The sequence below is a fragment of the Panicum hallii genome, chromosome 5, assembly GCF_002211085.1.
Source record: "Panicum hallii strain FIL2 chromosome 5, PHallii_v3.1, whole genome shotgun sequence".
In the NCBI taxonomy this organism is placed as follows: Eukaryota; Viridiplantae; Streptophyta; class Magnoliopsida; order Poales; family Poaceae; genus Panicum; species Panicum hallii.
This window is the reverse complement of record NC_038046.1, coordinates 17,978,845-18,049,023: the sequence shown is the minus strand read 5'-3', so window position 1 is coordinate 18,049,023 and position 70,179 is coordinate 17,978,845. Positions and strand designations below refer to the sequence as shown.

Genomic DNA, 70,179 nt, shown 5'->3' with positions numbered 1-70,179 from the left:
TTTATGGAACCATCTATTAGTCGCTGCCACAATTTAAGCATGCCAACTAGTCGGCCTCCAGTAACCCCAACCCGCAACCATTAGCCGCTGATAATCTGATTCTTATTTAATCTTGCTTGCTTTATTTACTGAACACTTCATTTCTTTATTGATCGAACAATATGGAAACAAAACTATCTGTTTCTGTCCTTCCGATACGGCAGTAGACAAATATCTTCTTAGGTTTGACTTAACCAGCGCCATTCATGGTTATCGGAGAGGAGTTTGTTGCACAAAAGAAAGGTGAACACATGGCAGGCATGTACACTAGAATTGAGTAGCTAGTTTTAAACTGGATCTGAAGTGTCACACAAGGAGACTCTTTTGGCCTATCTTGTACACTTTCTTTTGCTTCTTGCATCAGCACAGCACATTGCATGCTCAGCACACAATTTAACTTGGTCGTGAGAGGGATGTATCCTGGCACTACCATGCATGTTTCTGGAAGTTTGATCAGCCTTCCCTTAGCAATTCTATCTCACTACTACATCACACAACAAAATCGACTAACGATGCTCTGACATGCCAAGGTATTTAAACTCAGCATTTTTATCTTTCAGGTGAGAGATTTTTTATTCAGATCGATGAGAGAAGATGATAAAAGAAACTCAGTCTGCGAGGGACAACCCCCCCCCCCCCCCCCCCCAAAGAGCATTGTCTAAGAGAAGATGATAGCGAGCACGTCAAGGAAATTCATGTCCTCTTTATAGAAACAAACTCAATACCTAAATTGTAATATCTGTATATTATAAAATATCTAGAGTTCTTTACCAACAAGTACAAGCGATGGACATTCGCCCATTAGAACTCTAATCCCTCATTTCATATGCCTTTTAGCCTGCATATGGATCTAATCCGAATTGCTTATGAATTGCTTTCGTGCACGTATCACCAACACTATGTGAGGTTGAGATTGTTCATTATTATCTAAGAGATGAAGATAAAAGTCCGTCAATTGTTAGCTAATAGTTCTTGTAAGGAGAGTCATCAATTGTTTGGTTGCAACGAGCTCTAGACTTTACTGCGCATGTTGTTGCTTCTGATTGTAACCCTATTTTGGGTTAATAAAGCTCATCCTTCGTAAGACGGAAGAAGGAATGTAGGCAATCTATTAGCCGTATGTTCGAATCCATGCAGTGACGTCCTCACTTGATTTTAGAGGGCAGGCATGAGGTAGGTGTGTCATAGAGACTATACTATTGAGGACAAATGGTGGTCACCCTTGGATGATGAGTGATTGACAATCGTGGCGTATGATGCATGTCTTGGCTTGTGAAGTGCAGGTATTGGGTGCGACATGGCAGCCAACGTGCGAGGTGAAGGTCAAGTGACAGGTTCAGGGTGAACGCGAGTAGACATGGACCGAGGGACCCGAAGAGACCGGGCGGAGTCATGGGCGATTCACATGGTGCATGGAAGAGCAAGAATGCATCAAGAAGGATGATGGAGACGGTGTCGGCCAAGTCGAGCGGGAAGGCGATGGCAAGTCAAGTAGGCGGCCCGTGCGGTGGGAGCGCAAAAAATTTGAAGGCATCAAGGCTCGGCGGGAGGTCGGACACACGTCAACATCGAGGAGGTCGCGTAGCGGCTGTGGCAGAACCAACCTGAATTATACCAGCTCAAGTACGCGAGTCCACTCCAGAGGGCTCCAACGTACTTCAAACAGTATAATCCCTTGGCCTGTCGGGTAGCGTCCCGATAAACCACCGATACAGGATCAAATAAGGTTACCTTACACGAAGGTGAGTCCACAGATACAGTCACCATCATATTTTACATCACAGGGAATTACATTACAAGAGTTTCTACAAGTAGTACGAAATTTCAAACTTAGAGAAAATTATTACCAACTGTTAAAGTTATGGTTTTTGGCAGCGGAAAACATACGCGATGATTTACAACACGTCGTCAAGACTGATGTCATGCTAAGTCCGGGCACGACATCACTCGGTATCATCAATGTTGGTCGGGGACGGATCCCATTCTACGGACCAACCATCTGGAAGAGCACAGGGCCAAGACAGGGGAAGAGTAAGGTCTTCAAAGACATTACCTGAAAAACAAATAACTAGCAAGGCTGAGTATACTAATACTCAGCAAGGCTTACCCGTCTCATGGTATACTTAGTCATGTAACTAGACTTATGAAGGCTCATAATGGTTCTGGGTTTAATTTCAGCTGAAAAGCAATAAAGAGTAGATCCTTAATTTCAACTTTTAGCTTTCAGGTTCCAGTTGATTATCCATTCTAGGTAAGCAACTATAGCTATTCAAGCATGGTAGAATTTATTATAACAAACATCAACATTACTCATCATATAGTTGCTCTTGTTACTCTGTGTGATAAAGGGATCAAGCAGTCTCAATCTTCGTAAGAAGCGGACGATTCTGAATCGAGTTCAACCTTGCAAGGGTAAACCTAGCTCACACGCTTGGAACATCCAATGATAGTTCCAAAGCAACCGCTTGCCTCTCATTCCGACTCGTGGACAGGTCCACCACAAGCGACTGTAGGACCATACGCACTTCCAAAGTGCAGGACGTACACCTGTAGCGCGACTACATGTCCGTACTCCTGGTTGCCCTTGCAACACGTATTCCTACACGTCGAATCAAGTAACCAGAAGAAGCAAATACGAGTGGTGGGAGGTATGCCCACTCCTCGGACCGATTGTTTACTAGGCTTGCCGCTTACCCAAAACTCACGGCATGTCGTTAGTACTTTCAAACGCTTAACCCACACTACCACACACTGCGACCTTATCAAGTTCAACAACACAGACGGGGTATCATCTCAACCATGATACCTCACAAAACTCCCGTCCGTCATCCTTATAGTGATAACAGAAATGTAAACATTACAACTCCTATATCGCGCGAGTGACAGGAAATCACCCGACTTCTACCGGTCCTATTAGCATAGCGGCTAGTCGAGCTCAAGTTCTAGTGTTCAATACATCGGTTTCTGGAATTATGCAACTAGGGTTCCAAGCAATTCCTAAGAACGTAACGCAAAGATAGATATAAATAACATAGGTTGCAGTGTAAATAAAGTAGGGTTTATGTCCGGGGCTTGCCTTTACTGGTGGGGCTGGAGTCAGGGATGTTAGTATTATTATCTTACGAACTTGGTTCGGGGCTTCAGATAATCCCTTGGTGACATTCACTTGGTCTTTAGGAATATCCTCTACAGACTTCTGGGAGATCTTGTAGGTACCGTCTACGGAAGTAGTCGTATCTACATGCAATGCAACATTACATTCAAAGTGTGCACATAAAACTATCTTAATTCACGATAAAGTTGCAATCCAACACTCATTTAATATATTACTCATATAATAACCCAAAAAGATCTGAAACTAAACTTAGACAGAACTTTAGATGGACAACTAATTAAGATGGACTATTTGTTGAAGACTACAGCAGAGTCGATTGGAAACAATAGGGTCCAGCCGATGGAATCGGCAAAGGAGGGAGTTGTCTACTTTGCTTTAGGAAATCGGCTGATTTCCGTTTGAAAGAGAAATTGGCAGGGGTGGTCTCCATGTATGATCTAAGGGGATTAGTCGATTTGGGTTCTCCTGAGGTCAAATCAGCTGATAAAGAGACGAACGTTGAAGGTACAGTACTTCAAGTACAGAAAAAGGAAGGATCTTGCCGATTGGATTATCAGCATGTTTCTGGTCTATCTAAATGGATTGGTGTATTGGTCTTGGCCTTAACCGATGAGGTTGCATCAGGTTTAGCCGATTGATATGCTTTGGTCGCGCCTAACAGAGGCGTGTCTACTGTGCTATCTTACTGATCTAGGGTTGTGTACTTTGGTCTGGGTAGCCGATTGATAGATGCATCGGCTTTCTAATTGATCAATAAAGGCATCGATTACCTTAACAGAGGGGTGATTCCTAAAGCAGCTGTGTCTTAACTGATCTGTGTAAGTATCGGCGTGTCTAGCCGATCGCGTGCGCATCGGTATAGCCGATCCATACTTTAACAAAACTAGTTGATTGTGTGAACATCGGCTGAGCTGATTTGTGTACGTGTTCTAGTCGACCTGTGAATCGGCATGCTAGTCGATTACTGCGAGTAACAAGCCGATGGTGCAGTGGTAGACTAGTCGAACTATGTATCCGTACGATCTGGACCTCGGCGTGTTTAGCTGATTGGTGGGTCGGCGGTGTAGCCAGTCTTTATCCTTAATATTTTCCTATATCTATTGGGTCATATCAGCCGTGTAGCTGATTGCCCTACTCTGTAATAACTGTGCCTAACTAAGATGTGCTTAAGTGCTATCTTAAGTAACTAGGTGTGGTTGCATCGACCTGATTACGTTAGTACAACAATCAATTGACGTACAACCGATGGGTTCATCTAAACTGGATCCGTAACAAGAACCAGATGGAACAGGACATTAACATCGAACTAGGCTGTTTAGACCATAAACGCGGAACTAGATTGAAAAGGATGTGGCTAATAGGCTTGTGTCAACAGATGTGTAGCTAAAGAGGGCGTGTGGTGGGTAGGTATATAGCCGATAGGTGTCCTACAGACGTGCTACCAAAAGGCATAAGGCCGATATGGTCCTGCTTAACAAAAATCGGCTGAGCTAGCAGTCGACTGTTGAAGCATTGCACAAAGGTGTATTGACTAAGCAGTCGAAACACAAGGCATAACCAGGATTTTTATATAGAAAGGGGCTCTAACAAGAGTGTAATCAAGACCAGAGCAAAGGCATGAGCATCCATATGAATAAAGTTAACCAAACATCACAAAAAGTCTGCCATAGGGGCAGCAAGTACATCAGGCATGGTACACAATTTAACTTTAGTCAATCTATTGCAAGGACTTTGGCTACCAAGAGCTAATTAAGTTTAGCGTCACACAACCAATAGGTTAAAAATAAATCAAATGTTTCACTTTCAGATTAGACATCTCGTATGTTTTAGAGTTGCACAACAAGTCTAATTAAGATTCGAACAAGTGGCACAAGAAACATATTGCAATAATAAGCACACATGACTAAATATAGCTTTAAGTGGTTCATAAATTATTCTAAGTCATACATTATGACACAAGTGTCACAAGGTCTCAGGTATGTTAGCTAAGTTGTACTGAGGTTACAAGCTAGTTTTAACAAGTATACAAACAATATCATGCTTAAGTAATCAACTTTAAAGCATATGCTCAGAATCTGAGCAACCACACAGAGACACTTGTTGCAACCATAACTTATGTTATAAGTATCTAGCAAGGGTAACATGACTTATTCAGGAACAAAAATTAGCTACTGAAATTCACAGGTAGGAAAGCACCTCTTAGTAACATTCAGAAAGAGAACTATATCTAAGAACCAAATAAATGTAACAACTTGCCATGCAGCAAGGATCTGGTAGCATAGATTAATTTGCATGATAATACACCGATAAGGAGTGTAAAAATAATTTTACCAGCATTTATTGTCAACCTAAAGCATTTATTTTAGTCCCAACAAGACAAACTGAACAAAAATAGATTTACAAACATGCACATAACTTCTGGGCTCGAAATTTTTATAGTAAACTAAACATGCAAAAGAGTAAGCTACTGCTTAAATTTCATAAATTTTTGACTTCCAGCATTGCAGATATCAAATAAGCAAGCTAAAACAAGCATTACTCATGATTAAATCAAAACATCATAAAAGCATTAAACAAACAGTAGATTAAATCTTTTTCCTAAGTTCTTCATGCTAAAATAAAGCTAACCCAACTGGTTTTACATTTTTACCATTTTTCTACCATTTGCTATGCATTTTCAAAGCTTGCAACCACTTAAAATAATATTTAAACTAGAGCAAAAATTTTCTACTAACACATGCAAAATTATACACATACTGCATAGATCTACTCACAAGGATTCCAAAACATCTTCATTTGATATTTTACAATTTATATACTATTTTCTATGAATTTTTAAAGCTTTAAACGATTAGATCCATAAAAGACTATACCTATGAGTGTGTGACAGTGCAGAAAACCCCCTGGACTTGTTTCAATTGTTGCACGAGGTCCTTTATGCGAGCTTGGAGCAGAGGAGGCGCTCGGGGGGGCTCGGTTCCGGCGGGAGGAGGCCATGCCGGCGGCCAGGGAGGTCAAGTAGTACACCGGGAGTCCTTTTTGGGGGTCAAAAGGCGAGGAGGAGGGCCAAAAGAAGGTCATCGGCGGTGGGGGGGCGGAGCTCAGTGGTGCAGGCTGCTCCGACTGGAGAAGGACAGGGCAGCAGTGCAGCTCCGGTCTGGGGAGAACAGGGGCGGCGACGTGGATCCAGAGGCGATGGTTGGGGCAGCCTGAATCAGAGGGGCGGCGGCGCACAGTAGGGAGGAGGGAGGGAATGGCAGGCGGCGAGTGCAGAGGGAGGTACGCGAGAGGTGGAAGGAGGGCAAGGGCGGCACTTTACCCAAAATTTGTTTTACACAATTCAACACATACATTTCAGATGAAAATTTTGGATAAATATATAATTTTAATTTTTTTATAGGGGATAAAGTAAGAAAAATATGTTTGCAAAACCACCCTTCACTTATTTTGAAGTTAACTCCTATCCAATTATATTTTGCAAAAACAACCCTAGTTTTTCCCTAATTACAAAAATACCTTTTTTACTTGCACTTTAAATTTTCAAAAACTTCATATAAGCATACACAAGCTTTACACTAACAAGCACATACTTCACTCTAACAAATAATGTGTCTAGCTTACAAGTACATGAACTGTCACAGCGGCCACGCGGAGATGGACAATTTGGGTGGTTTGGGCTTCAAAACCACCATGGAGGCTGGTTTCCCGGTTTAGGCCTCAAAACCAGGGGCGGACTCGGTGCGGCCAAGCATCCGGGATGGAGGGCACATGGTATCATCGCGGAGCTTACTTCGAGGCGAAGGAAGTCGTGAAGATAGCATGTCCGTCCGATGCTCCGAGAAAAATCTGGACCGTTTCGCCCCTGTGTGGGCAGTTATCTTAGAAATATCTTACGGGTAGCTTAGTCTTTGGTTCGAACCACTATATAGCTAGATGGCAGGTTGTGAAGAAAAAATATCTCTCTCTCCCATCCCCTTTATTTATTTTTCTAAGACAAAAGGCTAGGGTTTGCTTAATGGTGAGGAACTAGGCTTAGGGAGTGATTACCCTTAGATTAGTGACTCTAATCTTAAGTGGGAAGGATGATGGGAGGTTCCTAGCCTCGGATCTTGTAAGACCTTTATTTCAATCTAATCATTCATGGTTGATTCATGGCTAGTCTCCTCATTTTTCTTTTTCTGTGATTTTCGGAGCTATTTTTGAGTGATTGTTTGTTCTTCATTTTGGCTGCGATTTGGCTTGAATTTCTTGGTGGAATTTGGTGCGGGGACATGTGCAAACTTATCTAGGGTGATCCCCCACTGAATTCATGCACGAGCACCTTGAATCTTGAGTTTTCCCGAAATCTTTCCTCTCTAGTGTTCTTGACTGAATTCATGAAATTCCTTGTGAAGTCTTGATCTTTTTGAGGAGATATTTTGGGCAAAGACTCATCATGAACATGAGAATATCTTGTTAAAATTTTACGAAGATTGGACGCCGTTTGATTGAGTTTCCTCTTTTCTTTGGATTTTCCTACACCTAGGAAAGATTAGGAAGTTCCGGGTTTTACTGGTGGATATTTTGAGGAGATCTCTTGTGAGAAGACTCACGATGGCTAGAGAAACCTCTGGTTCAAATCTCATCAAGTTTGGATACTGTTTGCTATAGTTTTGTTATTTTCTTGACATGACTATTGGCTGTCTGAACAACCCGGAAGTTCCAGATTTGAAACAAGAAGTTCCGGTTTTGAACCCGGAAGTTCTGGATTGAGTTCTGATTTTTACTCTGAGAAGTATTGATTTTTTATCCTGGCTTGTTGCGTTTACCTCCGCTTTGTCTCTGAAGTTTCCTAGTATTGGTTTTAGATCCAATAGCATCTCAAATGGCTATGTGGGCTTGACAATTCTAGAAGAAAGGTTAGTTGGGTGAATTTAGGACATAGGTCTTGTTCTCATCGGAGAACAGAGAATTTTTTAAAAGCTCCAATTCATCCTCCGTGGTCGCCCGTTTCGGTCCTACACTATTCTAGCCTTTGGCCCCCTATATTGACCCCTAATTTTATGTGTTCTGTTCTCCAGACAATTGAAACTCGTTCAATTAATCCTTAATAAAGTTTATTCATCTTTGTGCAAGTTTGGCTTTATGTTAAAAGTTTACATGACGACGGATGTTGTCATAACTTATATTAGAAAAACAGCGCAAGAATTTCTTTTTACCATTTTTCTGCATTTTCATCTCTTGAGGATAATTATAACTTTAGATGTTCTGCAAATGAATCAAAACATTTCGACTTATTTTCATAGCATCGGCTATGGGTTATGATGCAAATTATCATTCAGCAGAATTTGATCAGAGAACATAACGAACCTGCTGTATGAGTAGAAGCAAAGAACAGTTCCATTGATCAGTTGGGCCATTAAGGTGTGAGACGACTTTCCCTCCAATCAGTTAGCCGCTGCTAGCTGGCTGGTGACCTTGCTCGACCACGTCCATCGATTTCTGTTTGTTTTTTTCCCCATGAATACAACGACACGAACAGCATCGGTTGCCGCGGATTATTCATGCCCAACCTGCCGGCCCTTGAATTGAATGAGCATCGCCGTTGCAGTTCATGGAGGGCAATGGTAGGTGTTTATCAGGAATGAGGCTGACAGCGACGTCCATCTCTGATCTCTGGCCCTGATGACATGACCACATCATCGCTCCGCGGACTTGTCGGAAGAGGCCAGCAAGAAGGAATTTTGCATCCGAATTGAAGTGACCTCCGTCGAACTCATAAGATAGGGTCAGCAAAGGACGCATCATCATCCGTTAATCCTCGCTCCCCCCCTATCCATGCATCCACACATGATTAGGACGACGCTAGCTGCTGCTGCACTTTCTGGGAAAAGGGTGCACGGTTTCTTTGCACATAAATTCCGGCTAGTTGAAGATAGACGACGGACGCATGGTGTCCCGTGAACAAAGAGGATCGATATCTACAGGATGCATGACGAGAGTAATATATGCTGCGCTTGCACGTGAAGTACGTTTTGATAGCTCCGCTGGACAATCTGGTTGGTTCTTTGCGCCAAGTTTTAGCGTAGCAGCTATAGCATGGAATTATAGGGATTCCGTAAATATCCTATTCTAAAAAAATCGAAACAATCGGGATTTTACCGGCTGCGTGGCCGTGCAAGAAAGGGTAATCCATCCGGCTACCATCAAGACTCCATCGACTAATTCACTTCACCAGCAATGCTTTCTTGGATGAACATTTGATTCATTCCGTCCAAGCAATGTGGTACCGGAATATGCCGTGCCAGCTGGCCTCACCCGCGTTGACCGTTGACGCCGCCCACGACCAGGTCAGCAGCAGCAGATCGCCCCACACGGCCCTTAGTTATTGGGCCTTACCAACTTCATCGTTCGGCCCATTCGAGACCCACGCACGCACGCACCATTCCACCACCGTTGCTCGCGCCGCCGAGGGAGAGAAAGAGCGCACAGTGCGGAGAAGCAGGCTAGGGTTTAAGGTTGGTCGGCCATGGCGTCGGCGGCGAAGACCCTGGCGGCGCGGGCGGGATCCTCCCTCATCGGGCGCCTCCTCGCGTCCTCGTCCCCGTCCACGCCCCTCCTACGCGCCGGTCTGCCGCAGCTCGCCAGGCTGCAGGCGCACGCCCCGCTGGCGCCGTCTGTGGATGCCTACGAGGCGGAGGCGGTCGCGAGGCTCACCTCGGTCCCCGGCGAGATCTCGTTCCCCTGCGGCCTCCCGTCGCTCCGCTTCTTCATCGACGACGGTACCGCCGGTACTGCTTCTTGCTCTCTCTCTCGCGCGCGCTCATGGATTAGGCCGCGGTTAAGTTCTACGATTGGGCTAGGATCAGTGGCGGCTGCTGGATGTAGAAATGGGGGGCAAATGTTGCGGTACCTTACCATTCGTTGTACTTGTACATACAGGTTGTAGTCTGTAGGTACTCGTACTCGCATGATTTCTGTTGTGGTGCGCGATGTCTGTGATCTGAAGTTATACCAATTTGCGATTAGCCGATTACAGATATATTAAGCCTTGGTATGTGCGTGCTTGGGAAGAATTGGCATGATTCGCTTCATTTTTTTCTGTCCCTGCAAAGATTGTTTTATTGAATTCCTTGATAGTCTCTGGTGAACCGTGATGTGCTAATATTACTTGCCTTAGGTGATGCTTCTTCTTTGTAGCTTGAGTCTTTCAGTAGATACCACCTGACTTGCTTGTCCTATATCTTGGTGCAATATTTTTGAATAAGTTACCACTAATGTTCAAAAAGGCGCTGCTAGGCGCTCACCTAGGCGTGCTTATGCGCTAGGTGGAGGGGTGCTGCCTCGCCTAAGGGGGTAGGCAGAGGATAGGTGCGGCCGGGAGGAGGCGGTGGCAGCAGGGACGGCGTGTGGCGGCGGAGGAGGCAGGGGCTGGCGGCGGAGGAGGAAGCGGAGGCAGGGGCGGGCGGGCTGGCGGTGGAGGAGGAAGAGGAGGCAGGGGCGGGTGGGTCGAGGAGGGAGAGGAGGCAGGGGCGGGCGAGCGGGCGGAGGGAGAGGAGGCAGGGTGGGCGGCGGAGGAAGAGGAAGCATGGGCGACGGGTGGGTGAGTGAGGAACTGAGGGAGCGGTGAGTGGATAAGAGGGGAGGCTGGGAAGTGGGTTGGGCTGTTTTACTGGGCTTTTTCCAAAGTTAGACCCATCAGCTTCTTATTTTCCTTTTTCTTTTAGAGATACATGTATGTGTATATATGTATATGTGTGTATGTGCTAACGCCTAGAAAAACGCCTCACTTAGGCTCTAGGCGGTGGGTCACCGCCTAGATACCACCTAGCGCTTTTTTGAACATTGGTTACCATAAAGGTGAACGATTTGTGGGTGCCTCAGGTTCGCTAACGAGTATGTCCTGCACAAATGAGTGTTTAGTACCCGTGCTTTTGTCTATTTGATTCCCAAGAAGTAGGGCCTCTAAATCTGTGTTATTCAGTTTATGTTAAAAGTAAGAACGGTGGCTGATCATCTTTTATTGGGAAAAGTTGTGCCTCTAGTTTGATCACTCTTGTGCATCGAAGGATGCATGGTTTGTGAATTTTCTGGTAGTCCTTTTTGCACCATGAATATCGATCGGTAGTTGAACGCGAAGATTGGTACAGTGCACAGTTGGAAGTGGAATCATTTGAAAGCCTAAAATTGGGATTGGGTGGAGCTTGAAAACTTCTCACAGCTCATCAAGATATGATTTTTGTTGAATTAAATATAATGTTTGGTAGAAAGTGGTTGAGAAATACTCAAGTATACAGGTTCCCTTTTGCTATTCTGGATTGTTTACTTACATGGTGCCAAATGGTGACTACCCCTTGTTACTTCTGCTGCTGATTGTCCTAAAATTGGGTAGAAAGTGTCTGACTAATACTCAAGTGCACAAGTGTTCCTTTTGCTATGCTGGATTGTTTACATACATGGTGCCAAACTGCGACTGTTCTTGTGTTCTTCTGCTGCTGAAAATTGTGTTGTAGTCATAGGTGAATTGTGATCTTGGAGCGGATCAAATGATTTTTTTTTCCCGTGAGTTGAACTGCCTTCTGTGTCTACTAATCCGTTCCTTATTCTTTCCTATTTTGCAGTCGAGAATCCTGTTGCTAATGAACCCCTTCTGCTAATAAAGAGAACTTACCAGCCCAGTACCATCAAGCGGAAGAGAACCCATGGATTTCTTACACGGTAGGATCCTTCTCTACCCACCCTCATCCACTTCAACTGTGTGCTACTTACTAGTATTCTCTGTATATTTGTTCATGCAAAAGATGATGGCTCCTCAAGTTATAAATGATCCACTCTAGTGTGCATGTTTCTGCCACTTGCTGACTTATCGATTACAGAAGGGTCTTAGTTTGACTGTCTTGGGCATGATATACGGTTCTGGTTCCATGCGTTTGCATTTCGGTGCACTGATACAGCCCCTATCACGTTGCTTCTACAGTAAGTCGACCAAGGGTGGGCGCAAGGTGATCGCGCGGAGGATCGCCAAAGGCAGGCACAGGCTTTCCGTCTAGTGAGATCCCATAGCAGCTCTCGGCGTTTTTTTTTTCACAGCAGATTTGTACTGTTCTTTGTATGAAACCTTAGAGTTTCAAAGTCTATGTATTCTTACCGCCCCTCTGCTAACGGCGAGCCCCAGCAAAAAAAGCAGCAGACCGTGTGTGGATTTTCTTGTTGTCGAACAACTGTTCCGCGAAATAAACTTAAGTTTATCTGCACCCATTTTGCGCAGCTGCTGAGGCCGCTGCACTTGTTCGTTGTCTTACCGGACCAGCTGTTTATACATATGTAACTGGGGTGTGCCCTTTGTTGTGACTGCTCTTGCTGGACACTTGGGTTTGTTTCAGTTCCCTGTTTGGTGGCTCCATCACTGGTCCTAGTGAAGTAGATGGACCTGTTATCATTTTCTTTTGCGACGCAGTGATGAACTGATGATACAATCTATCATTGTAGGCTTGGACGCGTTGCGTTTGCTTGCCCCGTCTGGCGCGGTGCGGTGGCGGCCGCTCATCGGGCCGCCCCCTACCCTGTGCGACGTGGTCCGAGCCTCCGTGTACGTGGACGCCCGTGCGCTCTCCTGGCACCACGGCTTTGAAGCTGGGAGCCTGGGATACCTTAAACTATCCTCGAGAAAGGGTGCAAGAAGTTCGTCGGTCGTGTACGCCTTTGGATGCACGCGGCTCCATGCTTTCCAACCGGGTTGGCACTTGGCACCCAGCGCTGGAACTGAGGCCGTGAGCTCGCACGTGTTGCAGTTAGGTCCCAAAGTCCCAATTCGTTGGGGGCAGGCTTCAGAGTCCGCTGATGGGATCTTAGCCGAATATTCGTGTGCGCTAGTACTTCAACCAAAATACTTTGTTCTTGGAAACGGCATGGTCCTTAGACACGGCGCAAGTTTTCATCCGGTACATGGAAGGGAAAGGGAGTTTTAGTAGAAAATCAGTATGCAACATTCCCTCAGGCTAAAAGAACTTGCATTTTGGATAAGGAAAAAGTGCCAAAACCGTAGCTTTGACCACTGTTGCCAATTTGAAATATAATTACAATAATATTATCATGCAAGTGCATTCCAAGATATGATTTTTCACGTTTTTAATCTATCTCTCCGTTCCAAAATGTAGGTCGTTTTGGTTTTTCTACATTTATAGATTTTACTATGCACCTAGACATATATTATATCTAGATATATATATATATATATAACAAATATTAAACGATCTACATATAGAACGGAGGGAGTACATATTTTTTAGCGATGATGCTCATTTCTCGAAATTTATGTATCCAGATACCGAGAAACGTATGTACAAAATGCAATAATGTAATAAAAAAGGGCAAGCTTAAGCTTGTTAGGAATACAGTTGTAAACGCAAAATATGTGTAGGAATGACGGTTTATATTGAATTGAAAAACACCACGTTCATGGAAGAAATACCCCACCTTATATTACAATTTCTCCATAGTTCCTATAAACAAGCCGTTCTACTTCAAGTTTAGAGAGGCATTCAAAATGCTTCACTGGAAGTTCCTTTGAAGCGGTCCAATTCTTTTCAAACTTCTTCTATTTCCATTCGTTACAATTACAAATAAGCCCTTAGCCGCTGGCCGCTTGTTTAAAATGGTGAAACCCCAACACCTCACACCGCACCGCCCACTGCGCAGCCAGATGGCCGCCTCCTCTTCCTCCTCCTCGTCCCCGCTCGGCACCAGGCCAAGCGGCGGCTCCAAGCCCGGGATGACGCGCGCTAGCGGTGGAGGGCTCGGACTCGGGCTCGCAGTCGTAGCGATGGCGCGGGGCGCCGCGGCGGTGAAGAGGGAGCCGAAGCCGGAGCCGTGGGCGGCGGAACCGGAGTCGGGGCCGGCGGTGGTGCTGCCGCGGCCGGTGGAGGGGCCGCCGATGCCCGCGCCGTTCGTGGCGAAGACGTACGAGATGGTGGCGGACGCGGCCACGGACGCGGTGGTGTCGTGGGCGCCCGGCGGCGCGGGGAACAGCTTCGTGGTGTGGGACCCGCAGGCGCTCGCCGTCGGCATCCTCCCCCGCTTCTTCAAGCACGCCAACTTCGCCTCCTTCATCAGGCAGCTCAACATCTATGTACGTATCTCCCCCTCCCACCCGCACGCAGGCTCACATGCTCTTCCAGCTTTAGGAGACCCGTTCGTTCGATTTGCTTGGTGTATGATTCAGGTAGTAGTTGATGCGACAGGGTTTATTTATTACTATCTCGTATGCTTTGTCTCCCTCCGAGAACCGTTTCTAGCGATTCGTCGGCCTCAGTTTTTTACCCCGTTACCAGTTGTTGTCTGGTCAATGTTGGTCATAGTTATCTGTGTTGGAGAAGGCAATAGATGAAAATCTTATCAAACAAATGCACAGTTGTATGAGCTGCCTGAATTTTTTGGCTGGATCGTGTCAACAAATTCGTGCACATCGGAACACTGATAATTGAGTGGTTCTGAACCATCCCCACTGATATGTTGATCCATTTTCCTTAATTTGGGCTGTTGGGTGTAGCACGATTTTGGTGTCCTCATGAAAAATGAAATCATCGGCAATATATATAGCCAAAATTTAACAGTGATGTGTCTTCATTCGTGTATACAGCCTAAATGTTAGTTTAATTATGCCACCCAGTTATGTTCATCTAGAGCCTTGATGAGGGATTTAATCTTTTGTGATGAGTCAAATGTGCTTAGGTCTCATCTGCTCCTCTATGTTTGTGCTTCAGTTAACTCCAGTTTCTCATGGTGCGATCTAAGATAATTGTGTTATATAGTATTCACCAAAGTCATGAGGATAGCATGCTTTCTCCTGGCACGACAAGTGTCGAAGCAGTTGGTATATCATAATCAAATTCTATTCCACCGCTCACCAGGAGTGAACCTCATGACCTGTCTGACTTTTAACAGTTGAAAAGCAAAAGATGATGGAACATGATCTAACTGAAATTTGTTCTTTCATTTGTCCTTTCGACGATGTGGAGGTCCGCAATTTTCTAGTATGTATCTAACCTTTGTTCCATGACCTACATGACACACTTTTTTGTTTTTTATGGCAACTAATTACAAGTTGCAGTGTGTTTGGTTTATTTGTGTGCTAAATAGCAATACCATTTTAACTTCTTTTTTCTTATTCTTTTTACCACAGTTGGTATTGCAAAATACATAATCAGTGACTTGGACTCATAGCAGAAATGTTTGAGAAAAACTTGAAAAATATCATATTCTGATCTCTACTTGTGAAACTTTTGGCTTCCTGGCCACACTGGTCCAATGCTGATGTGGGGTAGCGATAGGTTGATTGTGTAACCATTTGTCCAAATGCTAATGACTCTGTTCCTGTTGTGCAGGGATTCCGGAAGGTGAATCCGGATCGTTGGGAGTTTGCACACGTATCCTTCTTATCAGGCCAGAAGCATTTGCTGAGAAACATCAAGAGACGGCGCGCTCCCAAGCCTCAGATGGAAGCACAGCCAGCTAATGGAGCAAGCGTTTGTTTCGGACAGCCCAAGGATTCCAGCGAGGTTGAGAGGTTGAAGAGAGACCGCGCAGCCCTCAGGGCTGAAGTCCTCATGCTGAAGCAGCAGTACATCAGCTGCAAATCTCAGCTCGTTGCCTTGGAGGAGAGGATCCTGAACAACGAGAGGAATCAGAAGCACGCCATCTCCTTTTTCGCAAAGGTGCTCAGCAACCCAGCTTTCTTGCGGCAGGTCCTGCTCAACTATGCCGTGAATAAAGAGCTGTGTAGCACTGCGAAAAGGCAGCGGCTGATGGAAAATGAAGAGCAGCATGTTGGCACGCCACTGGAGAATGTTAAGGAAGCTGCATTGGCGTCTGAGGCTAATGCTTCTGCTGCTAGCAGTGATGGTGGCGCAATCACAAAACATGAGTCCATGCCCGAGTGGAATCATCAGGAGATGGACAACATTTGGGATGATGTGTGGGACGAGCTAGACGCAATACCTGGTGCTGAAATGGACCAAGAAGACAAGGCCGCAGCAAGGTTTGACGTCGAGGAGTTCACTGGACGGCCTTGTGGTTGGGTTGATGACTGCACATATCTGGTGGAGCAGATGCAGTTTGTGGAGCACTAGAGGTGCAAGAATAGCTTGATCTGGAGCGGAATAGTGGATTGTTCATATTAGGATTCTGCCACCTGAAATATCGCATGTATATCAGCCAAGTAGCCCAATTCAAGTGGCATATCTACTGTTGGACTGCTCACTTTACTGTCCATAGCGTCAGTTCTGAGAACATCTAGCTAGAATATAGTGCCAGCTCTCTGGCTCTGCAAGGCGGTAGTTTGAAAAAAGCTTGGTGATAGTTTCCTTTTTTTTCTCAGAACCTGTTTGTTGGATGAAGTACAGTATCATGCTGTCGTTCTGCTGCCTGTTCAATGGCGCCGAGGAAAGAACTACTCTATAGGTAACTGAATCTGTTCTATCTTTTTGTCAGATGGTGTCTACACCTGCAGAAAACGGGCACCCCTCAGAACAGAAGGGGAAGTGAGAGCAGCTGTTTTGTCGCTTTGTCACGCCATTTGGATTTTTCTTACATGTTTACAAAGGGGCTACATGGATCGTTTTAGTTTCACTGGCAAATGATCTGTTCAACTGTAGTTAGTACATTTAGTAGTAAAAAGATTCTTTTTGAAAGAAGGGCCGGCGCCTTCGGCCTTCCAGCCTCTTGATCACTGAGGTCAACGGCACTTTGGCCCTGTTTCGGGATTGAAAAAAAAAACTCTTGTATAATTTAGATTGTCGAAAGATAAATTGTGAAAAGGTGAGGGTCCAAAAGGGAATCAGGAAAACAGATGGTCTATTTTAGATCGTCGAAAGCTGAACTGTGAAAAGGGTGAGGGTCCAAAAGCTAATGTTTGTTTGGTAATGTGGATGGTGCATTGTGACCTCTTTCTCTATTTCTCCCGCTTATGTGTGCCACTTGGTAAAAAATTAGTGTAGAGTTGGGGTGCAAGTGCAGTTTCTATTTTCTAGAGCAGTAGAGCACTAGACTAGAGATGTACGAAATATATAGCCTGATCGGGAGACGAATAGAGGATAGCTCTGAGAACCAAGAGTTTGTAAAAAAAAAGTCTGTTGACAGTTTGGAGTTTAAAAGAGTTTCTTCACAGTTTGTGTTTTAGTTTTGAGTAAATTATATCCACCATACAATAACTTGGTAGGTGGGTGCATACGACAACTTGATAAATGGGTGCATTCGCAGTCTAAACGTTATAACAACAATGTATTTTGCCACATTTTTATTTTCTTATCTCACCTTTAGGGAACTATTCTTTCTTAAAATTCAGAAAGAGCCAAAATAGCTCGAAACAAAAGTAATTATTCCATCGGAACATTCTACTTATAATTGACTATTGATACACGGTATAAAGATATGCTTATTGAATTATCTGATTTCTTTTACTTAGGTTAAAAGTATATTTTAAGTTAAAGTAAAAGTACTTTGTCTATACTTAAATTGTATAAATAGGGTTCAACAAGTCTGTTAATCCATAGAAATCGTTCCGAATTAGAAGAAAGTAGTTCTATATAAAGAAATAAAATATCTCTCATTTCTGATGAGGATATTTTTTAACTTCAAAGTAAAGGTGGCTAAATACATCGCCTTGTAACATGAATATTAATATCCAAATTGTTGAGAATATAGGCAGATGCAATATTAAATTCCGTATGAAATAAATCATAATGAACACAGGAAATAACATGCATAAGTTTAACGTGCTAGTCAGCATAAACAGCATAGTCAGAAACTTAGGGTACATGCTTAAGGAACAGATTAGATCACAGAACACGTACTGATTCTTAGTTGGAGGATTGATGACAACGAACCGCCACTGCTGGAGACGACGAAGGCGGTTGGCCCGTGAGGCGACGAAGTTAGGTCGAAGACGCGTCGTGGTGAAGATCTTGAGCAGTTGCGCAAAAGCGCTTTTCCAAAAACCTTACTCCCCTTCTCCCGATGCAGGATTCCAAAGGCGAAGTGGTCTGGAGATCTGCTCTCCCGTTCGCCGGTGCACGCCGGCGCTCGGGATGTAGAAGACTATGGAGGCGGCGCAACAACGAGAAGAGGCAAAAACTCTAGGTTTTGGTGTGTTTTTGTGGAGGTCGATGAGTCATATATATATATAGGAAAGTCAAACCGACCTCGCGTTGTGATGTGATCGGGAATCAGTTTAGAGTTTAGACTTCCATATCTCGTGGACTTAGGGACCAAGTTACCAAAACATAACTGCGCTGCCCAAGCCCGGCAAGACAAGGCGTGGCATGCGCACGCATGTGGTGTTTTATCTTCCCTCCTCCGTCACATAGCTTAGAAAAGTGGAGATAACCTCCATATTTATGTTGGACATCCCACTCCTCCACTAGCAAGGTGGGATTAAATTTGTATCACTTCCTCTTGCATGCATGGGCCTTTGAGATTTATTAGAATTTCTGAATTAATTAATGAGCCAAGCCCACTAAAATTCCAGCACAAATGATGCTCAATTATTTATTTCTGCACGCATACATCCTCCGCTTGTAATCCGTCATGTCCGAATACATCGTCGTCGTAACAGTTGGACTGTAGATGCACCAATTTATCATGCTGTCATACTAAATTGAGCATTTTATAAGTTGTTGGATCATTATGCACCTATCTGCTATGTTGTATGATAGGTGCAATTTACTCTTTAATTTTTTATTTTTCTTTAGGTGAAGTACAACATCGTGTTTAGTATAGTCCAGTTTATACATGTAACAGACCTTGAATACGTGCAAACACTTTTAGTCATTTGCGTGTAATCAAATCTTGTCTCTTCTATAGTTTATACATGTAATAGATATTGAATATGTGCAACACTTTTAGTCATTTACCCGTAATCAAATCTTGTCTCTTCTATTTACATGCCGTTTGGGAGAGCTCCGGCCGGCTCCAGCTCCTCCTGACAAAGCACTTTTAATTGGAGCCGTTTTTCTCTCTCCCCTCCTCTTCCTCTCACAGAGCTAGGAGGAACCGGTGGAGCCACAAATTCTAACTCCACCGGCTCCTCCTGGCTCTCTGAGAGGAAGAGAAGAGGAGATAGCAAACTGACTTTAGTGAACGGTATTTTCGGAGGCGGAGCTAGCCGGAGCTCTTCCAAATAAGCTTTTAGTATCTTTAGAGCTGTGCGGTTCTCCTTCATATAAATTTCGCTTATTAATCATTATATATATTGTTGGCAATTCATGGTGGTACGGCACGGCACGCCTTCTGTTTTATTCGTTCAGTGTTCGAGTTCTATCATGCCACGGGCAGCACCAAGTACGGCGCTCAGCCGCTCACACATCCAACCTTGTATATATAGCTAAGAGTGATATAATTTGATGGTGTTAACATGTGGAGCCTGATTGGTTTGTTACTGATGTTTGCTATGTCAAAATCAAAGCATGCCAATAAGATTTGGCTATCAATTAGTTTGTGTCTATAAAATTAGTCACTTTAACCAAAATTATGGCAAGTTATTAGAAACTTCTTAAACCTTGTAAGAGAAGAAAATATTGGTTGGCACTAAATCATATAAATATCTAAATTTCTTGCCAATAATTTAGCATGCCCTAATTTTAGGAAGCAAAAATATTGACTTGCTATGATTTTGATTAGGCAAAAAATGGCATTCAACCAATCAAGCCCGTGGATCCAATAGCTGGATTTATTTTGACGAAAGCTGGTTAACTGCGCGTTTGGAAACCACCAGATTTTGAGAATCCGAAAGCTTCCAAACAGACCTTATTCTACTAGATAGTGTTTGGATGGAGACATTTAAGCTCAGAATTTGGAATTAATATTGAGTGTATCTAATATCAGTATATCTAATATCTGCTATTTGGATGGATAGGGAATTAGTATTGGAAACTCTATCCAATGCCGAGCGGTATTCAGCTTACTACCAACCTCTGTCTCGCGATTCTGAGCCATCCAACTCCGTATTGAGCTGAATCGTCCCTCCCCACCCCGACCCTCCCAATCTCTCTCTCTCTCGGCGCGCGACGCCATCCTCCCCACTGACCCAGATGCAGAGCTTGCGGCTAGCAGCGGCGGCCCTTCCTCACGGTGCAGCATCTCTCCTCTCGACGCGCGCGCGGAAATTGCGGCCTCCTTGCGGCGCAGCACCCACCCCTCGACGTTTGCGTGTAGCTTGCAGCCGGCAGGCGCAGCACCCTCCCCTTAACGCGCGCACAAGGCTTGCGGCCGCCGATGGGGGGCTGTCCTCGCCGTGCAGCACCCCTCCTCTCGACGCGCATGCAAATCCGAAACTAATTATAGTCAATATCTAGATTTTTAGATTTTGGAAATCTTGGAAGCTGGAAACGGGCAGCTTCCAGCAACTATTGAATTGAGAGCCCTTTTAGTACATCTTCTTAAAAATTTTCAAAAAGAGTTTCATATAAAGCTGTACCAAAAGATATTTTTCCAGCAGCTTTATCCATGAAATACCTAGTGAAGCTATTTCCAGCTTACACTGGGAAGAAGTTGGAAATTATAGCTTCGTCCAGCTTCTCCTACATTCTCATATTTCGCCAAACGATTTTAAAAATACGTTCAGCTTCAGACACTGAAGAAGCGGTTTCACCAGAAAAACTGTTTTAGAAGCTATTTTAGGAGAAGATGGTCCAGCTTCTCCCACGTCCTCATATTTCACTAAATGATTTTAAAAATACGTTCAGCTTCAGTAGAGAAGCGGTTTCACCGTAGAAACTGTTCTGGAAGCTATTTTAGGAGAAGATGCTATACCAAACGGGATCTAAGAAATTACTTTTTTACCCATGGTCATCCGGAGTAATTGCAGCGATCTGCCACTCCCAATGCTCATCTGTTTCCCGTCCTCATCCACACCACCGCTCATCTCTCTCCCCGACGTCCCCCGTCTCCCACAAGCTCCGCCTGGGTCTCTCTCCCAGGCAACCGGCAGGCGCAGGCCAACCGCGCGTGTCCCCGCCCAGGCGCTTGGCCGCGCGGCACCGTCATCGGCCCCGCAGGCACCCGTTGTCCCCACTGTTGGAAATTCAGGCAGCAAATGAGGAGCTCTTTAAAGTAGGAGTTAGGAAAACTGAGCTTACTTTACATTGGAGGGGTACATTGTCTTTTTATAGGACCCTCTAAGGCGGTTGCTACAGTAACCGCCCTGCTACAGTGCTGTTTTACAGCTAGGGGACAGCTTGCTAGCTGTAAACAGCAGGCCAAAATCAATTTGAACCCCTACTCTTAGATACCTAGAAGGATAAAAAATCCTCTACTTTCCTTAGCCACTAAGGAACCTAATAGAATCTAAAAACTTGTAAACATACAAGGTTTACAACTAACATTCTCCCCCTAAACCTTGTATGGTTAATTTACTTGACGTATCCCAATCTTGTCTCTTAACTCGTGAAACTTGACCCTTCCCAGTGGCTTTGTGAGTATGTCACCCAGCTGCTCAGCTGTTCTAATAAACTTGACCTCTATTTGCCCTGTCTCTGCATATTCTCTAACCACATGAAACTTCACATCAATGTGCTTACTCCTATCATTCAGCACATGATTTTTGATAAGGGAGATAGCAGACTTGTCAATCCTCAGTAATGGCCTTCCCACTTTAGTACCTAAGATGTCAGCTTGTATCCTTGCCAACCACACAGCTTGACAAGCTGCATTAGCAGCAGCTATGTATTCAGCTTCACAGCTTGAGTTTGCCACTACCTTTTGCTTCACCGACTGCCATGACACGGCCCCATCACCCAAGAAGAAGATTATCCCAGATGTGCTTTTTCTATCCTCCACATCTCCTGCATAGTCACTATCACTGAAACCAGTTAGAAGTGGTTCAGTCCCTCTTCCTCTTGCATAGAACAGCCCGATATCCTGAGTACCAGCCACATATCTCAGAATTTGTTTTACTGCACTCCAATGCTTCTCATGAGGCTCCTCCATAAACCTACTTACATATCCCATAACAAAAGCAATATCTGGCCTAGTATGGACCAAATACCTAAGGCTTCCCACAGCACTTCTGTATTTGGTAGCATCAACTAGGGGACTTGTACATTTCTTGCTTAGCTTCAGCCTTGTCACCATGGGAGTCTGACATGAGTTGCAGCCTGACATCCTTGTCTTCTCCAAAATTTTCCCTGCATAAGTCTTTTGACACAATGAAATGCCCTGTTCCTGCTGCTTCACTTCTATACCCAGGTAGTAGTGCAGTAAGCCAAGATCACTCATTTTGAACCTGAGTGTCATCTCCTCCTTGAACTGCTGAATGATCTTGCTGCTAGTCCCTGTAATGACAAGGTCATCAACATATACTCCCACTACTAACCTGTCAGCACCATCACCCTTGCAGTAGATAGCATGTTCAGATGGACTCTTCTTAAAACCCAAAGCAATCAGATTTTCATCCAGCTTCATGTTCCAGGTTCTAAGAGCTTGATGTAAACCATACAAAGCTTTATGCAGCCTATATACCTTGTGCTGATTGTTGACATCCCAAAAACCTGGTGGTTGTTCTACATACACCTCCTCCTTCAAATCCCCATTCAAGAAGGCAGATTTTACATTCATGTGGTGGACTTCCCAACGTTGATGAGCAGCCAACGCAATTAGCAATCTAATAGCTTCCATTCTTGCAACAGGGGCAAAAACTTCATCAAAATCAACACCCTCCCTCTGAGCATATCCCTTGACCACTAGCCTTGCTTTGTGCCTTACTATTGTTCCCTGCTCATCCCTTTTTACTTTGAACACCCATTTCAATCCAATTGCCTTGCGCCCAACCGGCAAACTGGTCAATGTCCAAGTATTGTTCTCCTCAATGGTTGTCAGCTCCTCAACCATTGCATTTTTCCAGCACTCATGCTTCAGAGCTTCTGTCAGAGACACAGGTTCCTCAGCACTAACTGCCAGGAGCTCCACATCCTCTAGAAATCGCTGAGCATAACCCGGTGGATTTGCTGGCCCAAGCAAGTTATCAACAGTTCGGAAACGGAGAGGTGTGTCACCGGTATGTTCATCATCCAGCTGCTCTTCATCTATAACACCAGGAGGTGACACAAATTGAGCAGGTGACACAACAACAGCAGGGAAATTTGGTGCTGCCGGTGGTGTCCCAAATTCTGCCGGTGGTATACCTTGATCCGGCTGTGGTGTACCCTGCTCCGCTTCCTGCTCTGCACCTCCAACTGCGCCCTGCACCACTGGTTCCTCTCTTCTTCCAATTTCTTTGTATTCCCTGTTCCTCTCCACTGGGTACAGAATGGTAAAGATGCCACTTCCATCACTACTGCCACCAGCTTCCTTTTCCCTTGTTTCTGCCCAATCCCACTGGGCTCCTTCATCAAATACAGCATCCCGAGTGATGACCACTCGACCAGAGATAGGATCATAAGCACGATAGGCCTTAGAACCCTTCTCATACCCGATGAACACCATCCGCCTCCCCCTGTCTTCTAATTTCTTCAGATTCGGCCTAGTGTTCCTCACATACACCACACATCCGAAAGTCCGCAGGTGATGAACTGCAGGCTTCTTCCCACACCACGCCTCATAAGGTGTCATCCCCTCAACACCCTTCGTTGGCGCTCTGTTCAACAAATACACCGCCGTTGCAACTGCTTCTCCCCACAGCCACCCCGGTAAATTCTTTGCCTTCAGCAAACTTCGAGTAGTCGCCACTATTGTCGCATTCCGGCGTTCCACAACACCATTATGCTGCGGCGAGTATGGCGCTGTCAGTTGCCTTTGCATCCCGACCTCCGCACAGAACTCCATGAATTCAACAGAGGTGAATTCTCCTCCCCTGTCTATGCGCAACATCCTCAATTTTCTCCCTGATTTTGCCTCGGCTGCAAGCTTGAATTGCTTAACCGAATCTGCTGCCTGGTCCTTTGAGCGCAGAATCGACACCCACATGAATCTGCTCCTATCATCAACCATCAACAGAAAATACTTGCTGCCACCTGCAGTTGGAGGAGAGATTGGCCCGCACAAATCACCATGGACCAGATCAAGCACCTCCTCTGCCCTGAATTCCGCCTTCTGCGGAAAAGACAGCCGCCGCCGCTTCCCCGCCATGCACCCTTCACAAAGCTGGTTCACATGAGACAGCAATGGAAGCCCGCGCACCATTCCACGGCGCGCCAATGTCCTCAAGGCCTGAAAATTCAGGTGTCCGAACCTTGCATGCCACCTCCATGCCTCATCTTCTGTGCACGACGCCAAGCATACCGGCTATATGACAGGAATGTCCAGCACAAACAACCGATTTCCCTTGCGAGGCGCATGCGCCAGCAGCACGCCACTCGGATCCCACACCTTCATCACTCCATCCTTGATCACAACCTCATGTCCAGTCTCATCCAACTGACCCACGCTCACAATGTTTGTAGTGAGACGCGGTATGTAGTACACATTAGACAGGATCTTGTGTTCACCGGTTTTGCAGACAAAGAGAATAGTGCCACATCCTTCAATCTTCGCTGTAGAGCTGTCACCAAAGCGGACAGAACTGACCACATTCATGTCAAGTTCAGCAAATGCTGCACGAGAACCAGACATGTGGTTCGTTGCCCCGGTGTCCAGCACCCAGCTCCTCACATCTCGTACACCACCTTCATCCAGCTGGGCAAACACCTTCTCCTCTCTCAACTGGACATCCCTTACAACCTCCTCTTCAGCGGCAGTCACCATCAGTAGCGCCTCTTCCTCCTCCTGGACAAGATTCGCCGCCGCCGCCACTTCCTTCTCTTTCTCCCTTCTACGGCACTCCCTCGCCCAGTGCCCTTTCTTGCCACAGCGGTTGCAAACGTCGTCCGGTTTTGGACCGAACTTGTTGCTAGGTTCGCCCTTCCCCTTGTGCGACCTTGCGTGGCTGTCGCCTCGGCCTCGACCTCACCTGCGACCTCTTCCTCTGCTGCTGCCACCACGCCCACCACTGCTGGAGCTACCACGCGCTTCTTGGTTATTTAGACGCACCCGCCACTCTTCCTCCGTGAGGAGGAGGCGGCCAGCTTCATCTCTCACCGGCGCCGGCTTCTTCCTTTGCTCCACAGCACGTAGTCGACCAGTGGCTTCTTCAATGGAGATCTTACTCAGATCAAGTAACGTCTCGATAGAGATCGCCACCTGCTCCAAGCTCTCCGGCACCGAATGCAACAGCCGCTTCACAACTTCCTTCTCCGTCACCATATCACCTAGAGATCGCAGCTGGTGTGCTAACGTGTTGAGCCTGAGTGAGATCTCCTCAACACTCTCCCCGGGCTTGAAACGGAGATTACTGAACTCCCTCCTCAGCTGCTCCGCATTAGCCTCCTTTACCCGCTCAACACCAACACGCACTTCCCTAATCGCCTCCCATGCCTCCTTGGCTGTTTCTTTAGTTGCCAGCCCGGTGTGCATGTCTTGCGGCACCGCTCGAAGCAATGCCGCCAAAGCAGCCCGATCATCCCGGTATTCCCCCTCACCGGTCTCGATGATCTCCCATAGCCCCGCTGCCTGCAGGTTAACCTTCATCACCAAGGACCACTCCGTGTAATTGGTTCGGGTCAACATGGGGTAGACCACTGCTGCTGCTGTTCTTTCCACAACCCTCTCCAGAATCACCTCGCGGCCACCCATGGTGCGGCCTCGATGGCGACGTGCTGGTGGAGACAGCGATACCCTTCGATCACGCCGTGGAGACGGCGTTCGCCCAGCACGCTGTTGCCTTCTGGGAGCTGATGCAGCAGCCATGGATCAGCCCAACCTGGCTCTTGATACCAAGTGTTGGAAATTCAGGCAGCAAATGAGGAGCTCTCTAAAGTAGGAGTTAGGAAAACTGAGCTTACTTTACATTGGAGGGGTACATATCCTTTTATAGGACCCTCTAAGGCGGTTGCTACATTAACCGCCCTGCTACAGTGCTGTTTTACAGCTAGGGGACAGCTTGCTAGCTGTAAACAGCAGGCCAAAACCAATTTGAACCCCTACTCCTAAATACCTAGAAGGATAAAAATCCTCTACTTTCCTTAGCCACTAAGGAACCTAATATAATCTAAAAACTTGTGAACATACAAGGTTTACAACTAACACCCACTCGGTTCGCCGCCGCTCGTCCCCGCCGGCGGTCGCCGGTCCTCCCCGCCAGCGTCCGCCCCGGCACGCCTGTCCGCCCCTCCCCGCGCGCCCGGCGAGGTGCCACCGTCCCCTTCCCCAGCAGCGGCCGCGCCGGCAAAGCACGACCCCGGCCGCGACAGCCCCAGCGACGGGTGTGGTTATGCATCATTTCATCATTTGGTTCCGCCGACCATCACATGAAAGGGCGTGATTTAATTTTCCCATAATTTAATTAATTATTCTGCCAACCCAACTGAAGACCAGTATTAGATCTGTATGCATGCAAATAAGAGAGAATAATAATTATGATGTTATCTTGGTGCATGCAAATTCGAAACTAAAAATTATAAATATTAAACTAAGAATCCAAATTTAATTTAAATTACTTTATTATTTTTTTATGATAAGATCTTCAAACAAGACCACACTTGCTTATATTTGCATTATATTTTTAAATATATATTTTTTAATACTCAATAATGAATTTCGGGTATAGAAAGAAATATTTTAACAACACAAACAGATGATTACTTTTACAAACAAAAGTTAAATATAAGGAACAAATAATAATGTATAACGAACAAATATTACACATCGCGAACATTTGATCGTATAGGATAAATAATAAAAAATAAATATCGTGAGTAAATGAGTCAACATCACAGAATAAAATCGAACAAACAATTTAGTTACACGCAATAGGTAATTTTACATGAAGACAAATGCATCTACTTGCAAAAAATATTTTTATAAACATATATACAAGTGCTAAACAAGTTGGCGTATAAAGGAAATAAATCATCTCACACACCAATTTATAAATCTACAATACAAATAAATTAATATACATTAAGTATGACTGTTTTAAATATAAACAAATAGTTTTATACTATAATTTATTATTTTCTTCAATGCGTTTGCATAGCAGATAATCCAATCAAATATATATATATATATATTTAATAATACACAATTATAAAACGAATATCAAGATAAGAATACAAAAGGAAAATAGTATAAATAAAAGGAGAAATGAAAAATATTTTGTATATGCAGGCTTGGAATAAAAAATAGGAAAAGAAAAAGAAAAGAATGAAGGAAAGAAATAAAAGAATAAAGAAAAGAGAAGAGAAGAAAAAACTACTCGCGTGACCTAAGTATAGGCTGCATGCCTACATGTTGCATGCGTGCATGCATAATAAATCAAATAGTCGTCTACGAGTCAATGATATGCAGCATGCATAATTAGCCAGTAGCCATCTACAAAATCAATGCGGGAGCCAGCCGGTATCTGCACATGCAAGGAAAAATACTTTTGGGCCGAAACAGTCTGTTAGGCTGAATTGGAGCTGAAAATCCCAAACAAACTTCTTCGGGTGACAAAAGTTTTAAATCACGGAGGCAATATACAGCCACACCGCCCGGCGACGCCCATCCCCTTCCATGGAAACTATATGTCACTCGCATTATGCCATCACCTGAAGGCGATTTTTAGATAATTTCAGTGCCCGGCGACGCCCATCCCCTTCCATGGAAGCTATATGTTGCTCGTGTTATGCCATTACTTGAAGGCGATTTTTAGATAATTTTAGTCCAATTACAATTTCAGCCCAGCTCTTCCTCTTCTTCCTCCTTGCACCGCTTTTTCCTCCTTGCGCCCAGCCGCTGCTTGTGGCCGCCGTTGGGGTTAGGGCTTCGGGGATTTGGGTAGGTTCGAGGTTTCGGGGTTCAGGGTTCAGGTTGCCGGGATTGGGTTACCTTTGGTGTGCCAGGCCATAGAGGGAGGTCGCCGGCGGCAGGGTAGCGGGCGGAAGTGGCAGGTTGTGGCCGAGGTGGTGAGGCGGCGGGAGCCGCCACCTCGCAGGCTGTGGAGGACAACCGGTGGCTCGTTGTTGCGGCGGGGGAGTCACAGCAAGCTCTCGACTAGGGCGGCGGTGGCTTCGACGGTGGCGGTGGCGAGCAGGGTCGGCGGCGACAACTTCAAGGGTGGGAGCCCTCGAAGGCGGAGGTGGCCAGCGGTGCGGCGGAGGAATACGAAGCCACTGATTCATGGGCCGCTCGCTCTTGGACCACGATTCGTCGGAGGAAGATGCTCCTTTAGGTAACAATCTGCGATTCCGTCACCTGAAGTGACATATAATCGCGCCTATCCCCTTCCCCTTCCATGGCCGCGTTGACAGCGCATGACTAAGAATGAAAACGTATGGAAAAAATCCCGTCCCGTCCGTATTTCTATATTTATCCCTCCCGTTTCCGTATTTACGGAAAAATATGGAAATGGGACGGGAAGCGGGAAGGGGTGTATCCCGCCCATATTTGCGGGATCCCGCTTTTGTCCAGAATGATCTCGTCGTATATAAATCCAGAAAAGATTTAATAGACACATCATATATCCACTCTTATTTCTTAACATCACTTCACGGTTTAATCATAAAAAATACGAAACCTTAATTATATTTTTTAAAAATAGCTTGCGTAAAAAAGTGTATAGTGTTATATTGATACGAGGTGAATAATAATTTAACAATAATGTATTCCGATAAATTTTCCGATTTCCACCTGTTTCCGTAACCCATATATTCTATTTCTGCTCCCGTTTTTCGTAACAGGAACGGAAATGGTCGAGGGGTTTTCCCGCCCGTTCCAGTCCGTTTCCCTCCCTACGCACGACCCCGCACGACAGGCCTCGTGCTTACTCTAACACGACTGGGCCGAATTTCCACCTACTCTGGCCCAATGGGTTAATGGAAGAGCCGCAGCCGTACTCCAGCCCACGCTCTCCGAGTTGCCGCCTCCGCCTCCTTTCCATGGCTTTCCCCCCCTCTTCGTCGAGCCTCCGCCGCCGACGGCGAGCTCCTGCCGGTGAGGCGAGACGCCGTCTCGGACCCTAAACCCTAATTCCGACCCACTCACCCACCTAGTCCCTTAACCATGGAGGACGCCCTCGCTACATCGCCCCTCGCGCCTCCTCCTGCCCCCCTCGCCGCCGCTGCCGTCCTCACTCGCCGGCGGTCGCACCTCGACAGCGCCTCCTACCGCACGCTTTCCCGCCTCTTCTCCCACTGCCTCCACCTCCAGCCGTCGTCCCGAGAGGGGACCGCGCCGACCGAGGGTGAGCCCGCCGTCGCGAACCCTACCGGCGGGGACTCCGGCGATTCCGCACAGGTGCCTGGAGGTGCCGATTTTGATCGGCTGAAGGATGTGGAGAAAGAGGCGGAGGATGCGGGAGGCCCTTCGCTCCAGGAGACCGTGTCGCCAGCGAGGGAGCAACCGGCCGCGTCGAACCCTACCTGCGACCCTTGTGAGTCTGAGGCTCCGCAACGCTCGCATGATGATGTGGACGAGGTAGTTGCTGTAGAAAGCACCTGTGGTAACACCGGCGCCGTTGTTGAGGAGTCGGGGATTGGAGCTGGAATGGTGGTGGTGGAGGACGATGCTCTGAAGTTGGTGAAGGCTTGCTTGGAGACTACTGACGTTGACGAATCAGTAGAGGGAGCATTGGGTAATGACGATGGGCAGCTGCTGCTTGACGCGATGATGACCAACTTCACTGGGCTGATTGATGATGTTGGTGCTGGCGTGATACCAGTGCAGACTTGTGTGGTTTCTGGAGTTGAGCTGCAGGATAGCAAAGCATCTGAGGATTTGAAACAATCAGGGGGTGGGATTGAAGATGGAGAACCTGTGAGAAATTTAGATCGTAAGATGAATGAAGATGGTGGTTTCGAGGAAGGAGAGATTGAGGGTGAGTTTCAGGATTTGGATTCAGAAGAATCTGGAGATTCTGAGCTTGTTGATGATGATAATGCTGAAGATGAGAAATTGGGAGGCTATTCCGTTAGCAGGGGCTCAGGGGCTTGTGATCATGGCATACAGTCTGTAAATTTGCACTCGAAACCTGGAATTATAGGGAATGGTCATCTTACACTGAACAAGGATGCTAATGTCAGGGGTGATGAACAAATATCTGTTACCAGGGCTCAAGCTGTCAGTTATGATGAAGTTGTGGATTGGAATGTGACGCCACTGCCTGACAATGTGGTATTGAATAGATCACTCTTTTTTTATAAACTGATCAGTTTCAAACATTACTTATTGTTGCTTCTTCTGTGTAATAATGTTAATGTATTTTCCAGTTTGTTTACCTAGTGAGGTTCAATGTTTCATGTGATGCCAATGTTTTCCAATATTGAATTTTCAGTAGCTTATTTTTTACAAATCATACATGTCTAGGTTTTAAATTACACAACTTACAAGTTACAATGATACAACATTTACACTCCGTAATACAAGCACAAACTCCATGCCGGAGATGGCTGTCTTTGTGCCATGATTACAATACATTCTTCTCAGCTGATGTTGTTTTGGCTGGATATAGTGATTTTCAATATCTGCCATTCAAATCTATTACAGGCTACCAACCCTGGGAAGAAGACAAAACGCACTTTGACAGAAGAGAGGAAGGCTAAAAAGACAGTATGTTATGGTCTTGGCACCATTTGAATTCCATCGCTGTTGTCTGAACTGTGTCTTCTAAAGTGTGAAATTTGCTTTCTAATGTTATTGACAATTGATGTGCAGGAAAATAAAAGAAAGAAGCGAGCACAGCAACGGATAGCTGATGGAGTCAAAAGACCAAAACTTCAACATGTTACAAAGCCAAAAAAACCTTGCCACTTCTACGACCATGGGAAGTGCCAGCAGGTAAGTTTTATCTGGCCAACCTAACTTATTTCACTTGGAGCACATTGTGTTTTTCATCTAGTGCTACTTCTCCTTTTACATTTTCTGCCATCCTTTAGGCTGAAAGTTCATGTATGGTGCTGGTTCCTTTGTATTGTGATGTAGTCATAGATTGCTAGATATCATGGTCGAGCCTTATGAAATGAAAAAGATGTTAACCTAAGCTGTTTCATGTGTATAATTTTCTATTTCATGCTGAGTGGATTTTTTTTTGTTGATAGTTAGTTAGAGAATCTGATTTTCCTTTTCTCTTTTGCAGGGAAGTAAGTGCAAGTTCTCCCATGATTTTACACCAACAACAAAATCTAAGGTATCTTTGTTATCAAATTATCATTTGGTTGTAGTGTTTCTTGTGCATTATAATTGTACTGTTATGTGTACTGGGTTTCTGTACAGGGGCTTGTCCTTCAAAATAGACCTATTTTCTCCAAAGCCATCCCTCAGTCCGTGCTGAATTATGGTCCTATATGTAGCAATAGGATACCAAATTACCAATACCACTCACTCAAAAAAGAAAAGAAAAACATGAGCATATTTCGTTCACACTTGCACATACTCTATATTTCAATAAGGCTCCATTTCGAACTTGAGCAAGATGGTAAAATAAAATGTCCCTACTGATGCTTACAATTTAGGTTGTGCACAAAATTATGATTGCTCACATGATATGTCAAAATGCATCTAACTACTCTTATTTGGTTTTGATGCATGTCATGTTTTTCTAACACATTTTTCTTTCTTACAGCCCTGCAAGCATTTTGCATGTGGTTCTTGTTTGAAAGGGGATGATTGTCCATATGATCATGAGTTGTCAAAGTATGACTGCCATAACTATAAGAATAATGGCATGTGCATCAGAGGTGATAGATGCAAATTCTCTCATGTGGTACGTAATTGACCTAATGGTTTTCTGCCTTTTACTTATAAGCGTAATAGCCTGAGATATTTTGACAGCCATTAAATAAATGATTAATTATACACAGATGCGAACTACGGAAGGTACTCCCACACAAGATGCAAAACCATCTGATGCTTCACTGGCATATGAGAAAACCAACCGCAGAGAGCATGTAAGCAGCCAGAAAACCCCAACAGTTCACAATGGTGAACCTGTGACGTCTGCTTCTACCAAACAACAGTGTTCCATCCTGAAAAATCTGGCTGGCTTCTCTATCAATTCTCAAAACATTTCTGATCGTATTCCAAAGGGTGTGCAGTTTCTTCCGTTTGATAAAAGTGGATCAAATTTGAGCAGCCCGCACCTGGATGCTTTGTCCATTGAGAAGCCTAGGAATGCCAATGCCACTCAACATCAGTACTTTGGAGGACATGGAGCAGAAAAGCAAAAAATTTCCAAGCAAAATGGTCAGGAATCACTGCTAGACGAGAAGAATTCATCAAATGAAGCTACTATGCTTCCATTTTCAGACCCCCCAAAAGCTAGTTTACCTACTAATTCTGCTGCAACATCAGTACATACTCAGCCTGAAATCTCAGAGGCCTCTAGGATTTTGCAAGAGTTCTTGTTCGGTGCTGGCAGTTAGAGGAAAGTATGTGTGCGTTATTCTACCTTTTCATACCTCTATTTTACAGTTATATTTGTGTTATATAGCAAGTCACTACGAAATTTTGCCGGTTGTAGTTTATAAGGATTGAGTTTATGCCCATGACCATGTGATACTTCTGATACTCGGCCTCCAGTTTCCCATGACTGACAATAGGGCTTGTTTAGTTGATTCCTTGTGAATATGGGTTTAATCTTGAATTTATCTGCAGCTTTGGCACAGAAACCTAACATGATTCCTTTGTTTAGATGTCATGGGAAAGTTGAACTCCAATTCACGAAGTAGCGCAATGGGACTTGATGTGTCATATTTTGGTTCCTAACAGGGACTGTTTTGTGAGGCACCTCTCCTGTCAGGTGTGTTCCGAACATTTCTTTCTGTTGAGCTGTTGATTGAAAGATTCTTCCCCAGGAGAACATACTGTATGTAGGCCGATTTTCTCCAGCTGCTTTGCTATCAAGCTTCTGCCTTACCCTTAAAGAGTTTGAGGAAACAAAAGTGATCTTGTCAACTTTTTTCATGCCAGGGAGCCCAGATTCCTCCATGCAAGAGCTTTACGTCGTTCCCACATGAGAATGGCACTGCCAATTAGTCTTGGATCATCATCATGATTCGGGGCACATCTGTGGCAGAATTATGGGTCCTTTGGTGGCGACCAACATTAGCCTGGTGCCGTGCGTGGTCTGGACTTGCATTCACGTGGTACTCCCAGGATCTCCGATCCTATCTCTTGTGTTCAGAATTACTTGTGAACTAGCTGGAGACCGCGGTACACCACGCAGATGCTGGAGGGGCCAGATATGAGCTGGACTGTGGCTATTGTCTCAAATCCAGTTCGGGCATGTCCGGTGCCTACTTGCTGTCGAAATCTCTGCTGATGTTTCATCGATTCGGAATTACAATCACATGGTCACTGGGAGGGCTCACATGCTGATTCAGCACTGCAGCTTGCCATGCAAGCAGGCATGTGAGCTGTGCCCCTCTACTACTGCTGGGCGTGCTGCCACATGACCAGGTGACTGACGCTGTATCACCGGAACAGTCAGGTCTGTTCTGTGGATCGTATGATGGTGTCATCTCTCTTTTGTGAACAAAGGTGGTGTCATCTCTCTCGGAACAAGTTGCCATCTGCAGTAAATCCGCATCTTGCGTTCTGTTTTCATGTTGCTGCCTTGTGCGCATGGAAGGAATGGTTTAGGTGTACTAGTAATTGCCACTTGATTTGTTAACAAGAATCTGAGCTGAGGTAAGCCATGGTATGTTACCTTGATGGCAAAATATTACTGTCACCTCCTGAAGACCTGAAAGCAGCTGACTCGGCATTATGGTTTGGGCGACTTGTGCACCTGAACATGTGTCCCTGTTTCGTGACACGGCAACTGGATATGCTGGTTCACGTGTCGATGAGATGAGGCTGTGAGATCCTCGTCTCTGGGAAAGTGAGGGCAGCTACTACTCTGTCGCTTTCCCTGGCTACTTGGTGAAGAATTCTCGTTTATAAGTTTGTGAAGAAGCCCTTTCCTTTCACCTTCAAACACGCCGGAGAAGCTCAGCTCAGCTCGTCTGCGGCTGCCGCACACACGCATCGAGCTCCGAAACAAAATATTTCCACATGTAGCTATGAAGTGTTGCTCTACTAGAACTTCAAGCCGGGACAAAGCTAGCTGTCTCCTTCAAAATTTCATCATATTTGGCAGTTACTTTTATCTTTTGGATCTTACGCAGCCAAACATATGAAACAGTTGAGGGAAGATCGATCGTTCCGTGTGTTCCTTTTCCTTTCTCTCTCTTTCTCCAGTCAACAATTGACTGAACCAATCGGTTGGTAGACGAGAGCACTTCCACAGGAGCACATGCTCTGGCTGCGTTTGTTCCACAGCCGCAAAGTGACCTTAGCCTGACAGCTCGTTCCGTTCACCCCTCTCAATCTGAACTTGCTGCTTGACGCTCGTTCGCGTTCGCACTGGACTTATTCCTTCACACCCCTCTCAATCTGCTAACTGGAAAACTCCTGCATTCCTTCTGCTAATGTCTGGCGACCAGGGCCCTCTCTGAATTCAGATTCAGCTTGAACAGCCGCTTACTGGGACGCCTCTGCTGCAGTTGAATCCCTAACAGCATGGCTCCTGTATGTATCGTGTACTCCACTGTTCATTAGCAGTTGTGCTTTGACTGCTGAGACTGAATCCATCGTGGCCGTTGCTAGAGAATAAGCCCTTGCTCATGACTTTACGTCTCTTTCCCAGCCTTGTCAGACAGCAGCAATAACAAGTACAGTTGATGCTCAACTAAAAGTATTTAAATTCCTAGATTCAAAGATTTTTTTATCTACTTCACCACATGTCTGAATCAGGGTCTCGATTGTTCATGTGAACATGTGGACTCAGGTTATCATCAAGTGTTTGAGCATCGATCAGCAGCTGGTTAATCACTATCGGTCGCGGCTTATCGATAAGGAGCAGGAATAATTGGGGCTAGTTATGGTGCTCGAGACCTCCAGGCCTTGAGCCCTTTCAGTGCCATGTAGCTCGTGCTGTGCTGTGCATCCCTTTCCTGATCCTGTATTTGGTGAAGACACAATGGCATCATGGCTTCTTCATCCTACCAAAACTCGATTTTTCTTGGGGGCAAAGCTTGCAGGAAAGGTACCTGTCGGCCTCCTGCTACGGCAGCTTCCGTCAAGATCAGGAACGGAGGCCTATCACCAAAGAATCTCCAGAACACGATGTCGACTGAGGCGACTACGACGATCCTTGAACCCTGGATTGTGCCTCGTCCTCATGCTCATCATATATCATCTCACAATCTACGCAAACACTCGCACTTCTCCTCACCAAGAGGTTAACATTCGTACCATTTTTCCTCATGATCTTTCTGTCCAATCTTGTACGAGATAGCTAACTAACTTACCATTTTTCTATTTCAGCAGGTCTACTTTTTTTTGTTTCGACGACGACAAAATGCGCAATTCATCGTTCAGGGGAGCGTGTGCTTGCGCTGTCGATCAGATTGTATTCCAGCTTTCATGGCTCATGTTGCCTGAATCCCGAGCTTCCTTCTCCCAATTGCCCAATTGGTCGACCTCCAGCTCTCTGATTCAAAAACTACGTCTGCAAGAGTGGGGTAGGCCTGTCATTTTCATGACAAGGACATGCTTATATTCGGGCTCATAATTCGCGCCTTGACCGCCTTTTTCTAAAATCATACACGATTATAATTTGAGTGCATTGATGCTGATATATATGGCCCTACCTGCAAATAAAAATCGCAAGTATCTACAATGAGCAGCTCTTCATGGAGCCAGCTAGCATGCAAAAATGTGTGCATTGACTGCTGAGATTCAATTGTGTTTTGTGTGTGTGATGCTGCACAAAGGATGAAGCCTACTCCTACCTTTGCTGCTGACTGCCTGTTGGCACACGATGCCAAATTATCTGCTAATCATTGGTGGTGGTGGTGTTCATGTGGATCTTCCTTTTGGTCTTCTTGTGTTGGGAAAAAGGCTGGATCTAATCTTCCTCTGGATCGATGCTAAAGAGCTGCTGCGATCTGTCAATGATGTGCTGAGAAAAGGCAGACCAGCAAGTCGCGTAGTGGATGAGTGCCTTTTGCAGCCCAAAAGGACCAAAGCTAAAGACACGGAGTGAATAGATACATGTGCTTGGTATTGCATTGGTATCATCAGTTCTGACAATAATTGGAAACTGAGTCGGCACATTCTATAGAGCGTGTCCGTTTTCTGCTCCCGATTCAAAATTTGATAGTTGTAAGTATAGTTTGCCGTAATTGTCCCCAGCAGTAGTGGAGATGGGTTCTTTTTTTCTAAAGTAAGAGAGATGGAAATATGGTTCTCTTACCATGATTCAACTAGCTGCCACTTTGAATCCTGATTCAGTTAGTAAGGTACTTCCTCCGTTTTAAAATATGTGATGTTTAGAACAAGCAAAATTAATTCTTTTTAAGCTATTTGTCAGTCTAAACGTCATATTTTCAAATGGAGGGAATACAATGTTTGAAAAGCCACTAGGCGTAGCCTACCACATAGGCATTTAGGGTCTGCTTGGGAGGGATTTTATCTGCTTCAGCTTCATCGGTTTTACGCAAGTCGAGACACTGTAGCGTGAAGTTGTTGAATCTGAGTGAAAGCAATTTATTTGGCTTCACCGGCTTCAGTTTCACCATTGAAGCTGTTTTGGAAGAACCCTTCAAACAGTTCCTTATACTTTTTTGTTATTAGCATGGAAAATTAAAGAAAAAAACATGTTCCAACACCTACGGACAAAATTTGGGGAAACACCTATAGGCACCGAGCGGAGGGGTGCTACTGTTCCTGACTTATAGGCACTGCCTAGTTTCTCTATTTTAAACACTGCCATGGTACCACTTTGGCTTACCCCCGTGAAGAGACCTACCATTTTCTTTACTTCCCTCTGTTCTTTTTTCTTTTAAAAAAACGATTGGGAGTTCTTGCACTTAAAACAATTTTTATTTGAATTCTGAACTAACTAATCACTAAAGATTTTAGAGCAAACTTTTACTACAAGTACTTGCCTTGGATCATGAACCCATCAAAGAATCATTTAGTCTAATATACTAAAGGTCAAACTGTACTGTTCCACCCTGTGCCAAATCATCGAGGCTTCCAATACGAATACACACACTTCATTTTAGATTCCTTTTAGACTAAGGTTATAAACCGATCTTCTATATCCAAAAGTTCCCAGAGTTCTTAGACTTTAAATCTCAAATGAGGGTCTCAAAATATAAGAAAGAAAACTCTAAAATAAAGAAAAAACTAGAAGACTAAGCTTCCAATTTCTTCTTCGCTTCTGTTTTATCCTTGCAAAATCATTACGCAGCACCAAACTATCACATCTCCCATCTTGTTAGAAAGTTGATGTGAGTTTGATCGAAGAACCTCCAAGATGACGCTTCAAAAAAAAAATGACATCAAAGACGCCATCGCCGTCTTATCCGGCAAGCCAGAATCGTCTTTTCACCTGGAGATCCAGTGACACTGGTAGATGACGCCACGATAACGCCTTACATGGAAATGGCGCTCAAAAACCGCCGTCGTTTTCGCCCACCGATACAATCTGCCAAAGACTTTCGCCTGAAGCACCTGCTTGGCGACACCACCGTTCCGGTAAGAATCGGCGGTGAAACCGCTATCATGATTGACCGAAACCACAGCCGCGCCGGAAGGGAGAGCGCCGGTGGCTGCGGCGATGGCGTAAGCCTCATCCGCGCTCCGGCTGGGCGCGCTCCTCCCGTCCGCGCTCAGGCGGCGGCGGGGTCTGGCGAGCGCCCGCCCGCGCTCCGAAGACCAGGGCATATTCGCGCATTGCAAAGTGCCCTAGTTCCAGGGCGGAAGCAATTGGGACCCGGTGCATGGCATCCGAGGTGCACCCAGCAGATTATTAGGCTCCCCCAACACACCACACGCCGCGATCGCAACAGGGAGGGTGGTGGAAGGAAACAGAAGCGATAATTTTAAGCTTGGGAGATGAGGTGGCACATGGCAATGTCCTCCGTCCCCGGCGGCCCGGCCCCTTGACGCTTGTCCGGACACGACCACCTGCTCCACAGAATAAAACCGCAGCCTCTGACAGCGACCCACTGCTCGATCGCCGCTAATCACAAGATCAGCGCTAGTTAATTAATCGGTGGCCCGATCCATCTCTCCTGATTAACCAGTCGCGGGGCCGTTGGTAGCCTAGATCGATGTGGATTGCAGCCGGCGACATGATGGCGCCAAAAAGGCAGCGCCCCCCCTGTTCTGATCGCCTCGTGTTTAATTAATCTGATCTAACCGAAGTGATTAACAAGTAATGAGCAGCTAGCCTTTCCGGTCTGGCTCGGCCAATCTCTGCTTTGTTTTTAGGGGTCGGCCTGCTGCTTACGTGCACCTATTATTATCGACATATTTTAATAAATATGCATATTTTATTTATCTGCCTACAGTGGTTGGGTCGGGGAATCAAAGTATCCTATGTGAACGGACGAGCCGTTGTTGTATAGTTAACTGAATTGGTTAAGCTTTTCTTTTCTTTTCATTTCCTTCTTAATTACAAAAATGCATGCGTGGTAGACTCGAGCTTGTGAGGGTGACATGCATGGGGGCAAATTAAGAAGCGTGTCGTTCCAGTGTTTTGGACATTCATGATCAATTGCCATTAGGGCAAGAAACAACGAAATTCGAAGTTAACCAGTAGCCAATATCATATGCAACTAGGTGGTTTTTCTTTCTTATACACTCTGTCTATGCCATTGTCAAGGCAAATGGACACATCGTAGCACCACTTGGTATCAAGTCACTATCATGCTTTTCAGCTACTATTTACATCACAAGTTACTCTGTTCATAATCGAATTGTGTCTCACGACTGCTCCATTGTGCTCCCTAAGACCTGCCCACCTCTTTCAACCAGCAATAATAGACTTATGGAACGCTCCCGTTCGCGTGCATCCGCGGATTTACCAATTATGAGTTGGGGGCCGGGGAAAAAAAACTATATGTGGCACATCAGCTTTGCTAGCGTCTTCATCTCTGAATTCGTCATCAGCTTTGGTGTCCTTTGCAGATGGATCCTATATCATTTTTTTGCTCTTGTTATGTAATTCGTCTGTTCAAAACTAGAAGGCATACTTGTTTTGAAAAGTCAATTTCTACACATTTTATTCAAATCTTAGTTTAGTCAAACATAAGTACATTTAGTGCATTAGGCTTACACCACTACACTCACATTTCAAGATGACTTATTAATTACGCAGCCACAAATATATTTTACAAGATACAATTGTTGAAGTGTAACTTTGAAGACCGACCAGCATGACAAACTACGCTCAGTATTTGCATGTACTTTCTTCAAAAATACCATTTTTGGAGTGTACACGTGAACATTTGTCGTTGAAGGCTCAGAATTAAAATTAGCACGAAGAGAAAAACAATTAAATCATTTCTTCAATAAAAATATAGTGTGTGTGTGTGTGTATGTGTGTGCAGCCCTCCGTGCACTGTTTGTAGACCCATCAAGGAGCAGTCTATTTGCCCTTTCCGAGAGATTCCCGTCTACGCATAAATGCACCGCACCGCACGGCACACCATGGCTCGAAAAGAGGTGAAACAGTGTCACTGTTTGTATGGCGCATTTTGCAGCATCACACGACTGACACCCAAAACAGTAGCATGCATAAAGTGGCCGCCCCGTAATTTCTTCAAGGTGAAACATCCTACTATACCCATATGATCTGATCGCCTGTGTTCTCGTTCTTTAATTTAAACACGGTATATCTGTATTCTTTTTCATGTGTGTCTTACGACTCTTACATACCTCTAATGACTCTTACTAGTGAGTCTAGGAAAAAAAACCCTCAAAACCCTATGAACCAACCAATATTTATTTAAGGATCTAACCATTATCTTTTCCTTGGGAAGCTCCCAGACAGCCTCTCGGGACACTGGAGTGCACAGTCCGAGTGAGCAAATCATGCATGTCCATGAATCTTTGGTGTTCTCAAGGTGACCAAGATCACAAGGCCAGAAATTTTAAGGAAAGGCAGAGCCAGAGCTCGATGGACTGCACAACGCCCCTGCAAGTCTGGAAGTACCACCCACGCCAACAAGCTTTCTTTTCTTGATTCTCTTTTGAAGATCTTCTTGCAGCTGCTGCTGCTGCTGGTGCTTGTGCCTTGCAATGGAGGAGGATATTGGGGACAGTTGGACACCGACACACACCCAAGTTTTACCTGCAGTAAAAAAGTACACCTGGCATTATATGTTTTTGATTCTCTTGTGTCGTCACAACTCACATCAGACCATGAGAGAGAGAGCTAGGTTGGGTTCCTCCTAGCGCGAGGTAGGCTAGCTCCTGGCAGCCACCAGCTAACTTTGGAAAATAAGCATCTGTCTTTTTGAGGTACCAAAACTCTCAGCCCTCGCTCCTCTGGATACCGTTGCTACTACTGTACTGTTGGTATACATACACGGCACTGTTACATGACCGGTGATTGCACAAGCAAAGCGAAAGAGAAAAGAGAAGGAAAAGAAAACTTTGAAAGTTGAAATCATCTCTGTCACTGAAAATTTTTGTTTTTTTCTCTCAGTGGAGGAGGGTTTCCCTTGTTTTTGTGGTTGCTATATACAAGCACGCACGGATAACCCTGTTGTTCCCGAAGTCATGGCGGCTTTTTGTATTTTGGTCTTTTTTAAAAAAATCACATTTGGACATTTGGAGAACGTATTTCAGAATTTGGACTGTGGGGGTCGGCGCCGTGACTCACGGCGCCGAGGTAACACGTCTTGGTGCCGTGAGCCATGGCGCCGAGATCCATGACCTAGCTGCTGACTTGGCGCCGACGTGGCTGAGGTCTCAGCACCACAAATTACAGTACTGAGCGCTCTTCCTCCCTCTCCCCCTGCGCGCTCTTGCTCCCCCTTGCCGGTCATGCCTCCGCCGGCGCCCTCCTCTGGCTGCCCCTCCGCCAGGCGCGCGGCCTCCTCCGGGTGCCTTTGCGCTGGGTCTTCTAGGCCGGCCAAAGCGTGGCCTACGCCGGGGCGCCACCCGTCCGTTCCGGCCGCCCCCGCGTGAGCACCGGCAGTGAGGGCAGCCCCGCGCGGCCTCCTCTGCCCGGCCGCCGCACTAGCACCGACGCGGCCGCAAGCTGGCGCGCTGCCTCCTCAGCCCGGTCCTCCCGTAAGGTTTTTTTAATTAATTTTTTAATTTAGTTAGATATTTTAGTAGTTAGCAATTTAGGTAATTTTAGTAGTCTATTTAATTTTAAATAATTTATTTAATTAGTTTTAGTAGTTTAGTTATGTAATGTAGTTAGTAATTTTTTTAGATAGTTAGAAACCATAGTTAGAAAATGTAGTTAGACAGTAGACGTAGGTATTTAGTTAGGTAACTTAGTTAGATAAATTTAGGTATTTGGTTAGGTACTTTAGTTAGGTACTTCAGTTAGGTTTTTTTATGTAATTCTAAGTATTTTAAAGTAATTTTAGGTATTTAGTTAGGTAATTTAGTTATTTAGGTAATTTAGATAGTTAGGAAATGTTATTAGTTAATTTCGTATATTATACCCGTTATAATCTTCATGTTGTGCATATGAATTAGATGGATAATTTAGTGACCTTGTATCATGGAGGCAGTGTCAAGGAAAATGTGTTTGGAAATATCACTTTTGATGGAATACACGGGGTCTTCGTGATATTCGATGATCGGCCATTGTTTAGTGAGGTGTTTGGTAGGGCTCGTGATGAGCTTCAATACATTTCAAGTGAGGATGCCATCTTAGTTCAAGGGGTCGTCCACTTTGGTAAATCGGGCTAGATTTTCAAACAGTTGGTTGCTATTGCTTTTGAGATTGAAAGAGAGAACTATGTGAAGACTGTTACGAAGAATGAGTATCAATGTTTGGGATTTGGTTGTGCAGAAGTTGTCAAATGCTCCCATCCCTCATGTGCATTCAGCCCCTAATGTGCAACTTACATAAGATATTTATTACAGTCTTTAGATGCTCCAGAAAACTGCGTGTCCGTTAGGTGGGTCAATCCTCCTCCACTACATCCGCATCAAGAGTACATCTACTACCTACAGAATCGTATCTTCGAACTAGAAAAAGAAGTGAGCAGCAGTGACAAGGACAAGGAAGAGGATGACAACATCAATGGTGCCGGTTCACAGGAGGTGTCGTGCACTGATCCATATTGCAACTGCCCTTGTCACAGGAACAAGGGGCCTCCGTCACCACCGCCACCGCCGCCTGCAATGGGATGATACTATGGAGAAGGGGTAACACAATTTGCTATGTGGAGACAGTACTAAGAGTAATATGTCTTATTCACATGCTACATCCATGTGTTTGTTGTTTCATATAATTACCTAAGGCATGTTAGGTTTAGTCCAAGACCTTTTTACTCTTGTTTCGTACCGGTTCTCACATGCACTACATGTGTTGTGCGTGTTTAATTATTTAATGCACTAATTTGAGTCTTGATTCCATTACGTTACCTCTAGAGCTTATGGAAGATGCAATAAATGATCAGTGTCAAGTACATGAGAACACAATAACACATGAAAGATGCAATAAATGACAATACAATAAAAAGTCAAGTACGTGAGAACACAATAACAAGTTCATTACATGAATAAATCATACAACTAGCAAATCTTTCATACTACTGAGTGCAACGAGGCCACTTTCCCTTCCTCAATGCATCTGGATTCTCCTCCATTGCTGTCTTCACACGGCGAACACGCTCCAGCTTGTGTTCCCTCTCCTCCTTGTGCTGAGCAGCATGCCTCCTTTTCAGCTCTTCTTTCCGCTCTTTTTCTGCTGCCTCCTCTTGCCGTCTCTGCTCCAACAACTCCTTCCGCTCCTCATCCCACTCCTTCATTCTACACAGATACTTCTTATCCCCCTTTTTGATCTTAGTGTCGATCCACTACTCAAAGTCACAAAGCGGAGGAGTGGTCTGCAAAACATTCAATTATTACACACCTGCTATTACTCATAAAACATACATGATTCTATATGACAGTAAAAATATTTTTAAAAAATAAATATTCTTACCAGCAACCCAATGCGGATCTGACGAGGTGTAGGGTCGAATGCATAATTTTCACACATCCAGTACCTTTGGTTATATGATTCCTCTTCATCTGACTTGGCTACATTGCAAGGATCACCGTAGAAGCACATCGGCATAGGAGCACCACTAGGCAGCGGCAAACGGGTGAAGGCTGTTCCAGTCATCACCTTTGATTTACTAGATTAACCACGCCTAGGCATCTAAGCTTGCATATTGCATGTATTAATAATTAAACTCTAAACCCTAAACAATTACACTAAATAATACACATAATATAGACCAAATCAATACGTAAAAATTAAGGAGGGGAGAGAGAGGATACCTTACTCTTGAAGATCTATGGATCAAATCAAAGTTTTCAAGGTCAAATATGTCGAATGATTAGGTTGGGCGGGTGGGGGAGAGACAGAAAAACCGAGACGGGGTAAGAAATATGGGATGAAGGCTCGGACAGGGGAATGTGGGTGTGATGTATGGGCTGCCAGCTCGGTGCCATGACCTAAGGCGCCGAGCTCGGCACCATGATCTTTGGCGCTGAGCTAGCTGCCACGTTGGCGCTAGGTAGGTAGGGCATGTGGCATCTCGACGCCATGAATCATAGCGCCGAGACGTGTGACCTCGGCACCATGACTCTAGAGTCCAAACGTAGGAATAAGTCTATGAGGGATCCAAACATAAATTCAACAAAAGAGCCAAAATGTAAAAAGGACGACGGAGTCCTTCAGGCCATTTTGAAACCTCATGATTCTGAGATGTACTTGCTCATCTGAAATTGAGCAGAAAAGGAGTTTTTTTAAAATACTTTGTTCACCTCATATGCTTGCCCTAATGAGAAGAGGGAAATTGAGCTTGCATTGTGAGCCGGTTATTGTAGGATCAACTGCAGACCCAACCCCTACACTGTTTCATGAGAAGATAGGGATTCCATTTTTGAATTAGGGCCAAACATGATGCCGGTGGGCCCGAGGTGACTCATCAAAGGGAAATAAGTCTGCGAAAAAGGAGCAGATATCTCACATGGTATGCAAATATCTGTACAATACATGCAGAGGGACATGCATGCACTATGCATGGCTGGTACATGCACCACATCATATAATGTAGCAGGGGGCTATATTATCTATCATGCATGCAGGCCCTGGAATAATCTTTCAAAAATAATGCGAGAAAACAAACAGTGATAAAATCTGTGTATTTTCCATGTGGAGAGATAGATAGAGAGAGAGGATTGATGCATGTATCGTCTATGGTGTACCATTGTACCAACCGGGTAGGTGATGTAGAAGGTACATAAAGAAAAGGGGGTTGATCAGAGAGAGGGTGGAGTGAGAGGGTAGTATCTGCTACATCTGTAAGGAGACAAGGGAAAAGACAAGAAAGCTCAGCATCAGTGTAGCATTGCCATTTGCTACCTCCTGCTGCTAGTGTGTGAGCTGTGGCCTGTGTTGGTACGGTGGTAGAAAACTAGAAACGGCTGGACAAGTGCACTGTGCACGCTTGCTTGTGTTGTGTGCTGATCCTCGTCTCTGAGCTACATACGCTACACAGCTAGCGGCCATCTCCTAAGATCCATTTCTCCTCCTCCTGCTGCTGATTCAATCAGCTTCTACTAATTTCTGCTCCCAAAAGAAAATTTGTTCTAACTACCATTCTCTCGGAATAGAAAGCAGTAATTGATTGCTCAAAGAGAGAAAAAAAGAAACAGAAAGAAAAGTTCTCTTTCTTCTCTGTATTTTTTTTCACTTTATTTCCCTGAGAGGGCAAGCATGGAAGGAGGGGTAAGCTGCGGAGCCTTTTTATCTTTCGTGGTAGCCTCTCTCTCTCTCCTGGCGTAAGATCCCGTTTGGTTTGGGATATATAAAAAAAATCTTACTATTTAAAAATATTAAATAAAATCTGTTTATAAATTTTTTTCACAAACAAATGCTAATTTGCGAGATAAATTTAATATATCTGATTATGATTTGCTTCAATAACACTACAGTAACCACTGGATTAATATATTTTTATTAGATTCATTTCGCGAATTAGTCTAGAAATTCTACAATTAATTTATAATTAAATTTATTTAATATTTCTAAATAATAAAATTTTCTTTGATGATATGGCTAAACTTCCCTCCGGAAAAAACACCCTAAAGCGATCGAGCGCCAGGCAGATAAAGCTCGGGTCGGTTTTGGAGCCACTGGCCTCCTTCCTTCCTTCGCCTTTGCTTCTCCGTTGAGACTGTTCCTCTTCCCTCCGCCCCCATGTCCGGCCATGACGGCTGCTGCTGCTAGCTGCCTCGCCCCGGTCTCTAGCCCTCCCTTCTCCCTTCCTCCCTGCGCGCTGCACGGCTGCTGCCAGCTCTAGATAGATAGACAGCTGTGGCCATCTGCTCCTGCCGCTGATCGACTGCACAGCAGCACAGAGGAGTGGAGAGAGAGAAAGCAAGAAGCCAGCAGGAGAGAGGAGAGAGAGGGAGGAGTGATAGAGGAGAGAAAGAAAGAATCTGCAATTGCTTTCCAGTCATTGAGCACCCAGTTTCCCCCCTCGTTTTGTCCCCTGCGCCTCCTTGATTCCTGTGTTGCTTGCTGTTCCTCGTTATTCCCTGGGAGCTGCCTGCCTCGATCTGCCTGGCCTCCTGGGAGCGAGCCCTCGTCTCATCACATACCCCCTTGTCCGGCCGGCGGCTTGCCCCCATCCCCCATCCTCCTCCATTCTCGATGAATTATTGCTACTCGCTCGCTTCTCCAGTTTCAGAAGAAGCATAGAATCCATGGCTAGATAGCGTTATATATATACAAGTGCAAGGGCAAGATCAGGCAAAGCTAGCCCCATTCAGCTTGGGTTCTGCTCACTTATGTGTTCATCACCACCGCCACCACCAGACAGGATCAAGCGGAAGCCGCGGATCAGGAGAGCAGCAGCATGTCCAGCTCCAACCTCACCTCCTCCGCCTCCGGCGGGCCCAACGCGCCGCCGGCTGCCGGCAACAAGCGCAAGCGGAGCCTCCCAGGAAACCCCGGTAGGTGGACACGATGATTGATCTTGCTTTCCCTTCTAAATTCGTTCACGAGATAATTCTTGTTGATGCTCAAGAAACCGACTGATCAGTGTCGCGTCTTCTTCTTTCTGGTGCGTGCGTGGCGTGGCTGGATGGTGGCGGAACCGAATAAAAAAAAAGACCCCGACGCGGAGGTGGTGGCGCTGTCGCCGGCGACGCTGATGGCGACGAACCGGTTCGTGTGCGAGATCTGCGGCAAGGGGTTCCAGCGGGACCAGAACCTGCAGCTGCACCGGCGCGGCCACAACCTGCCGTGGAAGCTCAAGCAGCGGGGCACCGGCAAGGAGGCGCAGCGGAAGAAGGTGTACGTGTGCCCGGAGGCCTCCTGCGTCCACCACGACCCCGCCCGCGCGCTCGGCGACCTCACCGGCATCAAGAAGCACTTCTTCCGCAAGCACGGCGAGAAGAAGTGGAAGTGCGACAAGTGCTCCAAGAAGTACGCCGTCCACTCCGACTGGAAGGCGCACTCCAAGATCTGCGGCACCAGGGAGTACAAGTGCGACTGTGGCACCATCTTCTCCAGGTCCGGTGTCCGATCGACTTCCTTCTCTCTCTATCTCTCTGCCGATCTCGCTTTCTCTCTCTTAGATCGGTATTACGGTTCCAGTTGCACCACCAACCAAGAAATCCCGTGGCCAAGATCAAGGTTGCTGCACATCATGTGTGTTCTGACAGCTTCTGATTCTAGGAGCAGTAGCTATTACGGTTCAGTTCTTGCCGATTCTTGTGGATGATATTGGGTGAAGACGTGCACGTAGCAGTGAGCATGCGGTTCTGCACAAGCTGACTCGGCTCCAGTGTCCACTGGTCAACCTGCTATTTTCTTACCTTTGGTTGATCTTGATCCTCTCTTCTTTCTCATTTGGAGGGTGTGGTTTAGGAGATATCAGAAATGGATGGGCGGAGTTGGTGATAACAAGCAATTAGCGGCGCTTAATCAGCAGAGCCATGAGATTGGCTGCCGAAGCTTGATTGAGAGGACAAATGCATCTTGTGGGGATTAGGATTGGGACTAGCTAGGGCATTGATTAAACAGGGAGGGAATAATGTGTCAGCAGGCTAGCTAGGAAGAAATAGGATGATACTACAGCAGGCACCGGTGCTGTACTGCACTAGCTTGGTTTCTTGCCTGATTGCTTGCATCAGAGGAAGATTGGGAAAGGCATCATGCGTCCATGGAAAGAAAGATGGACCACTTTCTGTGACCCCCCTTTGATCTTTTCTTTTTGTTCGGGGGCGGCATGGATGATGAGGATTCGGAAGCTGCATGTGAATATTTCTCTTGTTTCAGGGGGGGGGGGGGGGTGGGGCGAGAGAGCACGGTGCAAACAAACAAACAGCCAAGCTATGGCGCATAGGACACGGAAAGAGATCCTCGATGACGAGGAGCAGAGGTGGAGGAGGGAAGAAAACTCCTCCCTCAGACATGTGAATCTCTCTGCAGAGCCTAGGGCGCCTTTCCATCTCCATCACCCGCCCCAATGCTATGCTACTACCCCATCCATTGCCTAATTGCCTAGACCTAGCTAGCTGCATGGCTAGAGTACTGTTCTTCTCTCTCCTGTCATGTCCCTTCTTCCATGTCTCGCACTCCTGCCCTCACCAGTCACACACGGCAGCATAGCATAGCCATGGCAGGTGAATGAGATGAAACGGGAGTAGGGAAGCTTTTGCTTTTAGCTTTCTCTTTTCCTTTTTGCTTCTGATCGAGCTCTGATCCGCGCAGCAGGAGGGGGTAAAGATTTGATTCTCTTCTTTCTTTTGCATCGCATGCTGCAGGCGGGACAGCTTCATCACGCACCGCGCCTTCTGCGACGCGCTCACCGAGGAGAGTGCCAAGGCCATCGGCCTCGGCGCCATGGCAGCCGCCGCGCCGGCGCACCACCACCCGCTGCTCTACTCCCCTCCGCCGCCGGTGATGCAGCACCAGGTCCAGGACCTCGCCGCGCTCCAGGAGAACCATCACCACCACCAGGAGGTCATGCAGCCGCCGCCAGCGCAGCAGCAGCATCACTGCAACTACGCCATGAAGACGGAGATGCCGCCGTGGCCGTCGATGGCATACGACCACCACGCCCACCCGCTGCTGCAGCCGCTCTGCAACGCCGCCGCCGCAGCCGCGCAGAGCTCGGCCACGTCCGCGCCGCCGCCGCCGCCGCCGCCCGCCGCGTCGGCGCACCTGTCGGCCACGGCGCTGCTGCAGAAGGCGGCGCAGATGGGCGCCACCATCGGTGGAGCGGGCGCGGGCGCGCACTACACCCAGATGGCGGGCCCCGCGGCGAGCGCGCCCGGCAGCGCCACCTTCGGGCTCGGCCTCCCTGGCCTGAGCGCGCAGCAGCAGCCGGTGGACGGCGTCATGGGCAGCCTCGCGAGAACCGCCTCCCACGGCCGCAGCGGCGAGGACGGCGGCGGCGGCGGCGGGGGAGGCGACGGCATGACGAGGGACTTCCTTGGCCTACGCGCCTTCTCCCACGGCGACATCCTCGGCCTCGCCGGCTTCGATTCCTCGTGCCTGGGCGCCGTCGCCGCCAACGCCAACATGACCTGCTACGAGCCGCAGCAACAGGCGCAGGCGCAGGCGCAGCAGCAGCAGCAAAGCAGCAACGAGCCATGGCACGGCATGGGCAGCCATAGCTAAGCTCCCTCACTAGCTTAGGCTACCATGCCAGCAAGCTGCTTTCTTCTTCCTCTCACCAGTCGTCATCAGTCACCATCCTCTCGTTTCTGATTGCAGCTGCAGTGCAGAGCCGTAAGCTTAGTTAGGGCCAGCGCACCATGCCTTTTGAGTCGGGTAAGATCATCTTTTGCTTCTGTTCACGGTGTCATCTCATGATCTTGCAACTTGATCATGCAATGCAAGCGATGATCAACCTTCCATACTCTGGATGGACGACGACATGCAGCACAGCAGCACGCAGGGAATCTGTAATTCTTTTGGGTTTTTTGGGGTGGTTGGGGAGAAGAGATCGATGATCAACTGTAAACTAAGCTCGAATCAAGGGAAAACCATAGCTATGTGACAGTAATAATACATGCATCCATCTCCCATCTCTTTTGCCTGTCATTGCATCCATACTACATTTTTACATGCCTAGAGCAAAACATAGTAAACTTTTTTTCAGATGAATTTCTTTTCAAAAACCCAGTTTTGGTGACATGACTTGAGAGGGTATAGTAGATTGTGTGAATGAACTGGAGTCCTTGTGTCATTGTGTGTGGACTGTAGACCACCAGACTACCAGTTAGGTGGGCATTGTTTGGTCTACAATACAAATGTGGCCTACTTGGCCGTGATAGATTTTTAGTTTTTTTTTTGTTTTATTGATTCCACTACACATGCGCGCGCCTAGCCTGTCTGCGTACTGTGTCGTGCAATCAGCCCACGTACTGGGCAGTGCCGGCTACTGTTCGCCCGTGACTTGGTTTTGGTGGTATTGGACCTATTGGTCATGGGCACGCATTATTCCATGCTCTGGATGCCGGATGGAATGAGAAAGAATATTGGAAAAGTATGTGTTTGTGTCGTGCTTTCTTGCTTGCAACTTTAGCAACTGTAGCTACCTTTCAAAAAAAATCTTTAGCAACTGTAGCCAATATTCTAATAGTTTTTATTGCAATCTTGTGATGCTTGCTGAAATTTCAGAAAACGAAGTTGTTGGTCTTACTTTGGGGGGTTTGGCGGTCTGCGATTTGCGGGTCTTTTTACTTGTATAGTTTATTTACCATCCAGAAGGGGTACAGCCTTCCCACCAACAGTTTTCGATAGAAGATATTGTGTACTACTAGGCGCGTCATATTTTAGATATTTTTTATATTTTATGGTATTGGTTTTACCATGCTAGTGCAACTTAGTACCATTTCTGAAAGTCAAAGTCACCCTGCTGTTTCCCTGTTCCTTAGTTCTTGATCTCTAGCTACACTACACTAGTGGAAATTCTACTCTCTTCTTTGAGTTGTGGACATAATTTTCTCGGAATTTTCCATCAACAATGATTAGAGAATTTTCCATGAACAATGATTAGAGCGAATGTTTATAAAGAGCACATTGTAGCAATTAACTAGCTAATATTCTGTTGGTAGTTACTCTGTCCTTTTCTTTATGTAGGACGTATTAGAGTTTGAAAAAAAAATAATCAAACTTTGTAACTTTTGACAAAATTAATCAAATTTTATGCATGAATGTCTAAAAGTCGTGCTTGGAGATTCTAATATGTCTTATTCATCATAATATCTTTGTACATTATGGATAGTTCGTATCACTACTACGAAAATGCTTTTTAAGGGCGGGTAGAAACCTATTTGCAGGGGCGGCTGCGGTACCCGTCCCTGTTTCTCGCAGCTAGAAATAGCTGTTTGCAGAGGTGGGTACCAAAACCGCCCCTAAAAACCGATTCCCAGGGGCGGGTCATGCCCTAACCCACCCTTGGAAATCCATTTTCATGACCCGCCCCTGGAGATGTTCTTTTCATGGGCGTGTCACCACGTGAAAACCTCAAATCGGTCACGCAACATTTGTAACGGACCCTTGTGGCCCGTTACAAGTCGCAACATCTGTAACGGTTGTTGTTTGGCACCCGTTACCCATAAGCGCGGCAGGCTTGACCTTGAACTGGCCACCACAATGCCCGTTACCGATGAGGACTTCTGGTAACAGGCGTATTAAAGGCCGGTTACATTAAAATGTTGTAACTGTCGTTAAAGTGCGTCCGTTACGAAAATTGTACTATCAGTAACGGTCTCTTAATGTCCGTTACCGATCACTGTCGTATCGGTAATGGTCGTTTAAGGACCGTTACAGATAGGGTAGTGATCGTACCTAACTATCGCTTGTAGTAACGCGCGTTACCGATGACCATTTGATGCCCGTTACCGATAGAGCGGTGTTACTTGTGTGATCCATTGATGCCCATTACCGAAGTCACTGGCGCAGCAGCCGGCGGGCTTCCTCCCGCGCCGTCGCCGCGACCGGCGCCTCCTCGGCCGCACTCTCCTCCACCGCCGTCAAGCTGGAGCGCGGCGGCGTTGCTGCTGGACGTGTCCTGCTGCTGCTGCTGGACGTGTCCTGCTGCTGCCTTCGTGCCGGCGTCACCGAAGGTGCCGGCGGACATCGATCGTGGTGTCCACCGCGCTGTCGCCGTCCTCCAAAGCAGCAGCCCTTCTTCCACTCTGTCGCTGCGGCTGCGGTCGTGACGCCGCCTCCTCCTCGGGCGCGCTCGCCTCGTAGATAGTCCTCCTCAAGGTGGAAATTGCCCCCTTTTATTGAACTTTGCTGTCCTAATCCTCTTACTCATCGGTTTTGGTGATGAATTATGCTCATTTGATGTATGGAAATTGCCCTTGTTCATTGAACTTGTAGATGGCGGCTGCTGATCCGGCTTGGATGTACAGACAGCCCCAAGATTGGGACAATTTTATAACCGGGGTCAATGGTTTTCTAGGTCAAGCAGAGGCGGATATGAGAAACCGTGATGTTCAGGCAATGTATTGCCCCTGTATAGATTGTCTCAACCAGAAGAAGTTCGGACAACGGGACAACATTTTTCATCATTTGATCAGACGTGGTTTCACAAAAAATTACACGTGTTGGAACAAACATGGTGAGGAAGGCCTTAATGAAGTCGAAGCAGGATGCCTAAATGAAGGTGAAGCGCGACACCATGCTCAAGGCATTAATGAAGAGGCAGCGCGATGCCATGATGAAGCCCTTGATGAAGGTGGAGTTTTTGAGGAAAATGAACCATTCCCACCCTTTGTGATGAGGCCTGATGATATGACTGATCAAGAAGTTACGGGCTTCGATGATGGTGAGGAGTTGCAACATGTGCACAATGTTGATCAAATGGTGCGGGATGTTGAGTTTCAAGGAGTGTACACAACTTCTAAATTAGCGAGGCTGAAGCAGTTCATTGAAGATTCAAAGAAACCCCTCTATCCTGGTTGCCAGAAGTACTCTCGCCTTTCTGGTGATCTAAAACTTTTGCAGCTTAAGGCAGATCATGTTTGGAGCAACAAAAGTTTCAAACAACTATTGGATCTGTTTAGAGACATGCTACCTGAGGGAAACCAAGTAGCCGAGTCTGTCTATGAGGCAAAGAAGATAATCTGTCCTCTGGGAATAGAGGTTGAAAAAATTCATGCATGCAAGAACAGTTGTGTATTGTTCCATGGAGATTATGCAGACTTTGACAAGTGCCCCAAGTGTGGGTGTGATCGGTACAAGAGGAAAAAAGATGGTGGAGATGATAATGCTGATGACGGGAATGTGCCCGTGGAGATTAGAGGCAAGAAGAAGGTTAACAGAGGGGGTCATGTGAGGGTGGCATGGCATTTTCCCGTCATTCCCCGGTTGAAAAGATGGTTCACCACAAGAAAGAAGGCCCAACTCTTGCAGTGGCATAAGGAAGGCCGAAAGAAGGAAAATGACAAGCTTAGGCACCCCGCAGATGCAGCACAATGGGGTAACATTGATTCCCACTTTAAGTGGTTTGCTGATGATTGTAGAAACCTTCGGTTCGCTATGACCACAGATGGCGTTAACCCATTCGGTAACCAGAGTTCAACACATAGCACCTGGCCTGTCGTGCTGTCAATGTGCAACCTTCCACCCTGGCTATGCAAGAAACGGAAATACATGATGCTGACAATATTAGTCTCTGGGCCAAAGCAACCTGGCGACCGTATTGATGTCTACTTGAGGCCACTAGTTGATGACTTGAAGACACTTTGGAAGCCTGGTGTGAAGGAGGTTTGGGATGAGTCCGGGCATGAGGAGTTCACATTGCACGCCATGTTGTTCACCACCATCAACGACAACCCGGCTCATCGCAACCTCTCCAGCCAGAGTAAAAGGAAAGGTGCAGCTTGCCCACATTGCTTGGAAGAAACTTGCTCATTGTGGCTAAGAAATTCAAAGAAATTTGCATTTATGGGGCACCGTCGTTTCCTCAGCAAGAAACATCCCTACCGGGACATGGATTGTCAGTTTAATGGGAAAAGGAGAATCGAGCGGCGCCTCTGCATGTGACTGGAGATCTGGTCCTCTTGCAAGTCAAGGACATCAAAACTATCGAGGAGTTATCCAAAATGACTGAAAAATCCTTGGCAAAAGAAAGAAACGAGATGGTGAAGAAGAAGAAGATGGGAAAGGAATTTGGAACAAGAAATCAATTCTATGGGAGCTAGAGTATTGGGAGCTGTTGGATGTGCATCATTTGATTGACAACATGCACGTCAAGAAGAATGTGTGTGAAAGCGTTTGTGGAACATTGCTGCAACAGAAGTTGAAAGGAAAAGATCATAAAAATGCAAGGGAGGATCTTAAAGATATGGGCATTAGGCCGGAGCTCTATGCAGAGGAAACAGACACGGGGACGGACCTTCCCGTCGCTGCAACCACCTTGTCAAAGATAGAGAGAAAAGAATTCTGTGAGTTTTTGCATGGTTTGAAAGTACCTTCAGGCTACTCATCGAACTTCAAGAGGCTAGTGTCGGTGAAGGACATGAAAATGAATTTCAACTTGATGAAATCTCATGATTGCCATGTGTTCATGACAGCTCTTCTTCCTGTTGCACTTAGAGGTATCAAGATAGTACAGGTTCGCGACGTGGTCACGAGCTTGTGTTTATTCTTCAACGCAATAGAACAGAAGGTGATTGATGAGGAAGAACTATTGAAGTTAGAGAGGAGGCATTTCGAGACCCTATGCATGCTTGAAGCTACCTTCCCACCAATATTCTTTGATCGCATGATCCATCTAATAGCACACCTCGCGAGGGAGATCTGGTTCCTTGGCCCATCTTACCTTCATCAGATGTTTCCATATGAGAGGTACTTTGGATTCCTCAAATCATTGGTACATAACCAGTCATTTCCGGAGGGAGCCATGGTTCGTGGCTATGGGACCATCGAAACAGTGGAGTGGGCCATGGGTTATATGGACCCCCAAAACCCCATTGGTGTGCCTCATTCACGGCATGAAGGTAGGCTTGCAGGTGTTGGGACCATGGGGAAAAAGTCAATCACTCCGGATCCAGATGCCTTCAACAAGGCTCATTTCACCGTGATACAACAGATTGACCTGATTACACCATTTGCCAACGAGCACAACCAACAAGTACGTGAAGAAAACCATGCCCGTAGTGAGGCTTGGGTTGCAAAGAAGCATATGCAATGCTTCAGCTGGTGGCTCCGAGATTATGTCCAGAGATGCAGCGCAGCTGTAACCGACAATCTGATAACGAAACTAGCAGTGGGGCCATTATTCACTGTTACAACATACCAAGCAATGGATATCAATGGATACACGTTCTACACCATGGCCCAGGATGCCAAGAGCGTCTATCAAAACAGTGGTGTGCGTGTACGGGCCGTCGACAATGACATGCAGGCAGCCACATATTATGGTCAAATAGAGGAGATATGGGAGCTTGATTATGTAGGTTTCAAGGTAGCCTTGTTTCGGTGCATATGGGTTAATGGGAAGAGAGGTGTGAGCAAGGATAAATATGGGTTTGTTAGTGTTGATCTGCGGGTCTTTGGTTACAAAGACGAACCGTTTGTTTTCGCCAAGGATGTTGAGCAAGTGTTCTATGTACCTGACCTTGCAAGGAAGAACTGGTGTGTGGTTATGCCTTGAAAAAAAGGATTGTTGGGATTGCCAATGTTGTTGAGGAGGAGGAATACAACCAGTTTGATGAAATTCCATCCTTTGACACTTCATACATGCCTCAACTCTTGGCAACTGACAAAACACCGTACTTGCGAACCAACCATCATGAAAAAAATCCATATACAGAAATCAAAGAAAAAGCAAGATTGATGTCTGATACTAACTGTACATCAGTAACGGGCTTTCCCACAACGCCCGTTACTAACTGTACATCAGTAATGGGCTTTACGACAATGCCCGTTACTAATGGTCATATAGTCAGTAACGGGCGTCCCCTCAAAGCCCGTTACAAAGTGGTCATGAGGGGACATACATATTCGGCTAATCCCTTCGCCGCTCTTCTCCTGCCCTAGCCCGCCGCCGCCACTCTCCTTGCTCGCCTTCGCCGCCACTCTCCTTGCTCGCCGTCGCCGCCATTCTCCTGCCCTAGCTCGCCACCGCCACTCTCCTCGCTCGCCGTCGCCGCCATTCTCCTGCCTTAGCCCGCCGCCGCCACTCTCCTCGCTCGCCTTCGCCGCCACTCTCCTCGCTCGCCTTCGCCGCCATTCTCCTGCCCTAGCCCCGCCGCCGCCACTCTCCTCGCTCGCTGTCGCCGCCATTCTCCTACCCTAGCCCGCCGCCACCACTCTCCTCGCTCGCCGTCGCCGTCATTCTCCTGCTCTAGTCCCACCGCATCTCCGGCCATGACGACGAGTCGGCCACCTCAGGCAACAAGGCGACACGGATCCAGCCCCTCCCAACCACCATTCGCGACAAAGGTTACTGCTGCTTGAACCCCCAACGCCCTCTCTCTGCTCGGCCACCCAATGTGCTCTTCCTGTCAAGGTGGATTAGGGAGATATGCTACTTTGCTGTTGTTTAGGGTCAATGCACATAGAATTATTCTCCTGGAATTGCCTGCATTAGTTCAGCATGCCTTAGTAGTTCATTTTTATTTGATGGACTGTGGATTTGATGGATGAATGTTGATGGCCACATTCAATCAGTGCGAAATGTATCGCAGTGGTTTATAATTTAGTGATAACTAGACTTTCCTATGCTGTGTTGTCATATATATTCTTATTGTTGGTAGCATGGCCTAATGATCGGTTGAACCGTGTAAGCATAGCCAACCAAAATCCACCTGAGTGGTTTGGGCATGGGCGATTTTCTTTCATATCGCTTGTGCCCTGTAATCCCCGGCGTGGTGGCACTACATGGTTCACTCAATCATCAGGCCATGGAATTGTTTGTAGCTTATTTAGAGTGTATATTGTTTTTTGCTGTGATAATCATACTAACTGATTGCTTTATCCTCTTGTTGCATGTACACATGGAACCCACAATTCATTGCTTCTGAAGTTGGACAAGGAAGCAGTTGAAGGAACTTAGTTTCTGCTTTGATATATAAGCATTGCTTCACCCTGTCAAAATGGTTAGCACCTATCCCCAACCTCTATACTAAGTAAAATATGACCTGTATGTCTATGATGATTTTATTTAGGACTTGTACTGATTTCTAGTCTAATATTAGCTATTTTGTTTACATTTTCAATCTTGCTTATGTTGCTCTACTGACAACCTGACATATCATTTATGCAGTCTCCCACAACAACAAACTCCTGTAGTGACAGTAGTGCATCATCACAGCGCAACGACGGTGAACGTTCTTCACAGGCTCACTCAGCGCAGACTGCTGTGAGTAGTACTCGATCCTGCGGGTCAAGGACACAAACCAAATGGCCAGAAGACAAGTTGACTGCAACTGGACTTGATGAAAAATTTTGGCCTACCCCAGATGCTGCAAGGGAAAGATTTGTATTGGTTTGTGGCCTCATTGCTCGGGAGAGGGTATCAATCAACAGGAAGCTTGAGGATCTCTCACCAATTGAGAAGGAACAACTATTCAAAGCTTTACTGGAAAAGCTAGAGTACCCAGCCAATCTGGAACAAACTGTTCGCAATAAGGCAATTAAGGCAGTTATGTCAGAGATTGCAACCTTGCAACGGCGGTTCAAGGCCCATTTAAGAAAAACTTATGTGAGGCAAGAGGAGTCTCCCTTTGAGAAGCATGGCTTTTTGAAGCCAGAAGACTGGGAGGTGTTTGTGCAGGAAACCAATTTCCTTTTTTTTTCAGCGAGTGATTCAGGAGATGAAAGATAAGAGAGCATTGCATAATAAGCCGCACAAGACGGGAAGAGAAGGTTATCATGGTAAAAGGAAAGAGTGGGAGGAGGAGGATGCAAGGCTAGCTAGAGAAGGAAAAGAGAACCCTTGGGACCAATTTCCTGGACGTTCGAGGTCATATCTGAGGGCAAGGGCGGCAAAGAGGATGACCACTAGTGAAGGCACTAGTGAAGGAAGCGGGGACATAACATTCAGTAACCCTGCGGTGGTGGGGCTAGCAAATAAGGTGAAAGACCTTGCATCTAAGGCTAGCGATGGTTCTTTCACTAGGGTTTGGGAGAATGATATCCTCACCGCGGCACTTGAGAATCCAGAGCATCGAGGTTGGGTCCGAGGCGTGTCTAGTTCAGTTGGCTGGGGTAAAGGGTTTGGTGAAGAGTTTGCTGGAATGTACAGGAAGAAGAGGAAGAAGACGAAGGAGAGGTCAGATGCGGAGAAGGAAAAGATAGTTGGTGAAACAGCCATCAGAGTTATCAACATGCTAAGACAAGCAGGCGTGGTTATATCGGATGCTCTGTGTCCTACCCAACCAACACACATCGGTAGCAGCGAGCAAGAAGATGCGAGTGTCGGTGAGGAAGAAGATGTGCGTGGCAGCGGGGAAGAGCATGGGCCACTCAACGAGAACGAAGTGAATGTACAACATAGTGATAGTCGATCATCTATGCTGGACACAATAGATAAGCTGACAGAGGCAACCAAGAACAGCCTTTTGGATGGCACCGGGCATAACTTGGAGCTCGTAGTAGCCACTGTCTATCCATATCAAGAGACTTGCCATTGTGTACCGGTGCAGGAAGGGTATGCAGTGGTGCAACCTACTTATGTGTGGTCCAATACGAGTCACTTCCGTCTGCCTGTGCCAGTAGGGGGGATGAGATAACAACCTTAGGTGAGGCTCTCAGTACAAGGATCCAATGGTCAAAGTACAGGATCCTTATACCACCCAGGATGAGACAGCCCAACTCTGTAACCGCATCAGGTAGCAGGGGTACAACATCAGATGCAGGTACTGCAGCTCAGCGTCCACAAGTGAAGGCTCAGCAGCAGCAGATCAGCAAAACTACACAGCAGCAGCAGCAGGAGAAGTAGGAGTCACAACAGGAGCCTCGACGACAAGAGGAGCCTAGGCAATCTCCGCCTAAGCATCAACCACAACCGGAGCCTCTACAACAGAAGGAGGGAGAGCGCAGCCAATCTCCGCCTGAGCAGCAGTCACCGCGGGAGGAGAAGCAGGCCAGGAAACCTCTGCCTAAAGATTTGCTTGTTAACTCTATTTGGACAACACAAAATCCAAAATACAAGCCTGGTGTGCCTATGTTGTCAGAAGCGGATTTAGAGGCTGCTGGACCAAATTGTGCCAGGTTGCATGCTTACGTCATGGAACACAGTAAGGATAAACTTGGCTTTCTAGCAAAGGTGGCTCAAGCCTACTTTCAAGGTGATGGTGATTTAATGTTAAACATTGCATTCAATGACGTGTACGACCTTATAACCCTAGGTGCTCTGGATGTTAGCTTCCTGAGGTTGTGGACATTGTAAGTCCCTTCAAACCAAAAAATATATTTCTTTAATTTTGACCACAAAGTTCATGCATGCTAACAATTGGATTATTTGTAGGAAAATGATGCAGAATGCAGCAGAGATGCAGTGCAGTGTTGGGTTTTTGGACCCACAGGTTTTCACCGCCACAGTGATTTCTCACCAGCCTAGCACTGTAACATAAGCAATTAAAAATGCTATGAAGAACGACTATGTGGTGGGTGCCTACAACACCGATGGCCACTGGGTAACAGTGATCATCTCTATGAAGTACAAAGAGGTTTGGTTTTTAGATTCTGCTAAACTATTTCCCGGTTGAAAGTTCACGGACGTCCGACATATTGTGAACTGGTCAGTATCTTGTAGGTTTTGTTCACGAAAAATCAATCTCTTACTGTTTCTAATCGGTATTGCTGATCATGCAGGGCCTTTGATGCGCGCATGGAAGAAATGATGAAAGCAAATAAGAAAAAGCCAAAAACCAAACCTAAACTCACGCACAGGATAGATGTTAATGTAAGACTGAGGTTTTTTTATGGTCCCTTCGTACCTATTTGGTTACTGCATTAACTTGTCATTTTGGTACCTTCTTGCAGTGCGCTCAACAGCCATCGGGGACCTTTTTGTGTGGATTCTATGTGGCATTCAATATGCTAAAACTAGTCGGTGACATACCTATAATGAAAAAGGCTGCTGTAAGTATATACTGCTCAGCCTTGTCTCTGCTCATATTCTCCATTTGATTTTAGAAACTGATTATTCTCATAATGATTGTATTTTGCAGGATTTCAATGCTGCCCTAATAGTTTCTATAGAAGATCTAAAGCTGGTCCGGGAGATGCTGTGCGTGTTCATTCTTAAGGAGACCCTCGACCCAAAGGGCAACTTCTATAGCGCCTTCTATTTATGATGCACCGTGAGTTCATTGTAGCCAGAAACTTGAAACTTGTTGCATTTAGGGCTTCAAACTTATTGCATGTCTGATGAGGAACTTGATGTGATCTTGTGTATATTCATGATATCTACTTGCTTGCGTATATATGCGATGAGAATGTGTTTGTGATGTCTACTTGCTGGTGGCTGCCAAATCCTAGCTGGTTCCAGGATGCAGCCAATGATCTGGTGGCTGCCTGACTGGTACCAGGATGCAGCCAGAAAAAAGCCTGGTTACTGTAGGGGTGGCCTACGTATAGGTAACGGGCGTTAACTAAAGCACGTTACAACAACTGGTCAGAGAGTAACGGGCGTTAACTAAAGCACGATACATAGTGAGATCAGAGAGTAACGGGCGTTAACTAAAGAACGATATATAGTGAAAGAACCGTTACAGATATGGTCCAAAGGTAACGGGCTTACCTTACGGACCGTTACGGATACTTCTTAAAAGTAACGGGCATTACTTAAAGGCCGTTACAACCTTTGACCAGTGGGCCCAGAGAGAAACGTGGAAAAATGTATTTGTAACGGGCAGCAAGCAAACGACCGTTACATTTCTTTGGTTTCTATAACGGGCGGCGTGTCTGTGCCCATTACCAAAGGTCCCTGTGGGCCTAGAGAACAGCCATTTAAGGTGATCGGTAACTACATGTGGTAACGGTCTTTGTTAGATGCCCGTTACAAATACGTGTTATTAGTAACGGGCAATTGCCCGTTACCTTTGTTCGCTCATTTGTAACGCTAGATCGGTAACGCCGCTTTGCCTGTTACCCAAAGGTCATCTATGCCCGTTACCAATGTACCTGTTTTCACGTAGTGTGTTATGGGCGTGTTATGGGCTCACCCGCTCGTAAAAATTGATTTCCAGGGACGGGTTAGGGCATGACCCGCCCATGAAAATCGGTTTCCCGCCTCAAATTTCAATTATTTGAATTTAACTTTTTTAAATATATTTTCCGCTACGTTTTAAAATTATGTTTCTCGCCAATTTTGACCTATCAAGCTAGTGCGCGATTGAATGTCGCAGTGATTGATATGTGATATGTTTCATATATATAAATAATTATACATACAAAAATAAATTATATACATACATAGTAGTATATATTATTATTATAGTGCAACATTAAAGTACATCATTAACGGTGCTGATTCAATACATGTTTTTCGCCTAGTTTTCAATGCTACTTGAGGAGGCACAGTGCTGCTGGTTCGTCCAGTCACGAAGATCAATGTATTTAGGATTCGTTTCTAATTCCCCGTGTTCCGCAAAAAATATGCCCATTGGGTGGATCACCTCATGCAAAATGAAACAACATAAATGGGCGACTACTTCTAGAAGCTCTCTCATGGAGTTTCCCTTGTTATTTGTTAGGTGAATCTGCAATTACTGAATCCGTGCCAAAATTAAGCAATTACATAGATGCCAAAATAATGTACACATATACATCTATCCATAATAAAGAGTAGTCCTTTACTCATTCAGGATCAGTTGTGTATCTCCCTTGCACCCTCATATGCTCGCACATGTAATAGCCGCAATACACACTACCAACAGGTTGCTTGTGGCACAAGAAGTTTGTGCATAGAGTTACTTCTTTTATTTTGTAGGGATGAGCACCTCCTTTACTAATGTAGTGAACGTGAGCCCTGTTTTCTAAAGAAAGCTATCAAAAGTTAGTTTATAAATGTATACTTTTATGAAAAAATTAGCATGCATGATGTATATGGAAGATAAGAAATTCACTTACATAGTGAGAATGTATAAGAATCCTCTGTATCTACTCTTTGGCGTATCCATTGAGTCCAATACGATGATTTTTCCTTGCTTTGGTTGTAGCATAAAAGCAATTTAGTGATTTCTGCAAAAATATTATATAGGTTTTTTAGCCATGGATTGGAGCTCGAGTATATTGTAACAAAAAATTGAAAATAGACTTACCCGATGTGGTATGGTGCAAATATGGTATATGCCTCATCTTGCCACTGTACCATCATAACACCTGTGTAGGCCACAACCCTCTTCATGCTAATTTTGTGACAGTGATTTTGTGCCTCTGCTTTCACCTCGGGTGTTTCATACTTCACGAGCGCCTCATCGTTGTCCGGCCACCTACTTGGCCCGATGTGCCTGGTCTCGCAAATAGCTATAGGATCAAGATACCTGATCCTTTTAGATACCACAATGGCATTATTTGTTTGCATCCTGTAGAATTGAATGTATTACAGTTAATTATATATGCATATATAGTAATTAAGTCCATGCCATACAACATATTAGTATCGATGAGGCACTTACATGCACTAGAGTCTAACCATTTCGATGTCTAGCTCACCGAGGCGGAAGATGTTGTGGATGTCTCGAAAATTGAACAAGATATCGGTGATGCCAATACCTTGGAGTCCAAATACTTGTGGTTGGTACGGAGCGCTTAGGCTACGGAGCCCAAGTTTACATGCCCTCGGGTACCAATTATGCATCCTCTGGATTTCACTTGGAACCGCTGTGATTGCCCGGTTGGGTAGGAATGCCTTACCGCACTCAAATATTTTAGGACAATCCGGTAAGTTTAGAAGTGTATCGAACCCAACATCCTGTTTGAAGTCCGTTCTGTGCGGGACAAGGAAAAGCCCTATAGTCTGCTTGCAATAGAATTGGAATCATCCTTTGACTTAGCTTTTGACTTGGCCTTTGACTTGTTTGCGGCGTGCCATATATTTGTAATCTCTTTGTCATCCTTCTGGGCCCAGTAAGCATGTATTACTCAATGCAGCAACTGTGGCGGTTGTTGTTGTGGTGGTGCTGGCGGAGACGTTGGCGGAGCCGGTGGAGCATGCTCTCGTGTTGGGGCAACCGGAGCTGGTGCTGATGGTGCTAGCTGATTTTGTGGAGTATGCTCTCCTGATCTTGCAACCGGATTAGCCGTTGGTGATGGTTCTCGTAGGGGTGGTGATGCCGGAGCCGGTGGTGATAGGGGGGCTAGTAGTGATGATGGCTCTTGTGATGGTGGATCCGATGGTGATGCCTCTCATTGTGGTGGTGATGGCAGAGCTGGTAGAGATAGCAGAGCTGGTAGAGTATGCTGTGGTGCTGCCCCCTATTGATGTTGTCGTGGTGCTGGTGAGGTATGATCCGGAGCAGCCAAAGGTTGTGGACCAAGCAGTACGATATCTCATTTATGCCATAGAATGGTACTGCCGATGCATTCTCCAAGGCAATTTTTCCCATCTGCAGTGGGGATATCTATCTCGTTGTTTGCATAGCTTGCTTTCAAGAGTTGATCCAGTTGTACACATGCATATAGTGGCAGGATCGGTTTTCCCTCAAATAAACCCCCAACCGGATCCACTTGGGCCTTCGCAACTTCTTTTGTCTTCCCAACTCTGCCGATCGGATAGAGCAACAAGCAAGGAGTAGTACTTGTTATGCAATCTACCGAATATGGTTGTGCTATGATAGAGGCAACACTGCTCTGAGCACATGCCGTATTCGCTTGGGCCAATACCAGAGGGGGCATCGTGACCATCTGTTGTTGCCCCACCTCTTGTGACGGGGTAATCCATAATAGCCTAGACTACTGTTGCTCCGCCATTTGTGCAAGGAAAAATTCCTTAAACTTAGGTTCTAGTACTTTCTCTGCCGCTTCTTTCATTTCTTCCTTGTAGTGGTCATGCCTCCTGTAGCTAGCCCGGTCCTGCTGGAACCCATCCTTGATGGTAAACTTAGAGGACACGCCTCTGACGCGGCCTCCATGCTCTTTGGACCAAATGGCTGTACTTATTACATCCTTGTCCTTCTTGGCTTTGAAATTTCCTTGCTTCTAAAGCTCACTAAGTTCATACATTTTTTGTGCCACCGATTCGATCTCGGGTTGGTCAAATTTAGTATTGCCATCTCCTATCTTAGGCTTCCTTGCTTAAAGCCATAAACAGCCACGTTCATCAAGGCCTTCAAAAGGGTCAGGTTGCCCAGCGGCTATTGCCGCCTCTCTTTCTAGCCATCACTTCCCGACCTGCCTTTGGTATCCACCCGACCCAAGATGAACTCTATGTATGTTGCTCAGTGCAAGTTCTCTATTCCTCTAGCTTAGGCTAGGGCTTTCTGAGAGGTGTTTTGCCGAACAAACTCTTCCCATTGTGCTCATGTGATTTCCGTGTAATCTACAAATGGCGTTCGGCCCTTCTAGACATACTTGGTATTCAGAGCACTCTTCCACTGGTGGAAAGTTTCACCCAGCATATTTTTAGCATAATGCTTTACTTGTTCATGAGTTCCTCTAGGCAAAATAAAAGTTTGGCTCAATAGTTGCCACATCGCTTCTTTCCTCCCTTCAGGAACCTTCGTCCAATTATATATCGTTGGATCCAAGACCATCTTTGTTCTAATTATAGAGCCAATGACATTCCAAAACTTTTCACTCACCTTAGGAGGCTCTACGGGCTCGCCTGCTGCATTAATTGCATTGACCGTCCATTGGCCTTCGGGGTATTAGTTTCTTTCTTGCTGACCATGTTTCCTTTTGTTTTGGCTGCCAGAGGTTGTAGTTTTAGTTTCCGGACTTGAGCTTTCGTTCCCTTCAAGTTCTTCCTCTATAGGCCTTGGTTGTTGGCGTTTACTCCTTTCTGTCCGAGGCACCTATACGGATCATACAATTCAGCAAGTCATCACATGGTGTATATGACAATCTATAGTAAATGCTAGGTTGTAATTAATCGTTACCTGACTTGGATAGGTTCGTAATCCAGATTGAACTCCGACCTTGAACGGCTTTCTCTTGGAGGAAAAGGGTGTGGATCTTACAGATCCTGCCACACATCTTCTAGCCCAAGCCCTGTGCCCAATCCAAGGACCTTCATTGTCATCAGATTGGACACCGTCGTCGGCATCATCGTCTCCAGATTGGGCAACAACATCGGCCTCATCGTCCTACTCCATCTGAGAAGCAATTTGCTCGACTTCGTTCATTTGCGGTGCTGCATCCTCCCTTTGTGGCCATTTACGAGTTCTACATATTTCAATTGGAACATATTTATATACAAAATTTCAATAGAATTATATTTGAATACAAAATTTGAAAGAAATATATCTGAATTCAATTATGAATAGAAACTTAACAAAAATAATAATATAAGAAAGGAAAGATTTATGAGTTGACATGAATATGAAAGTTAATAGACAGACCTCATAATTTCACAACAAGATTACACTCACTACTCAAATGAATTGACATTCACTTTTCAGATTTCAAAAATAACACATTCACTAGTTCAATATGTCACTACCTATTTCACATTCACTAATGTCTCTGAGTGTGTTTAAGAGTGTGTGTGTGTGCATTGATAATTTCACTAATTTCAATAATCAACAAGTCCAAAAAAATAACAATTTCGCTAATGCACTAACTCACATTCACTAACACTTTCACTAATTCACTAACTCATATTCATTAATTCACTTACAAAAAATTAACACTTTCGCTAATTCACATTCTCAATAATTCAAAATTTCATTAACTAGTGCTCATATACATGAATACAATCATTGACTAAAAAATAAAAAAGAACCTTGCGGGAGCTCGGGCGCCGTGGAGGAGAGGAGGAGGAGGGAGGAGGGGATGGCCGCTGTCGAGGGGAGCAGGAAGGGGCTGCACGCACGGCCGGGAGGAGCTCGGGTGCCGGTGTGAGCTCGGGCGCCGGCGAGGTTGCAGCGCGCACGATGGGGAGGAGGGGCCGTAGATCCGCGCTGTGGCGTGGCGACGGTGTGGAGAGGAGGACGCGCAGGGGAGGTGGCGGCGCGGGGAGTTCGTTCCGCGAAAGCTTGGGTGCCGGCTAGGCCGTGGCGGAGGAGGGCCGCGCACAGAGGAGGGACGAGGGCGCCGGCGGTGCGGGGAAGTGATGCTGGAGGGAGCTCAGGTGCCGACTACGCCAAGCGGGTGTTGTCGGTCAAAACCCACCAGCGAGCAGCGACAGGCAACACAAGGAGCCGGAAGGCTCGTGGGACTGCTGGTGGGCCCCGGTCCCTCGGTCAAGGCCCGAGATCCGGCACACGTTCTGGTGTCTGGGTTGCTAGGCGTGCTACCTGACCATGTACCTGATGAGAAGGTGTTATATGTTAGTTTCCTGCATGCACAGACACGTATAAACATTAGTTCGAGCCGTGATCGGCTCATCGAGTGACTCCCTATATCAGCTATAAAGAGCTGATTGTGTTTAGTACCAGATCGGATCTACAAATAAGGCAAACATATCCAATGGTAACATAAAACTTGCTCTATAACCATTAAGCTAATCCAACCCACGATGGTTAAAGCTTTCATTGCATAACCAGAACATTCTACACGTAATTGAGCCTAACAGATACGGAAGGTAACGGAACAATAACCTAAACAGAGGCCTAGAAAGCTAATTCCTGGAATAATCCCTTTTTAAGCTGTCATAAAGCGCCAAACATACTGCCGGAACATTCAACCCTTTTGAAGGGCCTAATCACGTAGATATTAAACTAAATCTTCGATAAACAAAGACTAACCATAACAGATTAGATCTACTAAACAAAACAGAGCAAGATGCTGCCCTCACACCCGAGATCGGGCACAATGACAGCTGAATGTTTACAGGTAATAAATGATGCACAATTAAAGCATGGAACAGCCGATACTACTCTATAAACGTTAAGATAACTAGTGTTACTCGCCATCAACAACGCTTCAAAATGAGAAACATAAAAGGGGGATAAGCGGGGACAATGCTGCCCCGATCACGCAGGGCGTGATCGGGGCCACACGGCACTTACCTGAGAAACCCTAGAATAGGGGTGGCGATGCGCTGAGAATTGTTGGTGAATGATTGATTTATTCATTATTCATGATCCAGAGTACATATTTATAGTCCAGAGACTTGCCTTTCCCAACCAATTCTAACTAAACACGACACGAATCTTAGCTATCTCTATCTAAACTATTTAAACACACATGCCTATCTAGATACATGGCCAATCTTGGCCTCAAACACCCGCATAGGGTCCGATTCACAAGCCCACTATGATTACCTTTCGAGCCCATCTTGCTTCTCGGCCCACCTTTCTGGCCCGCCTGAGTTACGGCGATAACACATGCCCCGCTGGTTTCGGCAATAATTATTCCGAAACCATTTCTCTTTTAATCGCCCCGCCTCTTCGACTTCCAAAATCCGTACAGGCGTGCCTCTTCAACTTCCAGGTGATGTGACTGCTCTGCATCAAACTCCTTGGAAACCGCTATGGTGCCGATTCATCTTCCACTTTGTCTTTATAAACCTGCCCCCGGTAGCTTTCTTTCCCTCATCTCCTTCCTTCAGCCATGAGCAACCATAACTGATTCAACTCCCCTCTTCTCGTAATGGCTTCTTCTTCTTCCTCTGCTTCCTCCACCATCTCCTTTGAGTTCGAGTCCACTCGAGAACCCACTACAGAGTACGACCCTATAGCCGCATACGAGGTCCGAGCCCCCCCGCATTGGGATGTAGAAGAATGGGACTTCTAGACCTGGTCAGAGGATGACGAGTCCCTGACCGATGGCGAAGATCTCTACCTCCTCCTCGGTGGTGAGCTGGAGGAAGATGACGAAGACGACGCATCTTGGGAAGAAGACTTCTTCTTCTCCTCAGAAGAAGAAGCCAATTCCTCATCAACCGAGGAGGACTCGGTGGCAGGAGGCTTCCTCCTTGGCGGATCGTCGGAGGATGACGATGAAGACGACGACGTCGAGGAAACCGAAGACAGTAGCAGCTTCAGCAGTGACAGTGGCGGAGACGATGGCGGCGACGTCGACGGCAGCGGCGGCTACAGCGACGTCAGCATGGCTCCACCGATCAAGCGCCGCGAACCTCCGGTGCCTACTAGTGGTAGACTGTAGGAGTAAGCCGATAGACCGGCTCTAGAAGCAATCGGCTCCCCCTTTTGTACTCACTCCCCGTTATAAATAAAATCTTTTATTTCAACCGCAATTCGTTAAGAAACCGATCTGTTGAGAGCCGATGGCAACGCATTAGTTCCTTTCCTTAAAAATGCCGATCTGGATCTAAGTCGATTCTCCACTTCATTTCATTTTCCGCCTAAATCCGGAACCTTCCCCAAAAATAGATCTCCGAAGATTCCCCGAATCCAAGTTATTCTCCAAAACCTTCTGCTCATAGAACCCCAACTGCAAAGACCTGAACCAAAGCCTTTAGAGCACAAACTCGTACTTGCGCCGCCAACCCTAGAGCCATTTCCCAAGTTCTTGATCTTTAGGTTTCCGATGGCGGGATCTTCGAATGCCGATGCGGGTGTCTTTGGCCTGAAGGTAAAACTCCAACCTTTACTAATTTAATGCAGTGATTACTAGATTCCTTGCATCATTAAATGATCCTTCTCCGGTTGTTTGGTTTTTATGGATTTTTCAGGTTTCAGACATTCTCTTGCCGCATCCTTCTTCTCCCAATTCCTTTTGTCTCGGGCCTCGCTCCTACGAAAACCCGTAGATCTAATTTCTTGTGAGGCCAATCGGATTCCATTTGTTAGTCAAAACATAGATTTAGATTTTTGGGCCGACAGCTTATGTGCCTGGCCAAATCCTTCCGAGGGCTGGGTGACATAGTATAATAGATTAGCAAAGACCTACCAGCCCACATGGGAGACCATAGGAATAGCCGACGCTCTATCTTTATCTCTAACCCCTCTTGAGAAGAATGAGAATCTCCTGAAAACCATCGGCTACATTTGGTCCGATGCCTTGAAGTGCTTCCTATTTGGTCATGGACCGATGACTCCAACCCTCTTAGACGTAGTGATGATCACTGGTCTTAACATCTCTTCATCCTGCCCCTCTGCCTACAGACTATCCGAAGTCCCCTTCAAGTTGTCTTCCAAAACAAAGTGTACAAACTGGGGTGCATACCTGAATCAGCACCTTAAAACTAAAGGTCCTGTGACCGAAAAAGAACATACAGCCTTCTTGAATCTTTGGTTGGAACACTTTTATTTTACGGTCCTTCCCTTGCCCCAACCAAGAATTATCTTCCCCTTGCATGTGAACTGGCCAAAGGTAACACTGTTAGCCTTGGCAAGTTGTTCCTTGGGGAAGTCTACAGATACCTCCACCTAATATCCTTGAGCCTACTTACCCAGAAGAAACTTAGGACCGGTGGTCCCTGGTGGTTTATCCAATTGTGGGCTCACCTGTACTTTCAGGACTTCATCCCAGACTTCCCTGCTTTGGCCGATAACTCTTTCCCAGATCAGAGTGGGAGGCGGATCAGGTGTACCAGCTTCGGCCAGGCCTTATACAGCCTTTCTGGCAGCAAGTTGAATCCCTCACAAGCTTCAAGCTGGTTTACAATTTTCTATAGGGGCCTGAACAACCCTATCTTCCTTCCCTACACTGATTCTGAAATTTTCGAGAACCCGATCACCTTCAGGTTGGCTGATTTTGCCGATGATGACGGCACTCGGCATCTATATTCTATCATGATCCGCCCTTGCCTCCTTTCAGTCGGCATGAGCACCTCCAACCGGACCATCAAGCCAGGATATGAATTCTATCAGCCGGTCATAGCAGCTTGGCAGTTTGGCCTTGGGCAAGTTCCTCTTCACTTCTTCGTTCATTATTTGACAACCAACATAACTGATCTGCCCAACGCTGTCACCACCCAACGATGTTACAGCCTATTTTCAGACCTTCTCATCCCAATCCCTATTAACCTACCATTCACTTCTTCGGCCATCAACTTCGAGGACTGGTGGTCGATGTGGAAGACTCATGTCTTCCGGAAAGCGCTGGGGCCGATGTTGCAGCAGATTCACGCTGAGTATGAAGCCCCTGAGGAAGAGGTATTACTATCAATCCAATGTTTTCCTCCTGACTCCGCTCACTTCCTTTTCTGACTCCATTTGCTTTTTCTACAGCAGAAAGATGGTCCGGAGCCCAGGAACGATGATGGCTCCCCCTTCCAGTTTTCATCGGTTGCCCCCGTGGTCCTTTTTGGCAAAAATGCACCTCCCCCATCAAAAGGTATCATACGGATCCAGCCTGGCACCGCGAAGTTGACTCCCAAGAGGAAACGATCCTCTGATGTTGCTGCCCCCCGGGCCCAAATCAAGGTGAAGAAGATGATTGTCAGAAAAATTCGGAACGAAACAGGGCCATCTTCCACCACTCAAGAAGCTCCGATCGTCAGCCAGGCATAGATCGCCCTTCTTATAATTTGATCCTCTGAACATATATATTTTGACTTGATTGCTCTTTCCTTTCTTGTAGTCCGATGTTGTAGACATTTCTAGTGGGGAAGAGCCCGCATGCCAAAAAGACCCAACTCCAGTGGCTCCAGAAGATCCTTTGACAACGGTCAACGCCTTAGTCAATATTCAGGATCCCACCCCAAAAGTTCCAGATAACCCCGCAACGCCAGTTGATGCTTCGGTCGTCCTTCGAGGTCTGCAGGAGTCGGTCGTTGCCGCGTCGGATGTTGGTCCCTCACTGGAAGAGCCGATCGTCACCTTGCCAGCTATCAGTCTTCCTGCGGAAGGGGCGCGCCTGCAAGAGCGGATCGTTGCTTCATTGGTTGTCTCTCCTTCCCCAGAAAGGGTGCGTCCTGAGGAGCCGATCATCACTTCATCATCCATCATTGCTCCTT

At 46.0% G+C, this 70,179-nt stretch overlaps 6 protein-coding genes across 9 annotated transcripts in view; 5 read left to right on the top strand and 1 right to left on the bottom strand.

The window, feature by feature from the left end:
- The window catches only part of LOC112893121, a 4,858-nt gene extending 4,796 nt beyond the window's left edge, over nt 1–62 (bottom strand). Inside the window, exon 1 of the mRNA XM_025960289.1 lies at nt 1–62. This exon is cut by the window's left edge and continues 108 nt beyond it. The gene's annotated coding sequence lies outside the window, so the exon portion shown is untranslated.
- Nucleotides 63–9,553: 9,491 nt separating this feature from the next.
- Nucleotides 9,554–12,391, top strand: LOC112891434. The gene is made up of 3 exons (XM_025958288.1): nt 9,554–9,924; nt 11,755–11,851; nt 12,111–12,391. Exons 1-3 carry the CDS (start codon nt 9,663–9,665, stop codon nt 12,181–12,183), a joined length of 432 nt encoding a protein of 143 aa, XP_025814073.1. The 5' UTR covers nt 9,554–9,662; the 3' UTR covers nt 12,184–12,391.
- A 1,439-nt stretch (nt 12,392–13,830) lies between these two features.
- On the top strand, nt 13,831–16,957 carry LOC112891433 (heat stress transcription factor A-6a-like). The gene is made up of 2 exons (XM_025958286.1): nt 13,831–14,261; nt 15,517–16,957. Exons 1-2 carry the CDS (start codon nt 13,836–13,838, stop codon nt 16,258–16,260), a joined length of 1,170 nt encoding a protein of 389 aa, XP_025814071.1. The 5' UTR covers nt 13,831–13,835; the 3' UTR covers nt 16,261–16,957.
- Nucleotides 16,958–29,011: 12,054 nt separating this feature from the next.
- LOC112894437 (zinc finger CCCH domain-containing protein 7) lies at nt 29,012–34,350 on the top strand. Of its 3 annotated transcripts, none has more exons than XM_025962157.1 (8): nt 29,012–30,310; nt 30,683–30,745; nt 30,851–30,973; nt 31,272–31,322; nt 31,758–31,898; nt 31,996–32,568; nt 32,826–32,933; nt 33,104–34,350. In XM_025962157.1, the coding sequence occupies exons 1-6, from the start codon at nt 29,201–29,203 to the stop codon at nt 32,554–32,556; spliced, it is 2,049 nt and encodes a 682-aa protein (XP_025817942.1). In that variant the 5' UTR covers nt 29,012–29,200; the 3' UTR covers nt 32,557–32,568; nt 32,826–32,933; nt 33,104–34,350. The 3 variants fall into 3 exon arrangements, with proteins under 3 accessions (XP_025817942.1, XP_025817940.1, XP_025817941.1); XM_025962155.1 differs by having other exon boundaries at nt 29,014–30,310; nt 31,996–32,562; XM_025962156.1 differs by having other exon boundaries at nt 29,014–30,310; nt 31,996–32,562; nt 32,826–32,999.
- An 11,006-nt stretch (nt 34,351–45,356) lies between these two features.
- On the top strand, nt 45,357–49,264 carry LOC112891683 (protein indeterminate-domain 7-like). Of its 2 annotated transcripts, XM_025958606.1 has the most exons (4): nt 45,357–46,177; nt 46,337–46,739; nt 47,996–48,868; nt 48,951–49,264. In XM_025958606.1, exons 1-3 carry the CDS (start codon nt 46,081–46,083, stop codon nt 48,852–48,854), a joined length of 1,359 nt encoding a protein of 452 aa, XP_025814391.1. In that variant the 5' UTR covers nt 45,357–46,080; the 3' UTR covers nt 48,855–48,868; nt 48,951–49,264. The 2 variants fall into 2 exon arrangements, with proteins under 2 accessions (XP_025814391.1, XP_025814390.1); XM_025958605.1 differs by having other exon boundaries at nt 47,996–49,264.
- A 1,573-nt stretch (nt 49,265–50,837) lies between these two features.
- Nucleotides 50,838–53,240, top strand: LOC112892533. The gene is made up of 3 exons (XM_025959673.1): nt 50,838–50,863; nt 51,135–51,310; nt 51,655–53,240. The coding sequence occupies exons 1-3, from the start codon at nt 50,838–50,840 to the stop codon at nt 53,238–53,240; spliced, it is 1,788 nt and encodes a 595-aa protein (XP_025815458.1).
- The last annotated feature ends 16,939 nt before the right edge of the window (nt 53,241–70,179 follow it).

Coding starts and splice junctions, on each gene's coding strand:
- LOC112891683 (XM_025958606.1), top strand. CDS start 46,081: ATGTCCAGCTCCAACCTCACCTCCTCCGCCTCCGGCGGGCCCAACGCG. Junction 46,178..46,336: donor GAGCCTCCCAGGAAACCCCG/GTAGGTGGACAC, acceptor ATAAAAAAAAAG/ACCCCGACGCGGAGGTGGTG. Junction 46,740..47,995: donor TGTGGCACCATCTTCTCCAG/GTCCGGTGTCCG, acceptor CGCATGCTGCAG/GCGGGACAGCTTCATCACGC.
- LOC112894437 (XM_025962157.1), top strand. CDS start 29,201: ATGGAGGACGCCCTCGCTACATCGCCCCTCGCGCCTCCTCCTGCCCCC. Junction 30,311..30,682: donor CGCCACTGCCTGACAATGTG/GTATTGAATAGA, acceptor AATCTATTACAG/GCTACCAACCCTGGGAAGAA. Junction 31,899..31,995: donor GATGCAAATTCTCTCATGTG/GTACGTAATTGA, acceptor AATTATACACAG/ATGCGAACTACGGAAGGTAC.
- LOC112892533 (XM_025959673.1), top strand. CDS start 50,838: ATGCCCGTTACCGATGAGGACTTCTG. Junction 50,864..51,134: donor GTTACCGATGAGGACTTCTG/GTAACAGGCGTA, acceptor CCATTACCGAAG/TCACTGGCGCAGCAGCCGGC. Junction 51,311..51,654: donor TCGTGCCGGCGTCACCGAAG/GTGCCGGCGGAC, acceptor ATGGTTTTCTAG/GTCAAGCAGAGGCGGATATG.
- LOC112891433 (XM_025958286.1), top strand. CDS start 13,836: ATGGCCGCCTCCTCTTCCTCCTCCTCGTCCCCGCTCGGCACCAGGCCA. Junction 14,262..15,516: donor TCAGGCAGCTCAACATCTAT/GTACGTATCTCC, acceptor CCTGTTGTGCAG/GGATTCCGGAAGGTGAATCC.
- LOC112891434 (XM_025958288.1), top strand. CDS start 9,663: ATGGCGTCGGCGGCGAAGACCCTGGCGGCGCGGGCGGGATCCTCCCTC. Junction 9,925..11,754: donor CATCGACGACGGTACCGCCG/GTACTGCTTCTT, acceptor CCTATTTTGCAG/TCGAGAATCCTGTTGCTAAT. Junction 11,852..12,110: donor ACCCATGGATTTCTTACACG/GTAGGATCCTTC, acceptor TTGCTTCTACAG/TAAGTCGACCAAGGGTGGGC.